The sequence below is a fragment of the Arachis stenosperma genome, chromosome 10, assembly GCF_014773155.1.
Source record: "Arachis stenosperma cultivar V10309 chromosome 10, arast.V10309.gnm1.PFL2, whole genome shotgun sequence".
Taxonomy (NCBI): Eukaryota; Viridiplantae; Streptophyta; class Magnoliopsida; order Fabales; family Fabaceae; genus Arachis; species Arachis stenosperma.
The window spans coordinates 111,800,931-111,872,538 of NC_080386.1; the positions used below are offsets into that span (position 1 = coordinate 111,800,931).

At 33.9% G+C, this 71,608-nt stretch overlaps 6 protein-coding genes and 1 long non-coding RNA gene across 9 annotated transcripts in view; 6 read left to right on the forward strand and 1 right to left on the reverse strand.

Moving 5' to 3' along the window:
- Positions 1-6,632: 6,632 nt before the first annotated feature.
- On the forward strand, positions 6,633-12,595 carry LOC130954704 (sucrose-phosphatase 1-like). 3 transcript variants are annotated; one of them, XM_057881463.1, is made up of 10 exons: positions 6,633-6,803; positions 8,166-8,296; positions 8,382-8,681; positions 8,874-8,975; positions 9,170-9,364; positions 9,462-9,544; positions 9,635-9,749; positions 10,831-11,017; positions 11,968-12,014; positions 12,110-12,595. In XM_057881463.1, exons 2-10 carry the CDS (start codon positions 8,237-8,239, stop codon positions 12,200-12,202), a joined length of 1,182 nt encoding a protein of 393 aa, XP_057737446.1. In that variant the 5' UTR covers positions 6,633-6,803; positions 8,166-8,236; the 3' UTR covers positions 12,203-12,595. The 3 variants fall into 3 exon arrangements, with proteins under 3 accessions (XP_057737446.1, XP_057737444.1, XP_057737445.1); XM_057881461.1 differs by having other exon boundaries at positions 9,462-9,749; positions 12,110-12,594; XM_057881462.1 differs by having other exon boundaries at positions 6,672-6,803; positions 8,147-8,296; positions 9,462-9,749.
- Positions 12,596-21,796: 9,201 nt separating this feature from the next.
- Positions 21,797-24,672, forward strand: LOC130955857 (lariat debranching enzyme). The gene is made up of 9 exons (XM_057882841.1): positions 21,797-22,052; positions 22,135-22,292; positions 22,386-22,507; positions 22,683-22,876; positions 23,194-23,376; positions 23,476-23,594; positions 23,730-23,869; positions 23,968-24,087; positions 24,283-24,672. Exons 1-9 carry the CDS (start codon positions 21,930-21,932, stop codon positions 24,372-24,374), a joined length of 1,251 nt encoding a protein of 416 aa, XP_057738824.1. The 5' UTR covers positions 21,797-21,929; the 3' UTR covers positions 24,375-24,672.
- An 826-nt stretch (positions 24,673-25,498) lies between these two features.
- LOC130957478 (peroxidase 46-like) lies at positions 25,499-27,295 on the forward strand. Its single transcript, XM_057884334.1, has 5 exons — positions 25,499-25,508; positions 25,733-25,875; positions 26,198-26,377; positions 26,631-26,796; positions 26,880-27,295. Exons 1-5 carry the CDS (start codon positions 25,499-25,501, stop codon positions 27,293-27,295), a joined length of 915 nt encoding a protein of 304 aa, XP_057740317.1.
- A 2,367-nt stretch (positions 27,296-29,662) lies between these two features.
- Positions 29,663-34,397, forward strand: LOC130955402 (eukaryotic translation initiation factor 3 subunit B-like). The gene is made up of 11 exons (XM_057882249.1): positions 29,663-29,916; positions 30,109-30,346; positions 30,632-30,778; positions 31,304-31,432; positions 31,571-31,699; positions 31,781-31,864; positions 31,946-32,070; positions 32,168-32,366; positions 32,470-33,002; positions 33,089-33,197; positions 33,811-34,397. Exons 1-11 carry the CDS (start codon positions 29,795-29,797, stop codon positions 34,147-34,149), a joined length of 2,154 nt encoding a protein of 717 aa, XP_057738232.1. The 5' UTR covers positions 29,663-29,794; the 3' UTR covers positions 34,150-34,397.
- Positions 34,398-38,046: 3,649 nt separating this feature from the next.
- LOC130955403 (uncharacterized) lies at positions 38,047-40,721 on the forward strand. The gene is made up of 3 exons (XR_009076742.1): positions 38,047-38,103; positions 38,190-38,348; positions 40,586-40,721. It is a non-coding gene; the product is annotated as an uncharacterized LOC130955403 (long non-coding RNA).
- Positions 40,722-56,478: 15,757 nt separating this feature from the next.
- On the reverse strand, positions 56,479-57,633 carry LOC130954169 (protein ENHANCED DISEASE RESISTANCE 2-like). Its single transcript, XM_057880906.1, has one exon. It carries the CDS (start codon positions 57,489-57,491, stop codon positions 56,619-56,621), a length of 873 nt encoding a protein of 290 aa, XP_057736889.1. The 5' UTR covers positions 57,492-57,633; the 3' UTR covers positions 56,479-56,618.
- Positions 57,634-64,998: 7,365 nt separating this feature from the next.
- The window catches only part of LOC130954441 (uncharacterized), a 7,187-nt gene continuing 577 nt past the window's right edge, over positions 64,999-71,608 (forward strand). Inside the window, exons 1-14 of the mRNA XM_057881177.1 lie at positions 64,999-65,476; positions 65,655-65,781; positions 65,901-66,147; positions 67,003-67,044; positions 67,588-67,659; positions 67,800-67,935; positions 68,048-68,205; positions 68,821-68,905; positions 69,005-69,174; positions 69,405-69,566; positions 69,818-69,976; positions 70,162-70,422; positions 70,603-70,872; positions 71,212-71,608. The exon at positions 71,212-71,608 is cut by the window's right edge and continues 577 nt beyond it. Coding sequence (XP_057737160.1) covers positions 65,404-65,476; positions 65,655-65,781; positions 65,901-66,147; positions 67,003-67,044; positions 67,588-67,659; positions 67,800-67,935; positions 68,048-68,205; positions 68,821-68,905; positions 69,005-69,174; positions 69,405-69,566; positions 69,818-69,976; positions 70,162-70,422; positions 70,603-70,872; positions 71,212-71,463 — 2,214 coding nt within the window. The 5' untranslated portion in view covers positions 64,999-65,403 and the 3' untranslated portion in view covers positions 71,464-71,608. The remainder of the gene's footprint in view (positions 65,477-65,654; positions 65,782-65,900; positions 66,148-67,002; positions 67,045-67,587; positions 67,660-67,799; positions 67,936-68,047; positions 68,206-68,820; positions 68,906-69,004; positions 69,175-69,404; positions 69,567-69,817; positions 69,977-70,161; positions 70,423-70,602; positions 70,873-71,211) is intronic.

A 71,608-nucleotide genomic window follows, 5' to 3' on the forward strand; every position in this document is an offset into this window, starting at 1 on the left:
AAAAATGGTACGTAATTATATTGCGTCCGAAGAATATATTATTAACTATTTGGATTATCCTATTTATGTAAGTTGACAAATTTTAATTTTTTGTATTTAAAGTTTATTTTTTATGTATTTATATTTTTTTATATATATATATATATATTTTGTAATGAAAATATTATTTTGTGTATTTTATAAATATTTTAACAATATAATAATAATTTTTATAAAATAAACGTTAATAATAATAAGAATATGTGTAATTTTTTAATAATTTTTTTTAATTTTTGTTATTATGAATATATTCAAGAATAAAAAAAATATTTTGACTTTTTAAACATAAATATGTTGCGTATATTAATAAATAAATATTATAATAAATTAAATATGTAAAATGTATAAAATATATATTGTTATTAAAAAATTTAAAAAATAAATAATTTGATAAATAAAAATTATTAAATAATACGTGATAAATGTTATTAAATATTGTTATCGCAAAAAATTTTTTTGTAAGGATTAAATATTTTATTCGATAAATAAATAAAGAAATTAAATTTTTAATAAATAAATAAATAAATAGATAAACTATGGTAAATATTTTAATAAATAAGATATTAAAATAAATATGTGAATGTTTATTAAAATATTTATAAAGATTATTATTTAATTAATATAACATATATCTTTGTTGATGTAGCCTAATAGGAATTTGTTGGTGCGTAAACTGGATTCGCCACAAACGTGGAATCCGATGGTGGAGAACTACTTATGTGCCACGGGATTCTATCACGTCTCTAGAATTGGAGTCATAAGAGGATTTCACCCCATGTTAGCTGCTCTGGTTGAAAGGTGGAGGCCAGAAACCCACACCTTTGTATTGCCAGTCAGTGAGGTTACAGTGACATTAGAGGATGTCGCTCATATATTCGACTTACCCATTGATGGAGAGCCTGTCAGTGGATGGACATATAATAGTGGCGACTTTCTTCAAAGTCAGAGCATAGCGATATTCGGTCGTGAGCCATCAGTCAGTCATTCTTCGAAGTCCTATATAAAGCTGGGTTGGGTTCGACGTATCAGAGATGCATAGCCGGTGGACACTGAGGAGTCTATCAGAAGATACGTCAGAAAGCCGAAATCATCATTTATTGATCAATCCAAAGTATAAACTAACAAAAACTTATTATTTAGTCAACACGTACCTATGTTTGCATATTCCATAAACTCGGGGCATGCATGGCGTCGAGATCCAACTCACGCATAAAAGTTGGTACGTACATTGGTTGACTGCTCGAGGGATGAACCACTACATTCTCTGCTGCTGCCTCAACTCCCACATCACCATCCTCATCTTCGTCGCCAGCTTCATAGGTGGCTTCGAAGTCCTTTTCGCTGTCACTATTCATTCTTTCGTATACTGCAGCTCTATCATCATCTATATCTATATCATTTTGGACCGCTACTGCCTCTACAGCTTCAAACTCAACGTATAACTCAATCTGTGGGTGTTGCATCTGAGTCTTCTGGTGAATTTGAAACATATTCTGCATACTCGCTTCATCAGTGATCGGCATGGTATCAAACTGTATTAGACCACCAAAAACTACAATCGGATTTTGGTACAAAATTCTGCTCACTCTCATTAACGTACTACCGTTCTCCATGCTTTGACAGAGGCCGTTCTGCAGCTCCATTAACGTCATCGTGCATGGAACCACAAACGAAAATAGATTCTGGGACACAAACCTCACTCCCTCATGAGTATTATGTATTATTTCACCGTTGCGATACACCACCAAATTTGCGGTGCCCTCCATTACACTAACAACAGCCTCAAAGAACACTCACAACACACTCAAATCTTACTCAGTATGCAAAACACTATCGAGCTTTGCCTTATATAGAGGGGTGCACTTAACACGCTCCCACGTGCTGCCTGCCTCAGCCAATTATGCTTTGACACGTGTCAGAACGCCCCCTGCGTGCTGACTTAGCACGCCTCCCACATGTTGCATACTTGGACCAATCATTCTTCGCCATGTCAGCACTCCCCCTGCGTGCTGACTCAGCACGCCCCCCACGTGCTTTCCCTCCAAGCCAACCCGCCTTTGCCACGTCAGCACGCCTCATGCGTGCTGACTAAGCACACCCCCTGCGTGTTGCCTAGTTGGTTCAACCACACCATGCCACCTAACTTTCACGCCCCCCACGTGATTCAGGCACTATGCCCCCTGCGTGTTGTGCCTTCATCTGATACGTCCACCTGTGTGTAATACACACAGTATCTCCATTTTCAGCCAATACACCACAATATTTTTCATATCTAAATTATTGAGCCTATTATCATCATATTATGTCACTTATTCATTAGAGTGTCTAGGGTGATAAGATTTTGTCACTTTAATATTCTATTTGCTAACTCATCATTAAAAACGTATTGAGAGACTAAATGTGTGTTTGGATTTTTCGTTTTCATAAAATTGATTTTGTAAAATTGATTTTGGTGAAAAGTAAGTTTGTGTTAATGCAATTTATGATTGGCAATTTTTATATTAAAATTGATTATAGTAAAATAAATGTTGTTTGGATTATACTACTTAAAATCATTTTAAATGAAAAATTATTAAAAGAGATATTAATTTAAATATTATTTTTTATACATATAAAATCAGAAGACTAACAAATATAATATAAAAAATATGTATCATATAAATAAAATGAATACAATAAAATATAAAAATATGAAAGAGAGTATTATAAATTTCATAATGTCAAATAAAAAAATATTCTATCATTTTTCTAGTACTCTCAATACTCTTTAATTTAGTATTATTTTGAACTATAAATTTTTATTATTTATGATTCTATTATTACTTATAATTAATTTTTTATTTATTTTGTCCTTTTTTTATAGGATCATAATTTATATTATACAAAATTTTTATAATAAAGATAATATATAATAATTACAATTACAAATTTTACAAAGTCAGAATAAAAAATAAAAAATAAATTAATATAAAACAAAATAATAAAAATAATAAAAATAAAGTACATCAAAGAATAGAAAAAAATTATACAGATAAAAAATAATAAAAATTCCATAAAACCAACAACATATATCATATGAACAAAAAAATACAATAAATAAAAAATCATATGAACAAAGCCAAACAAAAATAAAAAAAAAGATTTCATAAAAAATATACATATAAAAAATAGTATAGTAGATGATAAAAAAATTCATAAAAATATAACATGAGAAATCAGAACACTACACAAATAATATAAAAATATTTATCATATAAATAAAAAATATAAATAAAAAATACAATAAAAAACATAAAAATTAAAATATGAAAATGAGTACTAAAAATAATAAAAAATTAAAATATTCAATTTGCTAGTAATTGAAACAAATCTGAACGATTTTGATGAAAAAAAAAGTTGGAGCGAAGAACTACGAAGAAGTAGGAAGAACTACAAAGAACTACTATGAATGATAGTTACTGGTATCCTTTGTATAGAAGAAAATGAAGGGTAAGGTTGGTAAAAAAGAAATAAAATTTTCACCTAATTTTCCAAAGGTAATTAGCAACCATAAACGTGAAACGCAGAAGCTACAAATTTCAGTTTTTCCTGAACGTGCGTTTATAGGCAGAATCGTTTCTGCGTTCAGAAATATAAAAATTGCCAAACATAGAAGTAAAACTTTCAAAAAGTTCAAACGCGCTTCTCTACTCATTGGTGTCCTAACCTAAATGGGAGATTATTATAAAAAATCGGAGTAAAGACCCAATCTGATCGTTGTCCATTTTCACGAAAGACAACGCGATTCCTGCGATTCTTGTAAAAAAACGGACACTTTGGTCCTCAACCATTTCATTTTGGGATAATACAATCTCTCTGTTAACAAAATTATTAAATAATTACAAAAATTAATTTTGTAGGGGTTTTATTTGTATTTTATGGGAGTTTTAAACCTCCACAAAATTCTTTTCAACAATATAACCAATTACTACCACTACTACCATTACCTTCTTCATCCTTATTATTATCACTTCTACCTCTATTATTTTTATTGTTTTGTCATCATCATTATCTCCTCTATCGTCATCATCACCCATATCAATATGGGTTAATGTTCAAATTCGTCCCTGAAAGATCACGCGATCTTCATTTTCGTCCCCGAATGATTTTTTTAATCAAATTAGTCCTTGAAAGATAAACTGTTAGTCAAATTAGTCATTCCGTTAATTGGATGATGACGTGTCACGTTAAGTGCCACGTGGCATGATGACGTGACACGCCACGTGGCAGGTCAGTAACACGTGGCACGCCACGTGACACGTCAGTGACACGTGGCATCACTTGACATATAAAAAAGTTTTCTATTAGTCAAAATAGTCATTGAAAGTCCAGACGTAAGTCATTTTCATCCCTCAAATTTTAAAAATTAGTCAAACTAGTCCTTATATAATTTTTTTTATTTTTCTTCATAAAATTATCTCTCTCCTTTAATTCTTCTCAAAATCTCTCTTATTCTTTTCTATTCTAAAACCTTTTTTGTTACATTACTACATTTTGCTGGAATATATATATATATATATATATATATATATATATATATATATATATATATATATACTCAAAATTGAAATGTATGTATTTATTAACCTAAACAAAGTTATATACTCAAAATCAAAATTTATGTATGTTAACCTAAACAAAGTTATACCACTTATTTTTTTCTAATACATCTTTTTTTTTATTACGGTATTACTTATATGTAGGAGGTAATGGTAGTGATACTTAGAGTCAAAATTCAAGAAGATTCACAAATTTTGCTTCAATTCCAAACTTTACAAAATATTAAAAATTTGTTGGTTAATTATTATTATTATAAATGAATTGCTTCTTAAGCGTAATACGTGCAAACATCATAATAAATTTTTGTCTATTTCATATGTTTGAGATAGATTATATAATTTTTCTTTTAATTTCATAAATCAATGAGATAAAATGAAATAGGAAACATTATACTTATGCATAACACAGGCTACTCCGCACTAGTACATTATATAAATAGATATGCTTCGTATTAAAATAAAATTCCTTTTATTTTAAATAAAATATTTAAAAAATTATATTAAAATATTAAGATTCAAAAAGTGATTCCATAAACCAGTTTTTTAATTATTGAGTTTTACTATATAAAGTAAATAATAATAAAAATTATAATTTTAAAAATTTAAAAGATTTAAAATTTAAAATAATTACTATATTATTTAGTAAAATTTAAAATATTAAATTTTTAAATATATAATCAACAATAATTTGATAAACTCATTTAAATAAAAAAATTCACATAAAAAATTACAATTTGAAAATGTAAAATTTTAAAATACAAATGACAAAATAACTTTATAAAAATTTAATTATTTTTATTATTTTATGTAAAAAGAATTTTGTTTATTAAGGTTTAAAAAATAATATTAAAATTAGTAGTATAAAAAAATATTATAAATTTAATATTATAAAAAAATTATATAAGGACTAATTTGACTAATTTTTAAAATTTGAGGGATAAAAATGACTTACATCTGGACTTTCAATTACTATTTTGACTAATAAAAAACTTTTTTATATGTCAAGTGACACGTGCCACATGTCACTGATCTGCCACGTGTTACTGACCTGCCACGTGGCGTGTCACATCATCATGCCACGTGGCACTTAACGTGACACGTCATCATCCAATTGACGGAAGGACTAATTTGATTAACAGCTTATCTTTAAGGGACTAATTTGATTAAAAAAAATCATTCGGGGACGAAAATGAAGATCGCGTGATCTTTTAGGGACGAATTTGAACATTAACCCATATCAATATTATCAACATTAAAGTTCTCTTCTTTCATTTCATATTTGATGTTATTTTTTTCTTTAAAAGATATTTATACTACAATTACTTTTTTTTTGTAGCATCATTTTTATCAATGATTTTTCTTCACTTAAACCATTATTGGTGGAGAAATTTTTCAAAAACAAACTTATTAATAGTTTGTGGAGATTTAAAACTCCCACAAAATACAAATAAAATTTCCACAAAACTAATTTTTATTATTATTTAATAAATTTTTTAACAGATGGATCATATTGTCTCAAAATAAAAAGGTTGAGGGTTAAAGTGTGTCTTTTTTTTAGACAGGATTCACTTTGTCTTTCGTAAAAATAGACAAAGATTGGATTGGGTGTTTATTCTAAAAAATTGAAAAAAAAACAAATTAATTCTTTGATTTTTTAGTCTGCACACATTTAAATTTCTAAAAATTTAAAAATATATTTAAATTTCTGATCTTTTCAAAATTTGAATATATCGATTTCTGAGTCTAATTTATTAAATTTTTAAAATTTTTTCACATATATATCCATATATATATATATATATATATATATATTCATATCAGCCAAATAAATACAATAAAAATCACATTTATCTAAATTTTAAAAAAATAAATAATTTAATTATATTTTTAAATTTTTAAAAACTTAAATATCCCCGTCAAAATATCAAAAACCTATTTATTGTTTTCTCTCTTATAAATTTTAAATTTTGAGGATCGAAATAAATAATCTCACGAATCTTAATGACCAATACGAAAATTTACCCCATCATTTACTGATAGTGAGGAATCTTTGGTTTACACTTAGATTCATTGATAACCAGCTTGGACGGCACCAACGGAAAATGCCCCCTCTCAACTGCACTACCTTCTTGAGTGATAACCAGCTTTTCCTCTCAGCAGAAAACGGTGAGCTATGCTTTCTAATTTATTATATCGAAATCATTTTATTTTTATTTTTTTTAAGTTCCCGTTTCTTTCTTTCTTTATTTACTCACACTGTTTGTGAGTTTCTCGTTCAATATCTCCTTGCTTTTTCTTTTCTTTTCCTTTTTTTTTTATTTTTTCATCACCTCCGTAATCATTTGGAACATGAAATGCAATTCTGGCTTACGTCGTTTCTCAATCCATAGGTTTTTATAATTTGGAAACCATGTAGTTTAGATGTGAATATGCTATCTTATTTATTTATTATTTATTCCTGAATGCAATCACACGTGAGTCAAATATGTTGCTGAATTTCGATTGAATCAAATTTGTCTACGGGTAATTCCTTGAAGCTTCAATAGACGTTAATGTGCTTCCAGTATGGCCAAAAAATTCTCTCATTTTTTTTTTACTGTTGCAAGTTCTAGGTGTAAATAATTCTGTTTGTGTTGAAATCTGTTCTGAGCTGTAGATTTATTGAGTGAAATGGAGGTTCTGCTGTAATGGAGGTTCTACTTATATATACAAATATCTAGCTTAACTTAGTGAACCTAGCTAATTCTGCAACTTGCTATAAGTTAACCAACTAGATTTCGATATCTGCCACTAAAGATAACAACCTCTAACTGATCCTCTAGCTTTCTAACTGTTTTAACCATCATGTTGAATCAGCACAACTCACACTTCAGGGTCCTTATTCAATATGCACTTCTCACACCATCAACTTATATATCAACAGTTTGTCCGGAATCTGAATGTCTTGGATTAATTAAAGCCTATAGCCTCTAGCTTTAACTGTCAAGTAATGCCTGATATCATCTTTAGTGTGGCAGAGTTTAGTGTCTGTATTTGCTAAATTGTCAATTTAACAGCACGCTTGAAAAATGAGTTTTTGGGATATCCAATTCCAGGGATGAACTAATAATTATTTCAAGATTCATGTTTTAATTGATGAGCAGATACAATTTTTATTTAGCTTTATTAAACTAATCATAGCTAATACTGGGTTCGCTAGTAATGCATTATAGGACTATGCTTCTGCTACTTGCAGTACTGTGTACCTATTATACTTGACCTAGATTGTTAGCATAAGTAGGCGTGTAGGGATTGTTCCATTTAACAACCCTTGTTGTGCTTGGATTTACTTATTATGAGCTCTTTTTTGTGAGATTATGGTCTTGAACTTGCACCAGAGATCTTTTATTTTCTGGGTTATAATGTTATTTTTCTGTTTTTTTATTTGGAAGCATTGTATGATAGAGCTTTGTCTGTTTCGGATTTTGGAAGAGGGATTAGGACCCTGAATTGAATAATTTTGAAACTAGCATGGTGGAAATTGTGCAGGTGCATACTGTTGAAGATTCTTACAAGGTAAACTTTGGGGAAATTCCGTCAGTGAAGAAGAATAAAAACTAATGGATCAGCTCAATGGTTCTGCCAATCTTATGATAGTTTCAGATCTTGATTTCACAATGGTAGCTATCATATTTTTTTATGGTGATCTTAGAGATGATGCTCGGTGAAATGTGATGAAGCTTGTTTCTGTTGTTGCACTTGCAGGTAGACCATGATGATCCCGAGAACCTAGCTCTTCTAAGGTTTAATGCACTATGGGAAGCTTATTATCGTCATAATTCTCTTCTAGTCTTCTCCACTGGGAGATCGCCTACTATATATTGCGAGCTAAGAAAGCAGAAACCTTTATTGACCCCTGACATAACAATAATGTCCGTGGGAACTGAGATTACATATGGTGAATCCATGGTACCAGATGACAGATGGGAACATTATCTGAATCATAAGTGGAACCGAGATATAGTGTTGGAGGAAACAGCTAGGTTACCTGAGCTTGTTCTTCAAGTATGTATCTATTATATAAATCTATTGATAGAAATTAAGATGCTTAACATGCATATCAGTTCTTATCTATTGAATCATGCTAAGGAGAATGACCTTAAATGAATGATTTTTGTTTTAAAGGGAGGAAAAAAGAGCAGAATATTATATTCACTTAACAACTTGCTGAATTTGACATTTTTGGAGTAATTGCAGTCTGAAACTGAGCAAAGGCCTCACAAGGTTAGCTTTTATTTGGATAAAACGAAGGCCTCAAAAGTCATGCAAACTCTCTCGAGATGTCTTGAAAAACGTGGGGTAAGATTATAGTTCATAAACAACCATAATGGCAAGACTTTGTCAACTTCATTCAAAAGCCTTGCCTTTTGCCTGTGTGTGTACAGACAAAGAGGTATACATAAACAGACACATAAGTAGTTTTCATCTGATGTTTTATTACAATGTTAAAGATGTGCTGTTGTTACTTTTGATGTAATTCCTTTCTTTCCCAGTTAGATGTGAAAATTATATATAGCAATGGTATTGCTTTGGATATATTACCCCAAGCTGCTGGCAAAGGACAGGCTCTTGAATTTTTACTGGGAAAGTTAAAAGCTGATGGATCAGGACCGCTCAACACTCTTGTTTGTGGTGATTCTGGAAATGATGCTGAACTCTTCACTGTGCCTGGAGTATATGGTGTCATGGTTTGCTGAAATTATAATTACTAAACTCACCATATTTATGTCTACTTTGTTTCCTTATTGTGATGTTACTGTTAAAACCAATACCCTTAATTTTCAGGTAAGTAATGCACAGGAAGAGTTGCTTCAGTGGTATGCTGAAAATGCAGCAGGCAGTCCTAAAATCATTCATGCAACTGAGAGGTGTGCAGATGGTATTATCCAAGCAATTAGTAAATTCTCTTTAGGTCCAAATGTGTCTCCAAGAGATATTAGAGACTCTATGTACAACAGGAAATCTCTTAGGCCTTGCCATGAGGTAGTGATGTTCTACTTGTTTTATGAGAGATGGAGGCGTGCAGAGGTTGAAAATTCTGAGGAGTATGTGCAATATTTAAAATCAATCATTGTAAGTTCTCCAGTAAAACTCTGAATTAGTTTTAAATTCATTCTGAAACCAGTCAGAGCTAGTCCCTTGAATGGATGAATGTGAAATGATAGAACTGTTTGTCACAAGCACTGTAAGGCTTGGATGAATCTTCATTACATGGATCAGTGATATTGAGTAATTAAAACTGCTAGGGTATTAAAACCACTAGGAAAGGCTTAGTGTACACGAGGTCATATGAGTCTTTGGTGGTTGGCTATTCCATTTGGTTTCATCTCCTGTAATATGAAGACCCATTGCATGAGAAAAACAAGTACTATCCGTACTATCCCACGAACAATAGTTGTGGTTTCTTGTATGTTGGAGGTGATGACAAGCTTGAGTAGCTCTCCTCGCAATGCCACCATTCAAACATGTCCACCCCTTCAGGTGCTTGTCGCGCTGGTGACTAAGTGTGCGCGAGCAGTTCCTTCCCCTGTCAACAAGTGAGAATAGAAAACTGACTTGTTATTGATATTGGTAGGTGGAAGATATATACGGAGGAGATATAGTCAATAGTTATAATTAAATCAGAGTGACCTTTCCTATTAGTGCTAATATTCTATACAACTAATTACAATGATCATATTCTCTGGGTAGCCAACTCTATTTCCAACATCATCCATCTGCTTCTCCATGTTGTCCATTCCTACTTCCAAAGCAGCTTCAGTATAGTAGGTTCCCACAGAGCCAAGAAAAGTGATGTGATACTAGTTGATAATAATTGGTAGTTAGATAATAGTAAGGGAAAGAAATTGTTTTAACTTTTAAGATAAATACAGCGGAGGTGATCACACTGTCTTGCTTAGTTTCTCGTTGGTTAGTTGATTCCCTATTTGGTTGCTCCTTTGCTTCAGTTTATGTTTGCCTTTTTACACTATTTCCTATTACAAACCCGGGTGCAGCCAGGTTGCTTACTACCCCTATTAAAACTCTCCTGATTTTTTATTTTTATAAAAATTTGAATGAGAGGTGTTTACAATTTGAAGCTAGAGGAGTTTTCAGTTTTGATAACTGAAGGGTTGCCAATATTTTTCTCTCCCTTAAATTTGGGTTTTTGCAGCATTCCACTGGAAATTTTGTCCATCCCTCTGGAGTTGACCAACCTATACACGAGCTAACAGATACTATAGTAAATTTGTTTGGTGACAAGCAGGGAGTACAATTCCGGGTTTGGGTTGATCGTATATCTACTTCAATGGTTAGTTCAGGCTCATGGCTAGTCAAATTTGACAAGTGGGAGTTATCAGGTGATATTTATATCATATATTAGTTTATTAGTCTTAAATTCTGTTACCGATGATCTTTATATTTTTCTAGCTTGCATCTTCTTCGGTATTCTTAAGTTAGATATAATAGGATACACAGAAAGACTATTTGACAGTTAAAAGATAAATGGCACCTGTTTCCCAACTAAAACAAATCAGAATCAATGAGAGTCAAAGCATGATGTATTCTTCCGTAATTCATAAAAACTGTAGAAGTAATTGTGTTTCTTTCGATTGTATCTTAAGTTTCTGGAAAGTTCTTATTCCTATACTGCTGGTTAATATAACTATATTACCTATATATCATTAGATACTAATTATCAATCAATCAGCATTTGAAGGTGGCACAACAAAATTCTATCAGTATTTATGACCATAACTAAGTGATACATGAGTGATATCCTTATTTTTTGGGTGAAACCATAAGTATCTTCATATTAGAGGCAATCCTATTTGAGCATTTGAGATTCCATAGCTGGCATGGCTCACCCAGAACCGATTTTCCACGCCATCAAATCAAACCCGAAATCACTAGTTAAGTGAAAGGAGTGTATGCCACTCCACTCCAACCAACCATGTGTTGGTAAAGACATCCTTATTTAGCCACAAGGTTATGACCAACTTATAGGAGAGTATGCACAGCTTATTGCCTTATTCTACAGAAACTTGTGACATTTTCTGATATTAAATATTTATGATTGGCATGAATTCCTCATTTTCGTTGCAAGGCGATTTTCAATTCTTTTTGTTTGTCATTATATTTTCTTTTTTAAACTTTTCATTAATCATATTCATATTGTACTTTAGGGAACTTGCGCTGCTTGATTAGTACAAAAATGATTCTCATTTGTTCATTTTCTCTTTGTTGCATACATAATCATCATTGTTTGAACTGTTGAGAGTTTATTTTGTCCTCTGTTGTCCAAAAGCAGGGAACGAGTTGAGGTGTTGTTCAACAAAGGTTTTGGTGAATTCGAAGGTATCAATGTCAACATGTTTGTTCTTAATTTCCTTTTTTGGAATTACCTCATTAGTATTCTACAATTTCATTTTTACCTACCTATATTTTGGCAGATTGATGCAGAGGATCAGTTTACCTGGATGCACATACATCAGACTTGGGTGGATGGCTTTGGAGAAAAGGATGATATGTCTTGGGTTATCTAGATTACTAAAGATTTACTAATTAACTCTGCTAATCATAAATACAAATATAGCAGAGAGAGAAACTTTGGTTAGGAAGATAGAAGCAGAAATAATTACTTATGCTGAAAACAGAAAATTCTTGTAGTAGTTTTTTATACTTCACAAATCCGTCTTTATAACTCCGCCTATGTTACACTTGCGGTACATAGCCGGTCCCAAGTCCGGATAAAGGAGGAGGGTTGTGTTAGGTCTTCAGCAACCAACATAAAAATATAGTCGAATCCCCCATGACATGAATCAAAGACATTATTGCGCTAAAGTTAGGTCGTTGTCCGGAAGCAACGCGCCGTATGGCTCGAGTACGGTGTCAAAGCAAGAGCTGTTGCATCGGTGCCCGGATGTAGTGTTAAATGAGTAAGGGTTTTCGCGTTTTCGTGAACAGACGAGGCTAAATAAGCTAGTTCATAAAGTAAAAGGTAAATGTTGAAGCGACAGAAGGTTGAGATTTGGGACATGGAACATAGGCACTCTAACAGGAAAGTCCATGGAGGTGGTGGACACCATGACAAGGAGGAAGATTAACATTATGTGCTTACAAGAAACGAAATGGGTTAGTGCAAAGGCTAGGGAGTTGGATACTTCTGGTTTCAAACTTTGGTATACAAGAAATGTGAAGAATAGGAATTGGGTTGGAATAATTGTGGATAAGCAGTGGAAGAAAGACATAGTGGATGTCAAGAGGGTGGGAGATCGGATCATCTCTATCAAACTTGTGGTGGAGGGAGGTGCTTTCCATGTGATTAGCGCCTATACACCGCAAGCGGGTTCGGACGAACAACACAAGATAAGGTTTTGTGAGGATCTAAAGAGTTTGGTTCAAGGCATATCTTTGGGAGATAAGATTTTTTTAGGAGGAGATTTAAATGGCCATGTTGGGAGAGAAATGACTGGATATGGGAGTATTTACGGAGGTCATGGCTTCGGGGTGATCAATGCCGATGGTAAAACTATTTTGGACTTTTCCTCAACCTTTGATCTCCTCATCGCAAATACATGTTTTAAAAAGAGAGACGAACATCTTATAATCTATAAGAGTGGCATGACAAGCTCTCAAATCGACTTCTTCTTGTTGAGGAGAGTGGAAATTTTGCATTAACTGTAAAATTATCCCAGGAGAAAGTTTGACAACACAACATAGGGTGCTCGTCATGAATTTTCGCGTTGAGCAAAAGTTGAGGAAAAGATATTATACGAAGAACCCAAGGACGAGGTGGTGGCGAATGAAAGGTGAGGAACAAAGAAGCTTCCTAAGACGGGTAGGAGAAGAGACAAAGTGGGATGGGAATGGAAGCGTGGAAGAGATGTGGAGGGAGATGGCAGAAGTTATTAGAAGAACAGCAAAAGAAAGTTTTGGTGAATTTAAAGGAATAGGACCAAGAGACAAGGAGTCCTGGTGGTGGAATGCGAGTATACAAGAAAAGATAAAGATAAAAAGGGAATGCTTTAAAGAGTGGTCTTTATGCCGCAATGCAGATAACTGAGAAAAATATAAGGCGGCTAAGAAAAAGAGACAAAAGTGGCTGTAAGTGAAGCAAAAACAAGAGCATATGAGGGTCTCTACCAGTCTTTGGGCACGAAAGAAGGAGAAAAAGGTATATATAGAATCGCAAAGAGCCGGGAAAGAAGAACGAGAGATTTGGATCAGGTTAAGTGCATAAAGGATAAGGATGGAGAGGTGTTGGCTAAAGAGGAAAAGATTAATGAAAGGTGGAAGAGCTACTTCTACGAGTTGTTTAATGAGGGACAGAAGACTCTTCCGAGCCTTGGTCGATTATGCACAAGGGAAGAAGATCAAAACTTTGACTACTATCGAAGGATTCGAGACTTCGAGGTAAAAGAGGCTCTAAAGCAGATGAAAAATGGCAGGGCAGTAGGACCTGATAATATCCCGATTAAGGTTTGGAAGGGACTTGGAGAAAAAGGCATCAACTGGTTAACCAAGCTTTTTAATGAGATTTTAAGGTCAAAGAAGATGCCTGATGAGTGGAGAAAGAGCACCTTGGTACCTATCTACAAGAATAAGGGAAATATATAAAGTTGCGAAAATTATAGAGGGATTAAACTTATGAGTCATATTATGAAGTTATGGGAAATGGTGATAGAACGGAGGTTGAGAAAAGAGACACAAGTAACAGAGAACCAATTTGGATTTATGCCAGGAAGATCTACCAGTGAAGCGATATACCTATTAAGAAGGATGATGGAGAGGTATCGTAGTAACAAAAGGGATCTACATATGGTATTTATTGATTTGGAAAAAGCGTATGATAGGATACCAAGGGAGGTCTTATGGAAGGTTTTAGAAAATAGGAGAGTAAGGATCGCATATATTCGGGCAATTAAAGACATGTATGATGGGGCCACAACTAGTGTGAAGACTCAATGTGGTGTGACAGCGGAATTCCCTATTGGTATAGGATTACACTAGGGATCATCCTTAAGTCCATACCTTTTCACATTAGTCTTGGAAGTACTCACAGAGCACATCCAAGAGCTTGTGCCATGGTGCATGCTTTTTGCTGATGATATCGTCCTTATGGGAGAGTCAAGGGAAGACCTAAATAAGAAGTTGGAGTTATGGAGAGAAGCTTTAGAAGTGTATGGTCTGCGCATAAGCTGTAGCAAGACGGAATATATGGAATGTAAGTTCAGTTTGAGAAGGAAAAACCCCAATATAGAGGTGAAGATTGGAGAAAACATCTTAGGAAAAGTTAAAAGTTTTAAGTATCTTGGGTGCATCATACAGGATAATAGAGAGATTGAACATGATGTAAATCATAGGATCCAAGCAGGTTGGTCAAAATGGCGGAGTGCATCTGGTTTTATATGCGACAAAAAAGTGCTTTAAAACTTAAAGGTAAATTCTATCACACCGCTATAAGACTGGTTATGCTGTATGGTACGGAGTGTTGGGCAGCTAAAGGGGAGCACGAACATAAGTTGAGTGTGGCAGAGATGAAGATGTTGAGATGGATGAGTGGTCATACACGATTGGATAAAATAAGGAATGAAGATATAAGGGAGATAGTTGGAGTAGCACCCATTGTGGAAAAGATGGTTGAATCGCGTCTCAGGTGGTTTGGACATGTGAGAAGAATACCGATAGAACATCCAGTCAGGAGGGTGAATGAGATTGAAGATGGATAAAAGGCGAAAGACAGAGGAAGACCTAAGAAGACCATCCATGAGGTGGTCAAACAAGATCTACATGTAAATGGTCTCTCTATAGACATGATACATAACAGAGCACAATGACGTCGTTTGATTCATGTAGCCGACCCCACTTAGTGGGACAAGGCTTTGTTGTTTTTTTTTTTTTGTTTTACAAATCCGTCTTTATCCATCTGTCTTGATATCTTTGACTTTATATTTCCTTTTTAATAACATAATCCAAACACAACCTTTACATATGCTGTTCCCTACCTGAGTTGGATAGATTTTTCCTTTCATTTTGGTTCTGTTTAAGCATGTTTTGCTACAAATGCCCATAACCTTCTTCACAAATAGCAGCAAGATGAATAGATGATGCAGCCTAGAGGACATTCATGCTCAATTTGGCCTACAAAAATTCACCTTTCTTTTTTATAGTATTCGGGATCTAAGACCCAGTCTAGAACATTTATTCTCAAATAATTCTTATTTAACATTACTACTTTTATTTAAATAAGGACTAAGGAGATAGTATACATTAAATAAAATAATTAATAGCTTTGTCATTTTTTTAAAATGATTTTTTTTACTCAATTAAAATTATAAAATATTAATTAATTTATTACTTATTGAATTTCGATATATTTAAATTATTGAACAATACCAAACAATTAGATAGTTTCTTATTTTACTTTTAACATTAAGATTACAACAATTTTGGTCAATTTTCTTATTTAAATTAATTGCTTTTTACTTTTTAATGTTTTTAATATTGAAAATAGATAAATTTTAGATTAAATTGTGACTTTATAAAATATTTATACTGATAATTGCTATATGTATCTTTGTTTAATTTTTTCTAAAAAATTCATATATTTTCATGTATTCTTTTTGTGTAGGGCATGCATACATATAATAGCATATAATTCATAAAAAAATATTTTTTTAATCTATTTTCAATACTTTGGAGACATCTTAGTTAAGTTATAAATAAATTATCATCTCAATTAATTTTCCTTTTAGTACTTTTACATATATTTAATAAATAAAAAATAAATAAATAAATAAATAGACATGTTCGTGTCTATTGATTTATTAGTATATATAATAAAAATAAAAAAAATGTTATATGTCCCACCAAAAATTAGCTACCAAATTAAACATAATATATTTATGTATAAATATATATATTATTTAACTTATTTTTAGTGTGCATTTTATATCTCAATGCATATTCAATATGGATAATTGATTTGGTGGTTATTTTTTTTATATACATAATGTAGTTGAATAAAAATATGGAAATGGATATTGCCACTTCTATTTAGTAATATCGCTCTTTTTTTACTAATTCGTAGAAATATACAATACAAAAGATCATGTATGGAATGACATTATAAAAAATGAGTGGCGTTATCATTTTTTTAGAAATATAAAAAGAATTGGTGCATGACGTTCTTTTCTAAAGTATTTTTCATTATATATAATCTAGAAAATCTCTTAAGTTATAAATCACTTATCATTTTATTTAATTTTAATTTTTATTACTTTAACATATATTTAATAAATAAAGAGTGAATTAACTAGGTTATCTTAACTCAAGGAGAGGGAACAAAGAATGTGGTGTCTTCTCTTAATATTCGTTCACTTTTTAATTTTTTTTTTTATGAAAATGCAATTGTATATATCAATAGAATTTAATTTTGATTAATATTTGTAAAATAATTTTATCTGTACATCTAATTATGTAATATAATATCAACAAAAATAATCATTTTTTTTATATTATTTGTATAAATAATTATTTTGTGATATAGAAAATATTTATATTGTAATACATCAAAATTAAACTTATCAATAATCAATAGTAAAGAAATTAAAAGATAAAAAAATACAAAGAGTGAATAATTGTGTTTTCTTTTCTTCAATAATTATATGAACCTTTTGCTTGTTTTAAAAAATTTCCAGATGTATACGTTTTCTCCCATTCTTTAACCTCGGGTCAAATATACTATAGTAATATAAAAGGGTGTTTAAAATTTGTTTTTTTAAGCAGATTTAATCTAATCCGAGCACAATAAGATGATTTATAAGGCCATGGTTTCGTTACTCCCATTTTTATGTGGGAGTAACATTAATCATAGTAAAAATATTTATGAATTAAACCTCACTTTTTAGTTTTTAAAAGAATTGATAATTATATATTGTTTCTTTATATTTTTAGTTTTTAATTTTTTTTTAATTTATGATACACGGACATTAATATAGACACAGAACACGATATGACATAAGATACATAGATATACAAATTTAAAATTTTTATAAGACATGAGATATGGCATATATATAAAATATAATATTTTTTTAGATAAATTATAATAATATTTTGATATTTTATTGATATTAAAATATAAATTAATTTTTTGATTATTTTTCATATATAAAGTATTTAAAATATTTTTTGTTTTAATAATTAATAATATATACTATTACTGAACTCATTTTAAGAATACATGTTAAGAATAAGGCTAGACACATTGACACGTGATGGTATTTAGGTGTAAGCATGTTCGGAGAAATTTTTTTTTATTAAGACACGGTTGGACATAAAAGACACGCGTGTCGGACGAGTGTCGATGAATGTCGTGTCCAAAATGTCTCTGACACATGGACACGACAAATTAGAGAAGTGTCTGTGCTTCATAGCTTTTAACCATTCTTTAGAAGAGAAGAGAAACATTTGTCTCTGATGCTATGGTTCTTGCCTTCTTCTACTGCTATCGCACTACACTTTCAGATCTCTCAGCACTGTCGTTGGTTCTATGATCCTCGTTCTGCGTTGTTGCTTGTTTTCTGCACTTCACCTTACGTCGTCACTCATTATCTGTTCTTCACCATGAGCCGTTGCTGGTATTCTACTCTTCCCGTGTCTTGCCATATCTCGCCATCACTGTTGGGTGGTCTTGTTGCCGTTTCTGCTCAAAGATGAAGTTCCATTTCTTTTCCTATCTGAAGCAAGTCCTGATGCTATTAGGAGAGCGTATGTTATTCATAGTCCTACTATAGCCGTACAATTGAAGTGGTCGTTCTGGACTGACAAAATTGAACAAGATATTGTTCCACTTTACAGGTAAATAATCTAAGAATTTTGCATTTTAAAAGTTATGTGCTTTAAAGGAGAATATTTAATTCTGATTCCTAGGAGAGTAGCTAATTCTAATGTTTTATTCTTGATTCTTGTATTTGACACAAATGAGATTATGAAAAATTTCAAATGTGGCTTATACCTCACTCTAGCATGATTTGCATCAAGGTAACAATTAGCAAGGTTTTTAATTTTTTTTAATTTTATTTAATTCATTTGTTAAGTTGAATTGAAATTTATTCTTGATATTCTTATATCTAATAATATCTTGCCACTTGGGTAGATCATTATGTTCAAAACATAATTTTTAGCCTTTTTACGTATTTATGCATATCAATTATTAACATTGTGATTGAGTATTTATTTTCTTTTACAGAAGTTGTTGTTGAAACTGTCCCTATTCTCATTGGCCCAGTTTCATACTTGTTACTCTCTAAGCCTGTCAAGGGTGTTAAGAAGACATTGTTTCTCTTCTTACTTCTTTCCAAGGTCATCATTATCTACAAGTAAAAACTTTAACTTTTTTATTGTGACTATTGCTTGTTTTTATGTAATTATATGTGTCATATCCAAGGTTCTGAGAACCGGACCGGTCATCAAACCGCTTTAGTCATTGGTTCACTGGTTTATTGGTTCAACCGGTCCAACCGGTGGTTCAACTAGAAAAACCGTTTTAGAATAGAATAATAAATAAATTATAAACATCCTAAAATATAATTATAGTCTAACATAAATCTTAAAATAAGATTAGTAACAATGGAATGTAAAGGGATCTGATGCTGTAGAACACTAGCAGCCACTGTTGCTACATTACCAGCTGAATTCCTGAATTGAATCGGAAAAATAAGTGAACTTTCAAACAGGTCAACACTCTACAACACAAACTTACCAATATAGAATAGTAATCACTAATTGGCCCAAGCGAGAAATATTGTAATTTGATTTTGGCATAATTCCCATTTTTGAAACCAAGCTGCATAAAGAATTTCTTTCCTCCAAGCTGCAAAGCTTGATCTCTTTGAAACCAAGCTCTGATACTAATTGATGGTAATCAGTGGCTAAGTGAAGGGTGGTTGAATCTTAGCCCCTTTTTGCTGAATATTAATTTCTGAGTTTTCAAAAGAACTTCAGGAGATTTTTCTGCTTTTGTCTCGTGCTGAGTTGAGAGACACTTTTGTTTTGTCTCGTACCGAGTTGAGAGACACTTTTGTTTTTGTCTCCTGATAAACAGAAACAGAGAAATGAGTAGAGAAGATGAAGTAACACCAGATATATCTTGGTTCAGCTACTAGGTACAATGTAGCATACATCCAGTCTCCATCACAACAATGATGGAATTTTACTATGTTTTCACAACATTACAAACACCAATTTCTCCCTAGGAACTACCCATTCCTATATGGGACGAATCCAGATTCCAACTCCAATCTGAACTTGACTTGGACTCAAACCAAGTTTTCAATAGCCAAGTGCTAGCCCAACTTACAAGAGAATACCCACAGGATCATGACACACAATAGATAAATGTACAAAGAAACTCTGAGACATCTATGGCTTTTTCTCTAATATTACTCACTGCCTTTTACCTCTCACTGGTTTTTTCTTACAAACCTCACCATATTTGACTTTTACCATGAGACTCAGACAGACAATACTAAGAAAAAGAAAACAAAATGAACACCATTAAAGGAGAAGAACTCAAGAAGCTATGGCAGCTATGAGAACTCTGTGCTTTCACTTACTCTTCTTGCCTCAACCTTTGGCCATTCACCCTTAATATAGAAGGGGAAGTTTCCAAGGTTGAAACCAGTTCAACCAACCCAGCAACTTCTTCTCCAACCTTAGAGCAGCAGCGGTTCGAACAAAGAGGAGAGAGAGGGAACCCGAACCTACTTGCATGTACCTTTCTCATCCTTTTTCATGCATCTTCTTCAATCTTGGCCATTGATCTTGGCTTTGGTCCTAAGAATTGATTCTGAGCGTTGATAAGCATCTGTCCCATGACAGCTTCAAGTTTTCCATTTTTGCTTCTTCCTTCTTGAGACTCAGAGGCTATCCTCTTCACAAAAATGGAAATGAATCTTTGTTGTGCTTTCAAGATAGATTTGCTTCATGAACCAAGGCCTTTTTTTTCCTTACATGGCAAAGAAATCTTGAAACCTTTCTTCAAATCTTTCCTTTTGTAGAAAATATCTTTCTAAAGCTTTTTTCATAGTCTTTTCTCTGAGACTTCATTTTTCTTCTATCTTCTTCCTTGAAAGATTGATGTGACCGAAACAAAGGAGAGAGAAAAGAGAAGAAGGAAAACTTTCAGTGGAAGCATTAAATAGAATTAAATCAAATTAAATTCCCACTTTCATTACCCAAGACATAAAGTAACGTGTAAGACTTTTGGTTACCAAGAAATGAAGTTAATTGAATTGAGATTTGGGTTCCAGTAACCAAGGCATGGAACAACCGAAACATGCTTTGAAGTCTTTTGGCCATTTCCTTCTTTTCTTTTGATTTGTCAAAATTAGTTCATGGGCTATTGATTTGTCTTGTCTCAATCTCACTATTCAGCCACTTGACTGATTTAATTTTGCACAAAACTAAATTAATTCATTGATCAAAGTAGATTTATTTAACCTTTTTTGGCCCATTATGGAAATTGATTTTCCTGCACACTAACAAAAGCATCACACAAACCATTAAAAGCATTTTAAACAAATATTTTAATAATTTTTTAATTTATATTTTAATAATGTTTGATTATCATTTTAATTAAACATAGGTTTTCTAAACTTAACAACTATTTTTCGTACGACAATTGAAATATACACTTACAATCAAGTAACCACTACTAATGAACATTTTCGCTTATTTTCGAAAGGAATAGATATCAAAAAAGTAGGAAAATGTTTATGGAGGATACAAAAAGTGACACATTCTTATATAGTTGCCGGAAATTTATTTTAACGTATCTCGTTTATATTGTATATGTTATAATTATCCACTTATCTAGTTTACACTGTATGTATTTATTCTTAGTCTTATCTTATTTGCAGTGTAAACAAGTGATGTGATATTTTTCGGTAAAAACGCTCATAAATGCATATTTTGATAATTAATATATTTATTTAAAAAAAAATCCCAGTTTACATACATACGTATAGCTGTAAGGAGCAATTCTTTCATGCCTCTACATTTTTTTACTGCAATTAGTTATAGATATTTTAATGCGTTTTTTTAAATATATTTAATTCATGGAAAATTATAGTATTTGATTGGTAGGGTAATAAACTAATAATCATATAAGCGAGCGCATTTCAGGGATTAGAGTTTTGTTTTGATTTCAATAAAACCCAAAGTGCTGCTACTGTTTGAAGAAGAAGAAGAAGAAGAAGAAGGAGGATGAAGATAGCAGTGGAAGGGTGCATGCATGGCGAACTCGACAATGTCTACAAAACCCTCAAGCATCTCGAGGAAACCCAAAACATCAAAATCGATCTCCTCCTCTGCTGCGGAGATTTCCAGGTACTTACTACTTCACATTTCACAATCACTTCACAAATTCTCAATCTTTTCATTAATTAACTGTGCACTTCGTGAAGATTAGGCTGTTAGGAATGAGCAAGATTTGAAAAGCATGAACGTTCCCCCGAAATTCCGATCCATGAATTCGTTCTGGAAGTACTATTCTGGCTTGGAGGTTGCTCCTTATCCCACCATCTTCATCGGTGGCAACCATGAAGCCTCCAATTACTTGTGGGAAATGTGAGTTATTTTTCTTCTCTTGTAGTTTAGGGTTTAGGGTTTAGGAATTTAGGGCACTGCTAACTTTTGAAGTTGTGCGTGTATTGTAACTAGGTATTATGGAGGATGGGCTGCACCTAATATATATTTCTTGGGAGTTGCTGGGGTAATCAAGTTTGGGAATGTCCGAATTGGTGGGCTTTCCGGCATTTATAATGCTCGCCACTATAAATCAGGTTGTTAATCTGCTTTTGTATCTTTGCTATGAATGAGTTATAGGCTTGTATTGGTACTACCATTTAACAAACTATTTGTTGAATGGCTCTTGCATTAAGGGTTAGTGTGTAGGGAGTGTAGTATTTTCTGTTGTAATTACTATATGATGATACAGGGTGTTTGTTCTTTGTGCAGGACACTTTGAGAGACCTCCCTATGATCAGAGCACCATCAGGTCCGTGTATCATGTTCGAGAATACGATGTTCACAAACTCATGCAAATTGAGGAACCGATTGATATCTTTCTTTCTCATGATTGGCCCGTGAGGATCACTGATTGTGGGGATTGGAGGGAGCTTGTACGGCGAAAGCCCTTTTTTAAGCAGGAGGTGTTATTTTTCAGTTGATTGTTCTTTTAATCGAGGAGCTTATTTAGCAATGTATTTAATTTATAACTAATTCTTGCTGGGTGTCGATGACTTCGGGTTTTTTTTTTTCATTCTTTTGGCTAAAACCTCATTGTCTTGCTACTCAAAAGCCCTAAAATTCAGGACACTATCCTCACTTCTTTTTATACAAGGCAAAAATGAAGCTGTCATATACATAATCTTTTTTGAGCAGTCATATAATCTTTGATGGCATGCATTATCTTTTTTTTTTTTTAATTACATTGTTTATGACAGCATGATATTCTCATTTTTGCCAGATTGAGGAAGGAAGACTTGGGAGTAAAGCTGCTTCTCAACTTCTAGGTAAACTGAAACCACAATATTGGTTTTCTGCTCATTTACATTGCAAGTTTGCTGCTCTTGTTCAGCACGGGGAAGGAGGTCCGCTGACAAAATTCCTTGCACTTGATAAATGTCTTCCTCGGCGCGACTTCTTGCAGGTATAGACTATAGAGGCTTAAGTATTAAGTGCAGGCTAATCCTCTGTAATGGCTGTTTTATGTTAGTAACCAAACTCATGGTATGTCCTGCATGTTTAGATAGTGGAAATCGAATCAGAGGCAGGCCCTTATGAGATTCAGTATGATGAAGAATGGTTAGCCATAACAAGGAGGTTCAACTCTATATTCCCGCTGACACCCAAGGGTGCAGATTTCAGGTGTGTGCATTATAGTGACCTTAAATAACGCATATAATTTGAGTACTCATTTAAAATCATATTTGTCCTGCTGTTCTCGCCTCCCTTCCTACCAAAGTTTAAAAAACTAATAATTTCTATTTGCATTGGTGACAGAGGTGTGAATCTTGAGATGGATGATTGTCGCCAATGGGTTAGAAGCAGGTTACAACAGAGAGGGTGCAAACCTTTTGAATTTGTTAAAACTGCTCCGTGTTATGATCCTTCTCAATCCAATTTTCATGGTTCTTTTGCTGGTATTTCTTTGTTTTCCATTGCAAACTCCAAATTAACTATAGTTCACCTTGATCTATGGTTAAAGATGATATCCTAATATCGTTTATTCTTTCTGCAGGTTGTCCTCGGAATCCTCAAACAGAATCTCTTTTACAGTTTCTTGACCTTCCATACCTCCTTGATAAGAATCCTGAATCAACTGACTTGTCACCTTATCCTTCTCGCTCCATTGGAAGAGGTAAACTTTAGCCTTTCTTAATTGTCATCGTCTCATATGGGAAGCCATTCTTTTAGTAGTTATCTCTTCTAATTGGTATTGCTGATGTCATTGCCAAAGTTGCTTCAATAGCATTACAACGGTATTATATTTTTGTCTCTTAAAAACTTTTTCTGAGTTAATCACTTATATAAAATTATTTTTATTCATATCTAGGCCCTGTCGATTATGACAGTGAAGACATTCCTATTGATGATTTGGAAGATGATGATCTCTCAAATGTTCAAGACGTGGAAACTGAACTTTGAACTGCTGAATCAATTTTGCAATTGACTAGCATTTTAGACCAATTGACTGGAGACTTATTTTTGAGTTTCTATGTACATAAATAATTAACAAACCAAAACAAAGCCTTTAGGCCTTTTCAATAGTTACAGTTGTGGACTTGTGGTTGCCAAGCCACACCAACAAACAATTAAAAAATGGTGACCCACCCATGATTTTGCCCCTTGTACTGCAAAGTCTAGCTGGATCTGACAAATAGTGTTGTATACTTGTACTTAACAACTCAATGAGAAAATTTGTTCCATTTCAAGGGATTTATTAATGCTGTTCTTCTCAACGGTATCTAGACATCACCATTCATTCGCTATTTAGGAAGATTTATGTGTATGCCATGATTTCTTTTATGTGATTTAACTTTTAACTTTTCAAAAAAGTAAATTGATATTTACTGCTGGTCCAAGATAAAAAAACATAAATGTTTTATGTTCCTTGGGACTAATATTTTCAACTTTCAAATTTGCAAGTTGAAATATCATTTAGGTTATACTTTATGCGATAATTTGAAGAAAATAGTAAACATTTTCCACTTTAAGTTTACAAAAGGGATGTATTAGAATATTTTCACTTATTTCTGTCTGCGGTGGCCTTTTTTATTTTTAACTTATTATAAACCAAAATGTTATCCAAGCAACATATTAATAATTTAACACATCACAGAAACTACACATGTATATTATCAAATTAAAGTGCAAAACAAATACATTGCGACAAACGCTGCATAAAACCTAAGAACGAACTTGAACAGTGGTAACATTCTTGACATACTAGAACATCAGTAAAGGCTATGATCAGAGATATCACATGCTTCTTTAACTATATAGGTTGCTGTATTAATTTTAACCTTACAACATCTCCTAATTTGAAAGTGTGCATAACTAAATAGAAAGACCTTTATAGAAGCAGTTTCCCCATGAAATGTAGCAGTAATTGTTTCCTATTATAAAAGTGTGCAATTTAAGAATTTACCTCGATCATCTTTAGGACCTTGACCTTGATGACATGAAATAAGTTCAGTAATTGACATACATAAATAACCCTCACATCTACTTTTCTACTGACTCACCAAACTGCATTAATGCAGTTTTAAATGGGGGCTTGTATGGGGACAAATACCTGGCTGGCCACCTCTTTTTTGATATATGTATATGAATGAATAAATGTGCATCAATAAATTATCAAGTATCTGTATTCAAAGTGAAAGGGTCTTCCTAACACTGCACTTAGAATCCCCCAAAAAAGACTAAATACTTTGTTTTCATGGAAACTAGAAGGGTGATTCTTTCCATTGCAGTCTCTTCTCTTTTTGTCTTTTCTTTTGCAGATAGCCTCTCTTTCAACTTCTATGCAGCTTCATGCCCTTCAGCTGAGTTCATCATAAGGGACATAGTTACCTCTTCCTCTTCCAATGATCCTTCCATTCCAGGAAAGCTCCTCCGCTTGGTTTTCCATGATTGCTTTGTGGAGGTTAGTCATTGTCCATGCAAGCCAAACATACTATGCTAAACCATAAGTTTGCCTCTCTTTTTTAGTTCAGTTTGTTTCATAGTTTTAAGAACCTTCTCATTGAAAAACTTAAACTGTTAGAAACAAATGAACGAACGGCTTTATATCTTAACAGTATCCTTATTAAACATTAAATGGATACAAGCATGCATGGTTGTGTGATGCAAAATTTGATTAGCTGAGATGGTTATACAGGATGCATGCAACTTTGAGGGAAATAACATAAAGTCACTCTTGTTTTTTTTGTATTCAATTATGACTCAAAAGTAATTAATACATGCAGGGATGCGATGCATCTTTGATGCTAATTGGGAACAATACTGAGCAAACTGATCCAGGAAATAGGTCTGTTGGTGGATATTCAGTTATAGAATCAGCAAAAAGACTCCTTGAGATGCTTTGCCCTGAAACTGTTTCTTGTGCGGATATCATTGCTCTTGCAGCCAGAGATGCAGTTGGAATTGTAAGTTTCTCCCTCACACTGCATGCTCATATTCTTCGACAATGCATGCATCATATTAGGTGGAAACTCATATGCAGTTGTTTTCATGTGAAGTTGATGGTTGAAAATCATTAAATTGTAATTTAGTCAAACATATCAAATCATCTAACAGTTCTCAGCATTAACTTCATATAAAAACAACTGCATGTGAGTCTTCACTATCATATCAATATAAGGTGGTTAATTAATTCAATTGAAGTGCTTTCGAGAATAGGCTGGCGGACCAATGGTTCAAATTCCCACAGGAAGAAGAGATGGAATGGTTTCGCTTGCTTCGAATGTCAGGCCTAACATCGTGGACACAAGTTTTACAATGGATGAGATGGTTAAGCTTTTCACATCTAAAGGATTGTCTGTTCTTGATCTTGTCATCCTTTCAGGTGCATGTTCTTGCTCTTGATCTTTCTCAGTGTTCTTTTAACATCATATTAGATACTTAATTAGTGATGGCTAGTCTTTGCAGGAGCTCACACCATCGGAGTGGCTCATTGCAATGCATTCAGAGGCCGATTCCAAGAAGACACGAAGGGACGGCTCACACTCATCGACAAGACTCTGGACAGTAACTATGCTGTTGAGCTAATGAAACAGTGTCCAGCAAGTGCAATGGCATCTGCTACAGTGAACAATGATCCTGAAACACCTATGGTCTTTGACAACCAGTACTATCGGAATCTCTTGGTGCACAAAGGGCTTTTCCAGTCAGATTCTGCTTTGCTGAATGAAAACAGCACAAGAACAATGGTGAAGGATTTTGCAAACAATCAACAACTTTTCTTTGTAAATTGGAGCCAAGCTTTCTTGAAGCTCACAAGTGTTGGAGTGAAAACAGGGAATGATGGTGAAATTAGACGTACTTGTGCATCAACTAATGCATAAGGAATGAAAAGTGGTTGTACAGACAAACATGGTTCTCTATGCATAAAGACAAACAGCTTTTCTACAAGATTGTATTTGTGTCTTTACTATGACTTTGTTTGGGTGAGCTTATAAAAAAGATATTTTTTTAAATTATCTTTTTTGAAAAGATGTTGTAAAAAAAGCAAAAATAAATTTATGTTTTGATATTTTACGCAAAAAAATCTTTTTATTTATCAATTATATTTGGATATAATAATATAAAAGTATTTTTGTTTATTTATTATGTGAAATTTTTTTTTGAGAAAAAATATTTTAAAAAATATGTAAACGGTAGCTTCTCAAAAAAAGAGGCTAATTTTATTTTATATGGCAAAAATATTGGTGTTTTTGTTGAAAAATGAAATTATTTAGTGTAATTACCCTTGCGTATTGGAGACGTGTTATCATTCTGGCAACATGCAAGATGTGTGGACATGTGTCAACATTTTGGTCATTACCTAGGATGCGTGTTGAACACTTTTTTTATACATCCACAATACTGTAATACATTTCAAATATTAATTTTTAACTAAAATATTATCTTCATTTTTATATTAAAAATAATTTCTGCAAAAAAAATATTTTTTATTTTTCTAATACTTTTATTTTTATTACTAAAAATTTACTAAATATACTAAAAAATAAAAAAATATTTTTTTATTAAAATATATTTTTTTTCTATCAACTTAATGACTCCAAGCAGCTACTATCTCAGTGTCAACTATTCTACCAATTTATCAAATCTTTAGTGTGTCAATCTTTTCAAACCTCGAACCATAGAACAAGGAAAATGTTTGAATATGTTGGAGTTATTTCTGAGAGGAAGAATGGTGCCTAAATTAAGAGGAGATCACAACATTTATCATGGCTGTCAATATTCATACGCACCTTCTCTGTGCTAAAGGATATCCCTTGTCCATGCTCCATAGTCTTCTTAGAAGAAAAGGATTAATCTCTCGTTGGGCATAGTTAAGTTTGTTTTTCAATTGATGCTCTCACTATAAAGAAAATTATTGTTTTTCTTTAAAGCCATAGTTTGGCTCTGAGTCTAATTGTAACAGAAAACCAACTTTAATCAGTTAATAGTAGTCAATTTTTTATTATAAAATTATTCTCTTAATTTTATCTTGGGTTAAATATGATTTTGGTCTCTAAGATATAGGTCGAAAATTTTTTTCGTCATCAATCTTGTTTTGCATACAAAATCGTCCGTAAGGTTTAAAACAAGTTTTAAAATTGTCATTTTTACTTAAATATTAAAATTTTAGACCAAATTACTTATAACAAAAAATTATAAAAAAAAAAGAGTGGTTCTACTCTTGCAAAAGGATAAGGAAAAAAGAAGTTATTCACAATCCACTTTTACTTCTGCTTCTGCTTCTACATCTGTACGATTTTGGTCCTTTTAAAGTAAGGACAATTTTAAAACTAAGTTAAATTTTAGAGACGATTTTATATGAAAAAAAAGGTTTAAGACACAAAAAAATTTCGATTTATACCTTAAAAACCAAAATTATACTTAACCCTTTTATATTATTTGGGAGAGGTTAAGGTTTAAAGTTATGATTTAGGATTTAAAATTTAAAATAAAAAAGATAATTTTAAAAAATAGGTTGATATTAGCGGAAAAAATTAACTCTCTAGTTAAATTCTAACTATTTAACACAAACATAAAGTTGTCCATGGTGCCTCTGAAGTAAGAAATTAAAGAATTTCCTTTGCCATTAGTGTTTATTTTTAAGATTTAAAGCTTACCCATATTTTGGAGTTATTTATGAATTTTCGCTTACGAATATAAGCTTTAGTTTTGGAGTAGTCGTTCAAGTTTCAACTCCAAGTATATTTTGTCAGATTCGAACATATCATTTTTATTGGGTGTTATCTTTTTTAATCGGATTTGTGTTATCATTCGGATAACTTGGTTCAATTTAAAGTTGTATTTTATAAAAATATATATTTTAAAGTAAAAGTAATAACAGAATATTATATTTTATATTTCAGTTAATATGTTTTATATTATATGGTGTAGTATATTTATTTTAATATAAATATGATATAATATTTGTTAAATTTAATTTTTAAAAATAAAATTTTATTAATTTTTTATATAAAATTTATAAATTTATGTATATTAATTTTATATTAGATCGAATTAACCCGGTTTAATATAATTTATTTTAAATTAGTTTAAAGTTGAGTTAAAATAAATCCGGTATAATATTAGAGTCTAATTAAACTTAGTCCGGTGTAGTTTATTTTAATTATATTTAGCGAGTATTTGGGCCGGGCTGAACAAAATTTTAGAAGAAAAAACCCAGTAAAATGTTGGGTTCTGTACGAATCTTATTCATTTTTGCGTCCTTACATTTTATTGTTCCACCGCCCAGACCTAAACCTCTCTAGAGTCTCGGCTTTTCCCTCAGTCCCGCGGCTTACCCTATTTTCTGCTGTTACTGTTTCTTGGAGGAGCAACCAATTATGGCGGATGTCGCCGTGATGAGAGAGATTGAGGCCACCGCCTCACGTCTTGGTGTAGATCTCTCCGCCATTGATCTTGACTCTATTCGCCTCCCTCCTGATGACGACCTCGGCATCCAAAGGTACCAACTTTTTACCTTTTCATAACCCCACTGAAGAAATTTATCTTGGATAGTTGTCCATCTTTTAATTTTACTGCCCCCTTGTTCTTGGGTATCTATAATTAGGGTTTGAATGGTTTGTTTGATATTTACTGTTGGGTGAGAATATATTTGGGGCGGATTTCAATAAATGTTGATTTTTGATAATAACAGTGATGATGAAGATGTTTACCAAGAGGAAAATTTGGAGTTTGATACTGGGTTTGGGAACATTATAGTGGTGGACAATCTACCCGTTGTTCCAAGGGAGAAGTTTGAGAAGCTTGAAGGTGTAATCAGAAAAATCTATAGCCAGATTGGTCTCATCAAGGAGGATGGACTCTGGATGCCCGTTGATCCACAAACTGAAAAAACTCTGGGTTATTGCTTCATTGAGTATAACACACCTCAGGTTATTATCTGCTAAACCTATACTCTTGTTGAATAAGTAATCAGTAATAATATATTTTGCATGTTTAATACCTGTTAAGTTGTTATTCCCCCAATTAATGGAAAAGTTAAGAGATGGTTTGTAACAAAGTTACGTTCACTCTTGTTTGGAAAATTAATAACGGAAGAACAGGTTGGAGTTTTATTCATCTTTAAGGAAATTTTATTTTATATCTGTAATATGTTATTATTATTAACCAATATAATCTGTCTTCTCATGTTTTATTTGATTTGGTTGTAATGCTAGGAAGCTGAGCTTGCTAAAGAGAAGACTCATGGATATAAGTTGGATCGAGCACACATATTTTCTGTGAATATGTTTGATGACTTTGATAGATTCATGAAAGTTCCAGATGAGTGGGCTCCACCTGAAACTAGTCCATACACTCCTGGGGTAATAATTTGATCATTCTCTATGCCCTTTATGTGTGTGATATAGCAAGTAGAGTAATTGTGATCTGTCTTTTTTTCCCCCTTCAAGAAGTTTTGAAAAGTATGGAGGTTCTTGTGATATTCTGTACGATTAATTTTTTTTCCATTTAATCCCCATGATTTTATTTGATATTTGAAGCTAAAAATATATGCTAAACCTAACTACTAACTAGAAATTTTGTATTTTTTACTTTGCTATATGTTATTTATTGCTTGGTTGTTTAAGTGTTATATTAAGAATATTTTCCCTTGTAGGTGTAGATTGTGTACAAATAAGGATACTAGTGCCTTTATTCCTTTATCTTGCATTACATTTTTTCCATCATTGTCCTTACACTAAACTCTCATATCATATGCATAGCTATGTTATGCTCTGTGGTTTAGATTGTACCATGCATTACTAACAGTACTCTTCAATCTTCAATTATAAATCTCCGATAAATAAATTCCTCTCCTTTTACAAGCCTTGCTATCTAATCTGTTGCAGGAAAATCTTCAACATTGGTTGACTGACTCAAAAGCCCGAGACCAGTTTGTGATTCGTGCTGGTTCAGATACTGAGGTGTTGTGGAATGATGCAAGACATTTGAAACCTGATCCAGTTTATAAGCGTGCAGTGAGTAGTTTTCAGGACCTTTATTTCATTAATATGATAATATGATGTTGTAGTCAAAGTTTTTGCATGCTTCATCGCTTCTTTAAACTATCTTTGCTTTTAAGATTGTCTGTCGTTCAATGCATCTTTCATGTGCAGTTCTGGACTGAGAGTTTTGTGCAATGGTCCCCAATGGGTACATACCTAGCAACCATACATAGGCAAGGAGCAGCAGTTTGGGGAGGTGCCACAACATTCAATCGTCTCATGCGATATGCTCATCCCCAGGTCAATTTTGGCCCTTATCCATGCAATATTGTTATATGAGCTATTTTCTTGTTACTTAAGCAATGAAGGTACCAACTGCAGGTTAAACTTATTGATTTTTCACCCGGTGAGAAGTATTTGGTAACATATAGTAGCCATGAGCCAAGCAATCCTCGAGATGCAAATGTAAGAATTTCCTTGTTTAAGTATCTATTTTATTCTTACAGATTCTATGGCATTGTCTTACTAATCCAATTAACTTTCTAGAGGGTTGTGATAAATATATTTGATGTGAGAACTGGAAAAGTCATGAGAGATTTTAAGGGAAGTGCTGATGATTTTGCCATTGGAGGTGCTGGAGGTGTTGCAGGAGTGTCATGGCCCATTTTCAGGTAATTATTTGTTTTCCTGGCTTGGCTTGTGATGGTGATGGTAATAATAATTACTATTGTTAGCATTAACTTATTGGAATGATAATATTTCTTTTAGATGGGGTGGAGGAAAGGACGACAAGTACTTTGCAAGACTAGGGAAAAATATGATCTCTGTGTACGAGACAGATACATTCTCTCTTGTGGACAAGAAATCGTTAAAGGTTGAAAGTGTGATGGATTTCAGCTGGTCACCAACTGATCCCATCCTTGCACTTTTTGTTCCTGAATTGGGTGGTGGTAACCAGCCAGCTAGGGTAAGTTCATTTTGCTGATTTTCCTCTTTATGCATGCATGGAAAGCTTCTTTGGGTGTATGAAGCACTGTTATTTGATATCCTTTGTTGCATTCATTTTGTAGGTGAGTCTGGTTCAGATCCCCAGTAAAGAGGAACTCAGGCAGAAGAATCTTTTCAGTGTCAGTGATTGCAAGATGTATTGGCAAAGCAATGGAGAGTATCTAGCTGTTAAGGTTGATCGTTACACAAAAACCAAGAAAAGCACTTACACAGGCTTTGAGCTTTTCCGCATAAAAGAGCGAGATATACCCATTGAAGTGTTGGAGCTTGAAAATAAGAATGATAAGATTATTGCATTTGCCTGGGAGCCAAAGGGCCATAGGTTCGCTGTTATTCACGGTGATCACCCAAGGCCTGACATCAGTTTTTACTCAATGAGGACTGCTCAAAATACAGGTCGTGTTTCAAAGCTTACTACTCTCAAGGGAAAGCAAGCTAATGCCCTTTTCTGGTCACCTGCTGGTCGATTCATAATACTTGCTGGATTGAAAGGTCTGAATGGACAGCTTGAATTTTATAATGTGGATGAACTGGAAACCATGGCAACTGCTGAGCATTTTATGGCAACAGACATTGAATGGGATCCTACTGGGAGGTAATGGCATGAAGTGTAAAAATATATAGAGTTCAAACATCTGCAATGTATTGTCCTGTTTCATCTACTAACATGTACTTCTGCAGGTATGTTGCAACCTCTGTAACTTCAGTTCATGAAATGGAAAATGGGTTCAATATATGGTCTTTCCATGGGAAACTTCTTTATCGTATTCTGAAGGATCATTTCTTCCAGGTATTGATTCCTTGAGTTGTCTTTAAGGTTCTGAATTGTGTTTATAAAACGTCATGAATAAAATGCAAATCCAATGCAACCATGGTGCACAGCAATTTAAGTGCTTATATTAATTCACTCACAAAAATGAAGTACATTGATTTTTATTTAGGAGGTACATGAAACTTTTCCGTGGTCCACTGTATTTATATTTGTTTTTTTTTTCTTTTTAATATGTTGCTTCTTAAAATACATGAGGTGGAATGTCATCTTATGTGGTTTGGACATGGGAGAAGGCTGGTAGAACATAATGAGAAGGGTGGATTATATGTAAGATAGACCATCGGTTAGATGTTGAAGAAGACAAAAAAGACTATGTATGAGGTGATCAAGCAGGATCTGTGTGTGAACGATGTCATGGTAGACATGATACATAATAGGGTTTAATGACGTTATTTAATCCATGTAGTCAACCCATCTACTGAGATAATGCATTGTTCTTAAAATATATAAATACATAATTGTCAGGGCTAAAATATAAAAGACACTGTCATATTAGATTGTTGAATTAGTTCATTATGTCTACTGAGACTATTGTGCAATACCGAGCAATGATGTGCTCTCTTTATGGCAGTACTTGTGGAGGCCAAGGCCACCAACTCTGCTGAGCCCAGAGAAAGAGGAGGAGATTGCTAAGAACCTGAAGAAGTACAGCAAGAAGTACGAGGCGGAGGACCAAGATGTGTCCATGCTGTTGAGCGAACAAGAAAGAGAGAAGAGGAAGGCCTTGAAAGATGAATGGGAGAGATGGGTAAATGAGTGGAAGAAGCAGCACGAGCAAGAGAAGTTGGAGAGACAGAAGCTCCGGGACGGAGAAGCAAGTGACGAAGAGGAGGAGTATGAGGCAAAGGAAGTTGAAATCGAAGAAGTTATTGATGTCAAGGAGGAGGTTGTTCCTTTGGATCATGAGTGATTCATTCTTTGAAATATATGTATGTAACTCCCCGTCATAGTTGCTGCTTGGTTTCTTTCTTGAGAAAGGAAGGAGAGGAAAAATTTTCCCTGTTTTGATGGATCAAGAGTAGAATAATTTGATACTGTTTAGTGTATTTTCTTTTTTGGTCTGGATATTGTTTAGTGTATTAACTCATGGTGAGGAGCTTCACAGACTTTTTGATCATCAAAATTCAATAGGCGACGTAGGCCCTTGTTTTCATATCAGGTAGCGGTGGCAAACAGTCCGAAACTTGCCAGGCCAGTCTGCGTAACCTGCCCAAAAATGCGGGTAGGGTTAAGGCAGGTTGGGTTGAAAATTTGGGACTTAAAAAGTTCACTTAATCTGCATCGTCTAATCTGTAGGTTTTGCTGTGGTGAGGCGGATTTTTACGGCGGGTCAAATATTTTTTTGGTCAGGGTTGTTTTTGTAAAGTTCTTATGATATTGATCTATAAGAGGATAAAGATATAATTGAAGACAGATATTAGAACTAAACTGGTGATTGAATTGGTCTGATTACTGGTTTATTGGTATAATTGATAAATTATTGATTCAACTGATAAAATCGGTTATATATAAAATAAAAATATAAAATATTTAAAAATCAAAAACTAAAATTTAAAATAAATATTTGCTAATTAAAAATAATTAAGTGTTAAATTTTAAAAATAACTAATATAAAGATAAACATAAAATTAATTTGTATTCCTATGATAGTTTTTTAATTGGATGCTAAGAATGAAAATTTATAAAGTATATCCAAAGAATAATTTTAAAGTTTGAATATATTTATATAATTAAATAATCATGTATAAATTTATTTTTCTTTTTAGAATAAATAATTTTTATATTAATTTTTATTATTATTATCTTTATTTTTAAATTAATTAATTTGTACTTCAATTAAAAAACTAATTAATTTAAAAAATTGAGTTAAGTATTTCTCTGTCTATGTGTATGAACGCTAACTTGGATCGATACAAAGTTTGGTTCATCGGTTTTTCAGTTGAATTTGTCAGTCCGATTCGGTTTTAACAACTATAATTGAAGATGTTCTAAGTTATATTTTGGATTTATATTTGATTGATTATAAATTTGGAGATGTTTAATTATATGTTTTGGATAATATTTGTTTTATTTTGAAAAATGTTGGTTTTATTATTTTGTTTTAAAAAATTTGCTTTATGATTATGTTTATTATATATTTATAATTAAAAAAGCTTTAATGTTTGTGAATTTAAAAATTATATATTTATTAAAATGATTGTGGAATTATATATATTATTTAATATTTAATGGTTTATAAAAAAAATTAGTAGACTTGGCCCGTCAACCTGCCGTTAGGTAGGACGGAGCGAATCGGTCCATTAGATGATGGACTTTTGGTGGGGCGGAACGGAGCGGAATTTCTCGTTTTTCACTCCTAGTAGCAGGAGGTTCATTCTGTTATATATATCTTGTATTAGTATAGTATTGGGCCAAAAAGAAATTCACTAAATTAGAAAATGCGAAGGCTTAAATTGTAAATGTAATATTTGATAAGGAAATTCGAGAAATATGAATAAGTCGAGTTTCGTTGAGGAGAAATTCAGGTCCAGATTCGAAGCGCCCATTAGAATTGGGTCAACAGTCAGCACTCTCCGTTATACTTTTCCTTAACCATGTGTGCCCGTGAGCCGACGACCTTCATATATCTAGCCACTACAATTATCAGAAAATAATATCGACAATTTATTAAGGAATTTAGTTAAAATGAAATATTCTAAATATTCCGATTGTTCTGTTCGGATAAAATATGATAATAAATGTTGTTTGAATATTTAATTTATTTAATATATTAAAAATAAAAAAATTTGTATTTTTCAATATTTTTAATAAAATTTCTTTTATGTAGTCAAAAAGTGTTTTTTAAAATTTAGAATGTATTATAAAAATATTATGTATATGTGTTATACTGAACTTTTAGCAAATCGTAGTTGGTTCGATATATACTCTCTAAGAGAGAAACCTACTTCTCTTTATGAGTATCAGTTTTCAATTGTGAAAAAAAAAATTCTTCTTTTGGATAAAGAGAAAAAGAAAGAACTTGAAATGAAAAAATAAAATTTAAAAAGATTTTAGAATGGAAAGAATAAAGAAAGTAAAGTAAATGTCTTTAAATTCAAAACAAGTAATAAAACGCCTTGGATATGATAAAAGGACTTTGAATTCAAATATACTGTAGAAACATTAAAAGAGAAAAAGAAAAGAGACTTTGCGAAAAGAAAGTAAATTTGCAAGAAAAGGAAATTATAAGGAATTTTAAAAGAAATGTAAGGACATGAAAGAAATCTTACAGAAAAGAAAGCTCTTGGCAGACTCAAAAAGTCAATGGGAATGTGAGAATGCGAAAGTATTTTCTGAAAATGAATTACAACCCTTGTTCCTTCCAAGTCTTGTTTATTTATAGGTTACTTTGACCAATCCTACGCTGCCAAATGTCACTTCTAAATAATTACGAAGTAACTGTTCCCACCAAATATAGACCCAAGTAACTGCCACTTTCACATAACTTATCCTCGATTTCGATCTTTCAATCTATTGTCTTTGTCCTTCGACAGCTTCGACTAAATCAAAGCCCTTATTATCTATGCACCTCTCCTCAAATCTATCCTTTAATCAGTTCAGTCGGTTGAAAAAATATTCGACCAACAATTTGTTCGCTAGTATTATTAATTTTATTGATATTTCCACGAAAAAATGAAAATAATTGATCCTAAAAAATTTTAACTAATAATAATAACAATAAAAGAAAAGGAAAGTTCGTTCCTATACTTCACAACCGTCTTAATGAGCACGATGCATGCATTACGCATGCCACTAATTAATTGCATTTTAGTTCTCAAGGACTATAAATTTACCAAAGAGACTCCCTTTTTCAAAAATCTATAATTTTCTTTAAGTTTGTTCATCTTCCAAAACTACTCTCTCCATCTCTTGACTCCATTGTTACTATTGCCGAACTTCTCAGACTACCATCTTCATGTTTCCCCTTCATGTACTAGTATATCCCTCTTCTTTTCTAATTACAACAACTCTTTTTTTACATTAACACATGATTTCTGCTACTATTAAATTTAACGTTTAATTTTCTTTTTTTTTTCAGACTTGTGTAAGAGCATGGAAGCTACTCCTTCAACAATTCCATCCATAGCAAAAGCAAAAGGTAAATAAATTGAAAATCGCGATGGACCAAAAGAAACCACAAAATCTTTCCAACATGCAAGCCTGAAAATCCTCTCCACTAATGGAGATACCATCATTGACGACCCAGAAGACACCTCAAATGGCAAAAAAAACTGTATTTTTTTTCAGTCGAGAATGTAAAACCCGGTTAATTAACGGCTAATTAACTCATAAATGAGAATTTATTCTAGAAAGCCTAAAATGTGATTTTTATGGCTAAATGTGATAGAGGAGACTGAGACGAGAATTTTGGTACCAATTTTATGGAATTCGGACCAAGATTGGACCGAACGGGCCGAACCGGGCCAACCGGACCCAAAGTGGGCCCTTGGCCCAACATAACTAGACCAAAACCCTAGTTTTCAGCATTCTCTCTCCTCACAACACTCAATTCACGCTGAAAAAGAGAGGCCATGGAGGAAAGAACACTCTCTCAAGTTCTCTCCCTTGGTTGATCTTCAAACCACCATAACTTTTGATCTAGAGCTCCGATTGCCGCTCCGTTTGCGGCCACGCGTTCACCGCGGAGAGCTCTACAAAACCCATATAATTAATCTTGAGGTAAGTCACGTGTTTCTGTTCGAAATTCCAGCCCTTATTTTCGAGTTTCATGGGTAAAATGTTGAGATTTTGGGTTCTTTGATGTTATAGGACCCAATTCTCTTGAAAGAGAAGGTTAATCTTGTCTCCTTGGACCTTGGGTGTGGTAAGACTCTCAATCCTAGTGTAATTTGTGATTTTATGATGTTGGGTTTTGAGATGTTGTGTATGGGTATGATGGTTGTGGCTTAGGTTGTGTATGTGTGGATATTGGAGCTTGATTGGTGACTTTGAAAAGCTTGAAAAAGGGTTTGGTGGTGAAAAATCTGTTCTTGGAGGTGTTGAGGCCTTGAGAGCTTGTGGATAAGTGGTTTGGAAGTGCTCCGGTGGAGCTTGGGAAATTCGGCTAAGGTATGGTTTCGGTTTCCCGTATCTAATATGTAATGTGGTAGGAAATACTTAGGCTAGAGGCCCTAAGATAGGCATTAAATTGTGGATGTTGTTGAATAATTGAGATATATGATGTGGTCATATATGTGATGATGATTATTGATGCCTTGGTGGTATGATGTATGAGAAATATGCATGTTGTGATATATGCTTGATGATTGGTTATGGTTGAATTGTGGGTTGAACCATGTTGATGGTGAGTATGATATTGATTATGTACAATGATGGTTTATTGGAATTGATGTTGTTGAGAATTGGCATGAGGAATAGTATATGATATGTCAATATGTTTGGGTTTGAGCCACTTGGGTGAAGTGGGCTAAAATGATGAGATAGTGATTTTGTATATTGTGGTAATGTGTCAATGTGTGAGTTGAGGAGGCTTGATGTTGAATTTGATATATTTTGATTGATTTCAAAGAAAAGGGATGAAATTGGCATGTTTTGATTGATTTTGAAAAGAATTGGAAATGGCTTGTTTTGAAAATGGCACTTTGTGGTTTTTATGAAAAATATGGTTTTGGGCATACTTTGGTGGGACATAACTTAGACTACGGATCTCTGTTTTGTACCAAATCTGTTTAGAAATGAAATTTGATCCGGGATGTCCATGCCGTTCAAAGAACGGGTGAAAAACGATTTAAAATGAGGAAGTTATGTCCGTTGGAAGATTGGGGTTTAAATTTGTGAGTTCTGCAGCTTTTAACTTAGAAAATTTTTAGCAGAATGACCCCTTGCGCGTGGGCGCACCTGGCGCGTACGCGCCGATCTTCCAGAAAGCGCCATCCACGCGTGCGCGTGATGTGCGCGGGCGCGCCGATTGTGCTGCACCCAATGCCCAGCCATTTTCCAAGAGTTATGCCAAAACTGTGCCAGTGTTGTGCCTGGGGCTCGAGAACACCTGCGCGTACGCGTGGTTGACGCGTGCGCGTCGATTGGCAAATTTGTAATCCACGCGTTAGCGTGCATGACGCTTGCGCGTCGATGAGTTTTTGAGGCCATCCACGCGTGCGCGTGGAGTGCGCGTACGCGTGGCCCTGTTTTCATCCCAAAGTTGATTTTTGAGTTTTAAAAGCCAAATCTCATACTTCTAAGCCTCCGACCTCACCATTTATGTCTTAAATCATTATGACATGCCTAGCTATTAGAAAGGGGCTAGTGAATGAGGTAACTTGCGAGTGAAGCAAGGGAAAAATGAATAATCAATGAGGATCAAGATGATTATGTGAGATGCGGAGGATGGTGGTGGAAGTGCTTGTTATGCCATGGGCCGAAAGGCTGTAATTGTTAATGAAATGGCTGGTTATGGATTTAACCGTGAGCCAGAATAGCTGTGTATGCTATGAATATTGGCTGGTTATGGATTTAACCGTGAGCCGGAATAGCTGTGTATGCTATGAATATTGGCTGGTTCTGGACTGAACCGTGAGCCGGATGGCTGATATGGATGTTGATCCATGGATGAGGATTCATGCATGTTTATGCTGAATTATTGATAATTGTGATTTGCACTTCCACTATCTGAGATACGAGTTCCCTGGGTAGTAGCAGTGGCTAGCCACCACGTGCTCCAGGTTGAGACTTGATACTCTGGTGACCCTATGTCGTAAGTGTGGCCGGGCACTGTGAAAGACCCGGATGAGCTCGCCCCCGAAATATTCACCAGTGAGGGTGATGGATATGGATCATGTTTATGATCAAGTTTATAACGAGTATAACTCGAGTTGGGGATGCGCGACAGAGGGACAGTCCAATGGTTAGCGACCAGGACTTGTCGGGTTGGCTCTATAACCGACAAGATGATATCATCGGCCACTAGGGACAGGCATTCATCATATGCATACTATGTGAATTGTTTGAGATTGCCTATTTGACTGCATATTACTTGCTAATTGTCTAAATGTCTTAACTGCTCCTATTTGTATATTCTTTGTCTGATATAACTGTGTTTGCTATAATATACTCCTGCTGGTGGTTGGGAGGTTTGAAGGAATTGGAAAGGGAAGTATTAGTTAGACTGAAGAATCTTTAGTCAGATGCCCTTATATGGTTTAGCTTGTTTATAAGCTTTGATATTATCTGGAGGAAGTTCTAGGATTGCCTTTGGCTTTCCTCTATTATTATGTATTATATATGTGGAAGCTGTTACCATGCTGGGGACCTCTGGTTCTCACCCATGCGGATTTTGTGGTTTTCAGATGCAGGACGTGAGGTTTCCCGCTGAGGCATGCTGGAGACTTCTAGATTTGCGAAGATTCCTTGCTCTTGGGGACTCTGTTTAGTTTATATGTTTTGCTTAGATACTTTTATCTCCATTAAATAATACAAACTGTGCTGACTCCTCTTATGGGAGATTTTGGAGAATAGGTTTATGTATTTGTGTCCCTTTGGGTTTCCTTTGGGGTTTTCCTTATTTTATCATATGTATATATTGCTATGCTCGGGCCGGTTATCTTCGCATCCGGATCTTGAGTCTTGATATTCCTGTTTTTGACACTCCTTTATATATATATAATCTCGCGTTGGTTATCCTTGTTCGTTACGTTATCGATCGGAGTGTTGCGCTTTCGAGTTGCGATTTTTGTTTACCCCTTTTTCTACAAAGGCTCCTAGTTATAATCAATCATTCATACTACTATACGTACTAAATTTTTATTTTAGAGGTCGTAATACCTTGCCATCTCTGAATTATGACTTAAGCATAAGATTCTGTATGGTAGGGTGTTACAGAGAACGAACTCCATTGTTTCCTTTCCCCCTTGAATTCTCCTGAACAAGCTAAGAAAGTTTTCCAATACTTTCCTAGCAGTGAAAACCAAGACTTGTTAATCAAACAAGATCTCTTTATTTCCCCATTTGTCGATCACACCCATCTTTTTCGAAACAACCTGAAAATCTCCTTTAAAAATGCAAATTTTTTGGCTTGGCTCAAAAGATTAGAGCCTGATAAGAAAAAAGATTGGCAACTTCGAGGAATCTATGATCTTCTAAAGCTGTCTGAATTCCAACCATCAACACACCAATGGATGATTGGGGCTATTTTGTTTTTTTTTTTTTGGAGCAAAACTGCGAACAACTTCTACTTACCATATCGGATGGTTGGGCCAACAATATTCGAAGTGTCAGCAATCACTGGCTTATCAGCAATCGGGCCTTCAACAACTTTCGACATGAAGCCAGGCCACAAGTACAATACTATCGAAAAAAACTCTTACGGTGTATTTACTCGACAAAAGATGGGGGATTCTGGAACACCAGTCACAGATGATGAACATATGGCTTTCTTATACTATTGGTTAAACACCATAGTCTTTTGCTCGAAAAATGTTTTGATGCGAAAACTATATATTCCCCTTGCTTCTCTGATTCATGAGAAGAAAAAAATTCAACTTAGCCATGCTCCTCTTAGAAAACTTGTATGATGAACAAGGCCAAATGGTCGACAACCTTTGCACTAAAACTTCTGTTAGTGCTGGTCGACCACTTTGACTCAATGTTGCCTTCAAAAAGCATATGAAGCACAAAGGTGGAATCTCTCCTTGTGACAAACGAGGTATTGAAGGCTTTCAATTGGTCCATTGCAGCCAAATTTCATTCATTCTCACTCTACTACTGAACTCTTTTGGGAACTCTTTTCGAAATTTTACTTGAGTAAACATTTCCAGAATAGAAATTTGAACTTTGTTCCATTTGTTAATCGAAAATATATCAATGATGAAATGTGGTCCCATTTCTGTACGATTCAAGTATTTTCGACGGGCGTTCCTCAATACAAGAAAGACCAATTTTGAGTAACACTCCATGCTCCTTATTATGTGGCCAGACAAATGGATTTCTCCCAAGCCATTCCTGCACTGTTTCCGAACAAGACTCCTCTTTTATGTCAAATAAATTTCAAAAATAAAAAAGAAAATGTTAAATAGCTCAATTACAATGAAAAATGTCGAAAGCACTATTTTTCTCTCTCCTTCGTTCGCAGTAGTTATGTGACAAATTCGTTTGTCGACTAGTGGGGAGACTACTACTCTCGCTACAATCGAATGTTGGAAAATATTTTCAAAGGAACTATCAAGTCATCGATGGATCCTCTCAGTGTCTCAACTACCAAGGTTCACAAAAGAAAAAAATGAAAACCCACAACATCAGAAAAAAAGAGGGTACGTAAGTCTTCACCATCGATCAAACAAGCTAACCAGGTATCACTTATGATTAACATACTTTCTATTTTTCCTTGTACATTTTTTTTATTTGATACATACATATTTCAAACACTTCCTTATACAAGGAACTTCTTCAAACAAATCTGATAACTCGATAACTTCTTCAAGTACTTCGAGCTTAAGCAGCACTGTTACAGATTCGATATATTCTTCAAGTTCACCAACTCGAGAATTTGAGGTATATTGACAACTTTATTTTATTCTATTGAAATTATACCATTATAAATTTATTTTCAACATTTATCACTAACTAATGCAGGACAAAAAATCTGCCAAAGAAACAACCTCAAATCCGAAGGTACCATCGACCAAGAATAAATTCCCAATCAAAGAGAAATCACCTTTCTCATCGTCTAATGGACATGTCTTATCAAACTACTTTCAAGGTGAAAATGAAGTTGATCAACCTAACAAGGATGAAGATTCCAAAGCTCAAGAAATATCTCCAAAAGTTCAAATCGTCAATGATAAAGCTTCTCTTGACTCTTTCTACTCCTTCTAGCAAAGCAAATCCATTAGAAGGAACCAATGAAAATATTGAACCTATTTCTCAACCTAATCCACACGCTGCTCATACTCCACCTCATGTCGATGAAGCCATTCTTACTGACGAGGCTAGGGCTACCCTCGATCTTGACACACATCAAGAAGGCAATCCACCTATATCAAACTATGCTCCTAGTCCTCAAGAAATTGATCTACAAGAACTTCTTTCAGCTTTTTTCAATTTGTCTCACAAGATTGATGTAACATCCCAAACACTAACAGTACAAAAATCACCAGATTCTTGACTACCAAAAGAGCTATCTCCTCATACTCTTGAAGGTCTGAAAAGGCTCATTGAGTTCTTTAAACACATTGTCAATGAGATGCTTAATCAAGATGATCTAAACAATCAACTCTCTGACATTTTGAGTTCAACTCTCGAGTATCTCGTACCTATCGACTTCTCCAAGCAGGTACAAAGATTTGAAAAAATCATCAATAACATGCTCATCTCTCATAGCAAACTTGCAAACTTTAAAAAGGGAATGTCAGAGATCAAAACAAAGTCTGTACAACTTAATGTTTCATATGAATCTTCACAAAAAATTTATCAAAAATATGAAACTAACGTTGCCCATGCAGCTCAAGCTCTCGACCAGCTAGTCATTCGGGAGAAATAACTCGAAAAAGAGCTTGCCCAAGTCCATGCAGACATAGCTTCACTATGAGATCCTTTTCTCAAAGCTGATAAGAGAAAAAAAAGACCATGGTCAAGAAATGTGTGAAATGGAAAGTTTTCAAGCTGAACTTAAAAGAAAATACGAGAAGTTACAACTCGATGAATATGAATAAATTCAAGTTTTCATCTCGATTGACGAAGAAAGAGTACGTTTTAAGTTTGATTGGAAGAACTTCTGGCACCTTATCTTTGAAGGCTTGGTATGCCAAGTTTTCTTGTAATAATTTTACTTCATATAACATCAACGTTCTAAAACCTTGGTTTCATTATTATCTTTTTTGTTAGATGTTATTATCCAAACATCAATATCATTTCAAATACTTTTCATTAATCGATTTAATCTTGATACCAATATCTATATGTTTAATTCGATATGCATTTTTTGAATATAAATTAATCACTTAAAAGGGTCCCTCCTAATTAGGGGACCATTTTCCATAAACTCTACTTCTTATCTAATGGTAAAATAACTTTTAACACAAGCTCGTCAATGCCAAAAATTTTTCTTTCACTCATCGATTGTAAATGCGAGTATATTCTCTTTCTGACAAATTACATTATCTAGTGCTAAGATACGCTCATTATCTAAATCATTTAATTCATCAAACATTGAATTCTAATAATCCTCGAAGAACATGATATTTTACTTTAATGATGAGACCTATTACCATTTTCGCATGTACTCGAAAGTTTGGCAATTCACCTTGTCTCATCACTCTCGTGGTATTAAGATTGATTTCTAAAGGTAACATCACATCATAACTATAAACCAATTTATAAGGAGATGTATTTATCGAACCTCTTGGTGAATTTTGATAAGCTCATAAAATTTGGCTTAATATTTCATGCTAAGCATGAGGTTTTTGACCAATCTATTTCTTAATTAAATTAATTAAAATTTTATTTATAGCTTCAACTAACCATTTTCTTGTGCATAATATGGGTTGAAGTCACCATAATTATATTTTTAGATGCTGCAAAATTTTTAATACGTTGGCTAGTAAACATGGTACTTTGATTAATACTTAAAGTTTGAGAAATTCCAAAATGATGGATTATTTGTTCCTCGATGAAATCAATAATTTTATTTTGACTAGCTTCTATTAAAGAAACAACTTTGACCCATTTTAAAAAAAAATCAATTGCTACCAAAATGAACTTATGATTTTTTTATGATGGAGGATAAATAATGTAAACCCCGAGTAATAAATAAATAATTACTTAATAAATTAATTATTATTAAAAAAATTAAGAAATTAAATTTTTATAATTTAGAGAAGTAAAAATATTCAAAAACTGAATTTCAACACTAATTTTAAAAATTTTGACCCAAAATTAAGCCAACGAATTGACCTGGTTGAACCGGGCCACCCCTTCCTTTCATAATTGGAGAATCACGCTGAACTTGGGTGAGGGGGAGCAAATAAGAACCCTAATTTCATTCAATTTCAATTCAACATATCTTTTAATCAGGAGCTCTGATCGCTGCACCATTTGCGGCCATGCAACCACCGCATTGAGCTCTTTAAAACCATATGAACAAAGTGTTAAGAAGGTTTCATTTTCTCATCCAGCCTTTCTCTCTTTAATTTTGAAATTTTGGATTCATGGGTATTAAGATTTTGTGTTTTGGTGATACTAGATATGCTCTAGTGGTGAGAAATTATTGGGTTTTGCCCCAATCATCCTTGAAAATGGTAAGCAACCTTTAAACCTTTGTAAATTATTGAAATTTGTGAATCTTACGTTGATTATAGTAACATTGTATGGATTAGATTGAGTTTCATGTTGAATTGGCAAATTGGAGTGCTTGGGTTTAGGTTTTGGTGGCTGGAACTTGTTAGAATTGATTTGGAGTCTTGAAAGCTTGAATGTGCTTTGATTTTGGAAAAAACTAGCTTAGGTATGGTTTTGGTTTCTTGTAGTTAATGTATAATATTACGTGAAAACTTAGGTTAGATGCCCGTAAGATAGGTTGAACTGTGTGGACTTGTGGATTGTTGTTGTAAATTTAAATTGTATGTTGATTGAGTGTGAAATGAGTTGGTATGATGGAACTATGATATTATGCTATGGAATGATGGTAATTTTTTATTTTTAATGATGATTGATGAGAGGTGTTGTTTGATTTTGAATGGTGGATTTTGGAGTGAAGACTATTGAGTAAATTGAATGCTTTAGGCGTTGGATGATGGAAGTTTGGTTGAGGAGTGTTTAATAGTATAGAGGAATATTTTTGGTATTGTTGAGGATATGGTTTGATTGGTTTTAAAATGAGAATTTTGAAAAACTAGAGGTTCTGTAAACTTTGGTAAAAATTTATTTTTGACCGAATTTCGTGGGCCACAATTTGGCTTCTGGAACCCCAAATTTTGTAAAATTTTCTTGAATACAAATTAAGTCCGTGAAGTTTATAACGTTCAAAGAATGAAATGAAAATTATTTTTAACGAAAAAGTTATGCGCGTCAGAAGTTTGGTGTGAAAAACGGTTTTTTTGCAAGTTAACAGCTTTTTGAAGAAAATGATATTCATGCATACGCAGGGATTGCTATGCGTACGGGAGACCTTGGCTCTGTCCATATTCTTGCGTACGCGAGAATGGCAAATTTGAAATTCATGCATACATGGCGATGTTTATGTGTATGCGAGCCAACACTTCTGCTCCAAATACTTGCGTATGCGAGGATGGTTCGCATATTCGACTTTGCAAATTTTCACACTCATATGTACACATGAGACATACGTATGCATGGCCACCCTGTTTTGCCAAAGTTGTATTTTTTTAGTTTTCAACCTTTTCTTTAGCTTTCCAAACCTATGTAAACCCTGTTTAGGGTCCGATAGCAAGTTTTTAAGCTTTGGAACAAGGGTGAACATGTTGAGTAAGTTAAGTAGATATTGATAAGGATTTGGGAAGTGGATAATTAAGTTAATGAGGTGTTGATAACGCTGAATGAGAAATGATTAATAGGGATGATGATAATAATGATGAATGACAATTGAATCAGATGCAAATTGATAGTGATGATGCCATTGATAAATGATGAATTAAAATTTATTTGGCATGAGCATTTGAAATTATCTGAGACACGAGTTTCCTTGGGTGGATGCAGTGGCTTGCCACCACTTGCTCAGGTTGAGACTCGATACTCTATTGACACTCTATCACCAGATGTGACTGGGCACTTTAACTCTCTGGATTTCCCCATGGGCATGCATATGTGTGTGTGTGTGTGTGTGTGTGTGAATTTGAGCTTCGAGTTTTTCCCATGGATATATTTGAGCTTGGGGTTCTCCCCATGGATATTTTTGAGCTTGGGAAAGCTCGCACAGAGGGACTGTCCAAGGTTAACTACCAAACATGTCGAGTTGGGCTATATAACCGACAGATGAGGCTCATAAGCCATAGGACATGCATATACCATATACATTTGTATGTTTTGCTTGAGTGTGCATCGTTTTGGTTTGCCTAACTATTAACTATACTTATCTGCTACCTGCTCTACTTGCTGTATTTGTACCTCTATCTTTGTTTTCTTTGTTTGAATTGTGTGTATGCATCTGAGAGATCTCTCATATGGTGGAGGCGTGATGAGGGTTGTTATACCCGGTGATTAGGAGATTTGAAGGAAACAGAAGGTGAAGAGTTAGGTTAGCCGATAATTTTGGTTTAAAAATAAATTTTAAGCTTGATTTGGGTGTCGGAGTTATAGGAATACCTCTGGCTTTCCCAAGACCTTATAAATTATCTGTGGGCACCTTAACCATACTAAGAAGTCCCGGTTCTCATTCCATACAAAATTTTGTTGTTTTTCAGATGCAAGACGTGAGATACATCGCTGAGCATACTAGAGACCTTTAGGAAGCGAAGAACTATACTTTGGGGCTTAGTATTTTGTTTCTAGTTGTATATATGTATATATATTCTCCTCCCTGTGTATATTATATTTTTTGTCCGTCTTAGAAGTTGACTTGGAGAAACAGGTGTATTATCTTGTCTTTTTGGTTGTTGCTTTTGAGTTGTATATATCTATATGTATACTCTGGTTAGCCTTAGCTTCGCAGGTCAAGTCTGGAGCTTGATATTTGTATCTTTTGGAACTCTGATCTTTATATATCCTTTCCGTTCGATCTTTCTTTTCTTTATACATTTATCTGGACGAGCGTGATGCGATTTTTTTTTCTGTTACGCTTTTGCTTAACTTCTTCTTCAAGGCTCCTAGTTATAATTTCTTTAAACTATATTTATATATGTATACGTCTTTTTCTTTTAGTGATCGTAATACCTCGCCACCTCTGCTTTACGACTTAAGCATAAGGCTCTGTGTGGTAGAGTGTTATAAATCATTCCAGTCAAATCTAACGCCCAACCTTTAAACGGCCAAGACTTTGTAATCGAATCTAACTCAGAAGCAGGGATTTGTTGTATTACACCATGATTTTAACATTCTTGGCATGCTTTGGCATACTCAATACAATCTTTACTCATTGTTGGCCAAAACACCTTATCACGTTGAAATACCCATTTCATTCTTTCACCTGCTTGATAAGTACCATAAAGGCCTTCATGAACAATTACCTGTTCATATTTACTTAAACATCTCATGAGACTCCCTTCGACACCTTTTTTATACAACTCATCACCTATTACAATAAAATTAATTGATTTTTAAATACTCTATAATTAGTTTTCTCCAATCATCATCCAATTCATCAATTACACAACTTTCTCTTTCTTTAATGGGCACGAGAATTTGTTGAACCTCTACCAATTTATTTGAAGTCTCAGGAAGAACCTTATATTTCGAAGTAACTTGAGCTAATTCATTAGCAACCTAATTCTGAATTCTTGGAATATGAACCAACAACACATTTCGAAATTATACTAATAGCTTATATGCTATCGACAATTATTTTTGCAATCTTTTGTTTGTACACTTGAACTTTCTCGACAATTGTTTTGAAACCAGTAGAGAATCTCCTGATATTTGGCCCCCTTATTAATTAAGATTTCCAATCCCAATATTACAGCCTCATACTTTGCTACATTATTTGAATATGGATATTTTTATTCAAACAAAAATTTTGATGGAACCCCTTTTGGGAATATGATCAAAATGCCAACACCAGCATCATCTTTATGTTTTGACCCATCAAAATATAATTTCCAGGGTTCAATATCGATGTCAACAATATTCGCCCCCAAGTCGTTAAGATTATTTGGTCAATCAACCAAAAAATCTGCAATGACCTGACCTTTCACGGTCTTAGCTGGGACATACTGTTAATTAAATTCTGTCAAAGCGAGCATCTATTTTCTTAATCGACCTCTTAATATCGGATAAGACAACATATATTTTACTAAGTCAATTTTTACAATTACTTTTATAGTTTTTGCAATCATATATAATTTTAACTTTGTACAAGCATAATAAAGGGAAAAGCACAATTTCTTGATCGGAGAATATCTTGATTCGATATCAGACAATACCTGACTAAGATAATAAAATGCTTTTTCATGTCCTTCTTTATCATCTTGAACCAGCATACACCCAATTGTGTTTATCTAAGCTGCAACATATAACTTCAAAGGTTCGAAAGGACAAACCACAGCCATTATAGGCACCTTTGACAAATGTTCTTTGATAAAATCGAATGCTACTTGATGTTCACTTGTCCACGCATATTACGTCTCATCTTTGAGTTTGACCAAAGGAGAAAAGACGCGAGTTTAACCGGAGAAATTCGGAATAAAACATCGTAAGAAATTAACTTTTCTTAAAAAAGATTGAACTTCTTTCTTCGACGTTGGAGGTGGTAATTCCAGAATTGCTTTAGGTTTATTTTGATCGATAGCAATTCCTTTCTTTTGAACAACAAATCTCAAAAAAATTTTTGCAGAAACTTCGAATGTACATTTTAAAGGATTCATCTTTAAACCCTTTTGGCGCGTTGTCTTAAAAGCCTGGCATAAATAATCGAGATGTTGGCCCATCAAACTAAATTTTACCATCACATCATCGATATATACTTCCTTAAATTTCCTAATATACTCATGAAAAATAGAATTCATAGCACATTGATATGTCACCCCAGCATTATTTAAACCAAAAGGCATCATTACCCACTCATAAGTTCTAAAGCTCCTAGACATCAAAAACTATCTTCGCTACATCATCTTTAGCTATAAAGATATGATTGTAGCCAGAATAACCGTCCATGAAACTTAGAAACTCATTGTCAGCTGCGGAATCAATCAACATGTCTGCCACAGGCATGAAATATTCATCTTTAGGAGTAGCATTATTCAAATCTCGAAAGTCAATGCAAACACGTAATTTTCTATTCTTTTTCATCACTGGCATGATGTTTGACACCCATTTTATATAACGGGATGTTCGAATAAACTTTGCTTTGATCAAACATTCAATCTCTTTCTTAATTTTGAGATTGATTTCAAGAGCAAAACGTCGAGGTGCTTGTTTTACTGGTTGAGAAAATGGTTTTAAAGACAATCGATGTTATACTAGAGAACGATCGAGACCAGACATTTCATCATAACCCCAGTCAAAACAATCTTTGAACTCAGTCAAAATAGTACTCAGACTCGTTCAAAATTGCTCATCGATATTTTTGCAAATATAAGTGGGTCTAAAATCACCATTGAGTCCTAAATTAATTTCTTCAAGTGGATCTTAAGATTCGAATCCCTTTTCAATATGATCATCATTAACTAAAGTCTTTTCTGAACCCAACGGTTTGAGATCATAAACACAATCGAAAGAAAGATCAACTGATTGTGATGAAAAATAAACTTTATTGATATCATAAGCCAAATTGGTTGTCGAGTCATTTAGGAAGCAAGAATCTTGGGATACATTGACACAAGGCTGACTAATAATACTAGTCTTAGAAATGGGAATACATGCTGCAGAACCTAAATTACTACCAGGTTCGATTTTAGGAATCGAAACTGTGCTAGGAATTGAAATCGTTGAATTAAAATCCCTAGTTGACTCCAGTTTATCAGAAGAATCATCACTAAAAAAGGAAAAACATGTTGTAGAATCAAAACTACTTAGATAATTCTTTAAAGAAACTAAATAATTCGACATATCCTGATCATTAACTATATCAAAACATGATCGAACTACCTAGCATAGTTAAAAAACAATTACTCCCACCCTGTAGGAGTATAATTGAGCTTTGGGTGTCGAAACTTCACATTAAGTCCTTTTGAAATTAAAAACAGCCTTCACCATTGTAGTAATCAAGCATCTTGTCGACATTAAGAGGTTTCAATTTATCATTATAAACTTTGAAATCGACATGCATCAGCTCAACATAAAGACTTGCATTTGTCTTATCACTTCAGATTTTTCTTCATTGGTCAAAAGAATAATACTTTGGTGCACAATCGAAGATATTGCCCCAACACCATGGATTCAATCATGGCCAAATACGGCATTATAACTAGCCTTTGAAGAAACCACCACGAAAATAGTAGTTCAAGATGAAGAACCAACTTGAACTTGGAGAGTCACCAAACCTTTCGCAGGTACACCACTATAGTTCGTTACCAAAATATTAGTAGGAAGCAAATCATCATAATACTTTCCCACCTTGGTTAGCATCCTTTTTGGAAACAAACTAATTGTTGCCCCCCATCGACTAACACTTTACCGACACATATGCCACTCATGAGGGCACTAATATGTAGTGATCAAATGTGTGACCTTTGCTTTTCTATGGGTCTTTTAAAGCAACCAAACTCTTCGTCTTCACAAATTAAAGCAAAAGCTTCCTCATCTTCAACATCATAATCCTCACTTGGATTTCCTTCATATTTTTTCAAATATTCTGTAGGAATAATGGAGATTGTGCTTACCATTTCTTCATTATCCTCATCGAAATACTATTCATCGAGATCAGCCTCTTTTCAGTAGATTTGTCGGGAGCGATTTCAACAGCTTTTCCTTTACCGACTTTCACAGGAAAAGGTATTTCCTTGGGATAAGTCTCTCCGTCAAATGAAAAAATCACTCTGCTGTGACCAAAGGGTGTTTCCCCCTTACTTAGGGAAGTTAATGGCAAGTTGATGGCTTCTTAGATACAACTAGGTGGAAATACCGTGCACCTTGATTTCCTCTTGTTCTTCCTTGAGGATATGGATAACGACCCCAATTGAATCCTCGGTAACTCCTTTGAGATTGACGTTGTCGATACTGCTGCACTTCTCGATCACAAAACTCATGGCGATTCTTAATTCATTTAGCTCTCAATGTTTGTGAGCGACTCAGTGTAGGTGAAAAATCTACTTGGGAATTTCAAGAACTTTGCCCTTATTGACGTCGAGAAGGATGTTTTTGACGAACTTGCTCTTCCTTATGAGCCAGCTCTTTTGTCATCCTTTCTTTCTCAAAGATAGCTACAACTTCAACATCGAATACAACATTACATCGAGGACATAAGAAAACATCTCGATCCTTCAACCTCTAATGCATCAAAAATTCTAACAATCCCTGATCCACATTGAGGTAATCTGATCGAACATTAGCTTCGAAAGCAGATAAAATCTCATAGGAGGTAAATCCAGCCATATTGACCCCCCCATAAAATGAGGTTCAGCAAAATTTTCTCCAGCATCAAAGGGATCAGTGTCGACCTTCATCTCTTTCTTGCCATCATCAAATTTCAGCCTCCCCTCTATAATTGCCTCTTGAATCAAATCTCTGAAACGGACACAATTATTAGTCGAATGGCTAGTTGCTTGATAAAATTTACAATAAGGTTTTCCTTTCAAATCTTTAACTTAAAGTAATGTTTTGTCCTATGGTAAAACCAATTGTTTATCTTTAAACAACACATCAAATATTTGTTCCGATTTTGAGATATCAAAACTATACTTTTTTTTACTCTTATATTTCAGATCATTTGATTTATCAACGTTTGCAATTTTCTTAAGTAAAGAACAAAACATAAGGTGGAAATTTCTTTAATTTAGCCAAGTCGACTTCAAGGAACTCGAAGTCGGATTCTTCACTTGAAGACCCCTTTTCGATATATAAAACCTTTTCTTTTCGAGCAAAAAGTTTATTTTTATACTTTTTCTCACTCTTAAACACTTCTTTTTCTCTCTGAAAGTTCTACTTGTCGAACTCTCTCCGCTAGATGAGCCATATCAAGTATGTGCACATTTAGCAACTTTCAGCCATGTAATATCCTAAACCTATAGTTACTATATTTACTACCTTATTTTCAGGAAGAGAAACATAACATCGACTATAAGCATTCTTAAATCGGATCATGAAGTCATCAATTGACTCACCATCATCATGCTTTAAAGCCATAAGATCAGTAATAGTTACATTCAATTCACCCCTATAAAATCGAGTAAGAAAAATACTTTTCAACTGTGCCCAAGTAACAATTGAATTAGGCCTTAAGTTTGAAAATTAAGTAAAAGCATTCTTCGTTAGAGAAGAAGAAAAAATTTTATTTTTAAATTTTCATCAATTGCTAAGTTGCCTAACTCGATCATATATTGGGCAAGCTCAGTAGTGGATTATCCAACTTCTCCTACAAATTTTGTTATTATTTTGGGATTTTTCACATCCCTTGACCCCTCTGCCATCTGCACTACAGCAAGAAATGCAGAAACAAAATATGGCTGATTCATAAAATCCACATTGGTACAACCCTATTAAGAACATCTTCAACGATCCTAGTTACTTGATAACGTTCACCTCGTTGATTAACACGCATCCTAGCCAACACATCGTCAGCGTTCTGATCGCGTCGAACTATGTGAGGGATATTCCCATTGAGATTCACATTATCGTTTATTGCTCTAGGATTATCCCCTAAATCTTCAGGGTTTACCTATGCATTTTGGCGATCACTTTCATCATAATCAACGATCCAAGCAATTCGTTGAACATGCCTAGCCAAACGCTCGAATTTTGTTTCATGATCAGCTATTATGGGATTTAAAATAGTGTTCATCTGCTGAGTTAATAAATTGACCAGATCATGATGACTCTCATCGATATGCTGTTGAAATGTAGCCATCAAATCAAGATTATTCAATGTCGATCCTACCTAATATTCTCGAGAAAATTCAGAATGGTATATAGGTGGTTGATTATTAACTGCTCCTGGTGCACTACCAAACCTATTTGGAGGCGCATAACCACTCATAGGTGGGATATAACTAGGAGTAATGCCAAAAGGAGGCTGACCTGCAGTTACAGGCGGTTGCAATTGCATTGGAGAAATTCGTGGGCATGGGTTACGCCCATTATTCCCAACAGGAGAATTATTAAATGTCACATTATCCCGAGACTCATTACCTGGATTATGAATATTGCTCTCTGTATGCAACGTCAATTCTGTAGAAGTTTGTGCAACTATTATAAGAATACTATCATTTATAGAAGACCCAACATTGGTATTCGAAATCTCGTCAACCATATTTATAACCCTTCCACTTCGAAATTGCATAAATTAAATCATTACAAAAAATCTTTTGACACACTTTATTTAAAACCATCCCACCAAACATGCCAATTTATTATACCGATTTTTTAGCAAATTATGGTTGGTTTGATATCTACTATTTGGGAGCAAAATCTACTCTTTATAAATACCAGTTTTCAATTGTGCACCAAAGATTTTGTCTTTTGGATAAACAGGACAAAATAAAATTTAAAAAGATTTTAGAATAAAAAAAATAAATAAAGCAAAGTAAATGGCTTTAAATTTAAAAACAAGCAATAAAACGTCTTTGACATGATCAAAGGGCTTTAAATTCAAATACAAAATAGAAACATTAAAAGAGGAAAAGAAAAGAGACTTTACAAAAAGAAAGTAAATTTGAAAAAAAAAAGAAAATTACAAGAAATTTAAAAGAAATATAAAAACATAGAAGGAATCTTATAGAAAAAAATTTTTTTGACAGATTTACTGGGATGCTTGAATACCAAAATATTTTCTAAAATTGAATTCTAATCCTTAGGTTGTTTTCGAAAACAGGATAGGACAAGACACTGAGGACAGTACAGGACAAGACACTGATGGACAGAGACACAAAATTTTGTGTTCTTGTATTCTGTTTGGCAATAAACTAGAATAAATTATGAAAATCCAATTTATTCTATTTTTTTCATTCAAAAAATTTGAGATGAAAAATATAATAATAAAAAATATAATTATGAAAAATTAACAAGAATAATGAGAGAAAAAATGAAAAATAAGTTGTGTCCCTTGTTAGTGTTTCTGTGTCCTTCCTGTCATGATGGACACAAAATACACTAATTCAGTGTCTCTGAACACATTATCTCTATCCATATCTTCTCTGCCAAACAAACACGATTTTATGTCTCTGTGTTCTGTCTCTGTAAACAAACGCAACCTTAATTTCTTCCAAGCCTTGTTTATTTATAGGATTGTTAAATGTCACTTCTAAACAATCACGAAGTAACTTTTCTCACTAAATACAGACTCAAATAACAGCCACTTTTACATAATTTGTCCTGGATTTCCATCTTTCAATCTATTATCTTTCTCCTTTGACAACTTCGACTTAAATCAAAGCCCTTATTATCAATGCACCTCTCCTCCGATCTATCCTTTAATCGATTTAGTCGTTTTGAAAAAATATTCGACCAACAAATATGCTAAAATTAGTTATTATACAAATATATATTATTTAATTTATTATGAATATAAATTTGTTAATAAAGACTTTATTTTGTTTACATATAGGAACACGTTTTTTTACTTCGTTTTTTCCTGTCGGCGGGCGGTATCATCAACATATAATGACTAATGAGGTAGACCCTCCTCCGTACATTATGATTTTATAACTAAAATATCAGGATCATGCCATCATAGCTCTCCGTTCTTCACAGATTATTACAAAATTAATAACATTCTGAACAAGAACGATAACGGAGCAGGAATAAAATATTACTAACTATTGTATCCAATAATGGTAGTATAATCTCAAATTATCAATATGATCGCTCCATGGCTAAAATAGAAGATTCTACACGCAACGTAGAGTGGCATGTTTCTTTCCTAATATAAATGCTTATCTTATCCCACTCTGGAAGAACCGAACCTATGCATAATATTTGTCCCGATTCAAATTCGCAATTGTATGCTTGAGATTTATTTCTCTCTTTTTATGGCATAGTCATCATAAAGATTTAGGGAACAAAGAATCCTAAAGTCCAGTCAATTATCTAATGCTAACACATCACTTTATGGTTCATATGCTACCTACTCTTTCCACAGTGCGATTCCATTCACCTTACAATAGTCCACTGCGCCGCCCACTCTAATAACTATTTCATAAGTCATAACATAATGCAGATGCTGTAAAGTGATGATGCATTGATGCCTACAAATAATGCGATTCTCTTGCACTTAAATCTAATATACTCTATGAGAAATTAAAACCCAGAAATTATTGCATGTTCACTAAATAATTAAGTAGATTAATTCCCATATAATAATTTCTGACTGCCTACCATCTTTTTCACGCTTTTCCTTGCCCGTTAATTAAATTTAAAGTTTAAACTAACTCCGGATATTAAGCATAATTGAGAGCGGCAAAGAAAAATATAAACAGGGCCCAAATTCGTGAGAATAATATTATTACTCAATATTCAGCAAATTCCTAAAAAAACCCCCTAAAAATAGGGCAAATGAATCTACAACTGTTTTTTTTTTTTTTTTTGATAAACAAAAGAAAATTGTGGTTAGTTAGCTTTTTACCACTAAGATTTATTGCTATGGTGATTGACCTTGGCTAATCCCAGTCCTCGAGACGGAAGCGGCGCGTGTGGCGCGTCGACAAAAGTGGCGGACGACATTTCCATCTGACAGACCCTAACGGCTCCAATAAGTCTCTCCGGCAACTCCTCCTCCGCCTGCGCCTCCACAACGAATCCCATATCGATTGTCACGCTCGTCACGTATCCCAAGGCAAGGTGCAGAATCGCGTTCGCGATGGCGCTGCTCCCAATGTCAACGTCAATCTCGAAGTAGTTAGGTCCTCTGTGGTAGTTACACGTCAGTGCCTTCCCCAACAAGCACGCGCTGTGGCTCCCCACCGCCTTCTTCACAATCCACGGCCCCTTCACGATCCGGTTCACCAGCTTGAACCGCTGGTTCCTGAATCCGTCGTCTCCGTCTATGAACCGGTTCAGAAGAGAACCGGATTGGACCGGATCCTCCGTCGCGAAGTAGAAAACCGCGCTGTGGTACTCCTTTCCTGGAATTTGTAGGTTCACCGCGAAGATGAAGCTCTTTAGGGATTTGCCTTGCGACTGAGCCCTTCGGAGCGCGTTGGATACGCGATTGTCGGCGCGTGAGAGGACGTCGTCTAGTTTGGTTGGGGATCTGAGCCAGTCCATGCCCGCCGGCGAGAGGAGGTAGTCACCGGCGGGGGATTTCTGGCGCCTCGTGAAATAGCTTTCGGAGCGGAGGTGGAAGAGGTCGCCGGGAGGAGAGGACCAGCCGTTAGTGCCGGTGTCGAGGTCCACGTGGCGGAGTGATCCACCGTTTATGGAGTCGGAGATCCAGTGGGAGGAATCGGAGGCGCTGTCGTCGGAGGTGGAGCTCCGGCGAGTGGGGTTGGTAGGGCACATGAAATCGAGAAAAAGTGAGGAACTATTAAGATTGAAACGCAGCGTTTGGTGTAATGTCTGTCTGGGCTGCGCACAACACAACGCAGCAGAAAAGAGAAGAACTCTCTCTTTATTGTCGCAGTGTTGGTTTTTAGGATTATGGAAGTGGGAGACTATAACTCTATAAGTACTGAAACGGGCTTGATTGTTGTGAAAACTACGAGAGTGCCACTATTGCTGTAGTATAGATTATGACGCTAATGAGCATTTTAAAGAGGGTAACACGGTTGAGACGCGATGTCATCTACTCATCTTTTATCTTTTAGATTGATTCGATTCCATAAATAAATTCTAGCACGCACACCACTGTCACTAAGGTCTAAGATTAATTAATTTTTTTGGTAACCTTTTAATTACATAATACACGTGGGTGAAAATTCTGACTTGTTAATTTTTTTTAAATTGTTCATCGATTATTTTATTAATTGATTGATGTTCGAAAAATTTTTTTAAGAAAATTATAGATTTTTTAAATATTATATGCATACTAAAAATTATTTTTAAAATTAATTACTATATATTTATATAAATAATTAAATGTATTTATAATAATATAATAATTTTTTATATTATACCTATATCAAATACTTATTTTTATATACAGACTAATTTTTTATTAATCTCATTACATATTCAAGTCTTTTTGATAATTAAATTCAATTAAGTTAGTTAAAATCTAACGAAAATCAATTTCATTAGTGAGAATGTGTCCAACTCTCTAATAACGCAAACATCTCGCACTCTTTAATATGAATATGTTCTTATTCTTTGTGTGTTTCTTCTTTATTGTCGTTTTTTTATTATTGTTGTTATTGCATTTTTTCCTCTTCTTTTTTCTGGTAGTTTTGCATCATTATATTTTTTTTCTTCTTTGTTTATTTTTTTCTTTTTTTTTCTTGTTTTTATTCTTATTAAAATGATAAAACAAGAAGAATTATGAAAAAATGAAATAAGAAGAAGAGATGAACAAGAAAAAAAAAGAAGATGATAATGATGAAGAAGAAAAAGTAGGGGAGAAATTTTGAGATATGTAAAATTTATCAGAAAATAGCATCGAAACTTTTAACCATGACACAAAAATTTTTCAATTTTAACACTGAAATTTCTTAATCTAACGCAAGTTCTAGTTAAGAGAGTGAAACAAGAATTATGAGAATGTGAAACAACAACAACAACAACAACAATAATAAATTGGAGGAGGAATGAGAGTTTTAAATTGTGCAAATTTTATTAGAAAAATAGCACCAAAATTTTTTAACTGGGACAAAAAAATTTCTTAATTTTAGCACCTGAAATTTTTTAACCGTGTCATTTTCGACTAAATAATATACTTTCCTTATCATTGAACTAGTTGGGTAGTATTGAATTTATATATAAGATGTTTAGCCATTTCTGTATCATTAATAATAAATTGATGTATCTTTTGGTTCTAAAACATATTTGAATGTAATTTGTTGGTTAAGGTTTTGAACTTGTGATTCTTTAAAGATTTCTCGTGTTATTACAAAAAATTTCTATGTCATTTCTGTAGGATTATTATGTGTTCATAACACGCAGCAGAAGAAAAGAAAATAATCTTAAAGATCTATTTTGTACTTAAATTTTATTCTAGTAATATAGATCAGATTCAAATACCTAAGTATGCTAATAAATTGTGACTAATTAGTAGCACTATATAAGGCATGTATCAATGTAATAACAAAGAGTGTATTCATAATGTACTCCTTATTTTCTCAATAATACATCACGACAGTTCTTTAGATTCTTCTTTTTTCTCTGTTTTCTCTTAACTCACCTTCCTGTTCTCTTTTCTGAAGGACCTCTGGTACCTTCACATGGTATTAGAACTCTCAGGTTCTAATCCATGGCAATTCCAAGCAAATCCCAAGCTTCCGCAAACTCTATTGCGTGAGCAACAATAAAAACCGTGTCCTTTAAGCTTCATGACGATAACTTCGTGTTTTGGAAGCATTAAGCACTGGCATTCATCAAATCAAATAGACTATAAAAGCATCTCAACCTGAAGAAGATTCTGAAGCAATACAAGACCGATGAAGATCGCGAAAAAAAATTGAGACTCAGGAGTTCATCGACTGAGAGCAGGATGATTAAAGAAAAACAAAAAAAAAAGGATGAAGAAGAGAAAAACAAGCGTAAAGAAAAAGAACATATAAAAGCAAAGAAATTTTATTAAGAAAAACTAAAAAAGTATATTACAAGTGTTTAAGTTAAAAAGAATTACTTAAAATTCTCAATTTTTACTCTGTGATATCAAAGGATTGAGAATGTTTTGGGTTTCTAAATATTTTTCAAAAGAACTGAACTCCTTATAATGTTTGCCTAAGATCTTATTTATATACCATCTTACGCCGACAATTACTTCTTGATACTCCGTTTTTGGTAACTGTTACGGTGCTATATGTTTATTGTCAATTGAAAATTTCAACAACAATTAGACGGTTAAATTACTTAAACTAAACTTAATTAAAATAAATAATATAGCATAAATTAACTTATAATAATTTTTTAAATATTTTTTTTAAATAATAATATTTTTTACTTAGCTACAAGTGGTAGTGATAATGGATGATGGTGAAAAGAGTGACAACTGTAATGGATGGTGTTTGGACTTTGGAAGTGGTGGTGATGGTAATAATAGAGAAAAAAGTGAAAATAAAAAAGAAAATGATAAATATTAAAGATAGAATTAAAAAAAAAAGTGTATTGAACATTGACTGTCAAAAAAGTTAACGATAAAATTAAAATTAAAATTATTGAAACATTAGAAACAAAATTCAAACAAATTAAATATAAATAAAGACAAATATACCCAAATTCAACCTACTTCTCTTCCCATAAAAATCTACTCCACACCATCTCTATTTAGATAGGGATAAAATGGGTATCCATAAATACAGGTTATATTCCTATCTCTAACAATAACTAGCCGAAGTCACAGTTCAATATGAGGTAAGGCACAAAGGCCATAGTATCCTTGGTTTGAACCTCACCAGTTTCCTTTTAAAACTTTTTCCGAAATGATCCATTTGAATAACTCACCAGATTCGATGGTCTCAGAACGTTTGGACCATTAAATGGTCCCACAGCAAAATATATTTTTAAGTATTTTAATAATTGACAAATAGTCTTTATTTAATTTTAATTATAAATTAATCTTTTATATATTATGTAATTATAAAATCTATTTTTATTTTATAAATTATTATTTTATCATTCATCTATCATGTTTATTAATAATAAAAAACAAAAACAAAAACAAAAACGAATTAGATTTTTTATTAATCGTAATAAATAATTTATTTTTGACGACGAGGTTCGCCTTGCCGGAGAAGGATAAAATATAATTTCACCAATGTTTACGGATGTAACGGATTAAGGATAAAATTTTAATTGATTAAGATTGCCAAAATATTTATTACGATTAATAAAAATTTTAATTCATTTTTGTTTTTATTTTTTATTATTAATAAACATGATAGATGAATGATAAAATAATAAGGGTTAAGTACGATTTTGATCCTTAAGATATAAGTCGAAAATATTTTTTGTCTCCAACCTTTTTTTCATACAAAATCGTTCCTAAGGTTTAAAGTAGTTTTAAAATCGTCATTCGAATCAAAATACCCTTCTTTTCTTCTTTTTCTTCTTCTCCATCACATCATCTCTTCTTCTTCTTCATTAGAAGCAAAAATAGAAGAAATAGAAGCAAGAATAGAAGAAGAAACAAACAACTGTAGAACAGCGGCGAGCACGCGAGGAGCAACAATAATGGTGAAGAGCAGCGACGACAACGACTCTGTCTTCTCCAACATCATCTCCACCACGCCTGCTCATGGACGTGCTTCTCCACAAATGATTTCAAATCTCCTCCTCTTCTTCCCTTCTATGTTGTTGTTGAATTTAAAATATTAGATTGCAATGAATGATGTTGTTGCTCTTGAATTTGAATATTGTGTTGTTGTTGAATATTGTGTATTGTTATTGTTGATGTTCCACCTCCACGTCCTCGATAACAACATCCTTTCAACCCCGACAATGTCCACCACATTCTCAAGACCAAGTTCTACAACTACCCTAAGGACACGCTTTTCTCTACTCTCTAGCAAAAATATAGATTGTTGGATATTAGGACATCATGAGAATATTCTCCTTCTACATCATATGCAAATTCTCATTTGAAGTGGACTCCGAGGGCGTCATTCCTTCTTTTCCGGAGTCCAAATTGGTAGATAATTTCGATCTCACATCCAGACTATCAGTACAACGAGCAATATCGTCATTGCCGCTCATATAGAAACTGAAGCGATTACTAAACATTAGTTCGGAGAAGAAGGTGAAGGAAGCGATCAAAGCGGTGGACAATGTGGTGATGGAGATGATAGGACAGAGGAGGAGGGAGATGGCGACAATGACGGCGGATCTTAACAATCGGACTTATTGTCTAGATTCATAGGACCCATCTAAGATGATAAGTACTTGAGAGACATAGTCATTAGTTTCCTGAGTATGAATTGGTTGAGAATGAGTTGAGAATTTTTCTTCTTATGAACATTGAAGTTGTAGAGTATGCATTGTGTAGCTTGAAGTTATAGTGTTAGACTATTAGTGTTATGCGAGATACGATGAAAATTAGAAAAGAACAATGTCGTTTTCGAACAGAGAAGGTCATGGATCATTTTGTCCCCTGTTAGAGTTGTCAGGGACTATTTTGTCTTCCATTAGAGTTGACAGTGCAAAGAACCTAAGTGACTGACGGAGTTAATTGCTAGGAACCAATCGAATAATTAATTTTAGTTAAGAACTAAAGTGTCTGGTTCGAAATTCTTTGAGAATCAAAATGGGTAAATATTCGATTATATATTTTGTATTTTAATATATTTTTATACAAATAATTTATTATTTTTAATGTAAATATATATAATTATATCTCAATATATTTTGCTAAATTGTAAATAATTTACTAAATATAAAATACTATATATATACTAAAAATAATTACCACATATTTATATATAAATACATATATTATTTAATTAATATTTTAATATATATTTTATATAAATAATTAATTTGATGATTACCTTTTATATATATTTAATATAATTATTGTTTTCCTAGTAAAATTTAAAATAAATCTATTTCATTTCTGTCTTTTCGTTATTTTTTTAATACTTTTTATTATTTAAAGATTGACAGGCAATTTTCGCTACTTCCACCAGTTTTCGATTGCGAGTTTCACGAGAAAGCCATGGATGGCAACGTAAATTCAAGTATAGAAGCGATGGGTAGGAAAACGCCAGCGTTGACACAAAATTGGACGGTACGATATGGATATTGATGATTCAAAGAATCATGATTAGAATTTAGAGAGCAACACGTACATACAAGCCACGGACGGCAAGCTCATATTATGAAAGAAAGACTACAAAAACCCAAGAGCACCGTAATGAGCTCATCTCCTCCGTCATTTTTGTCCCCCCTTGCTCCATTACACCAACTGGCCCCACACAAGTCATTACCTAATGTTACCTTGTTAAGTCTCCTCATTTCATTTCGTTTGATTCTTTCCCAATTCCCATAAAGCACAGTATCTTGAGACTTCGATTGTCATAACGATAAAGCTTTGGGCACTAATTAAGAAAATGTGTTCGTTACGGTGCTTAAAAAATATTGTCTAATTACTAAAATAGGTAAAATAATTTATTTTAAATTTAAAAGTATAAAAATTAAAAAAATTTAAATATTTTAAAGTTACTATAAAAAATAATTTAGACAAAAGTTAGATCCCAAATAAAAAGCACCATAGAATTACCCTTAAGAAAATACTAATTTTATGACTGCCCCAGAGATACAAACACAAGAAACAAATCCATGGAGCAATGGATATTTATACAATAGACAGGGATCACCTTGTGCCTCAAACTAAAACAGACAAACTACATGTACTGTGCTGCTTGGTTTTCATTAACTAACATATGTCAACTGCTATTATTACATCTTCTCTGGAATCTTTATAATTCTAGAAAATCTTTGGAATCGTTTCTCTCTCACACATCCAAATTTGATATCAAGATGCTGCTTTAAAAATCACGGTGATGGTAACAAAAGTCAGAAAATACTATTCCTACTAACACTGAAACTTCAATGCTTAAAGCATAACTGAACTATTACCTTTCGGCACAACCGAATCCACCACCTTTGGAATTGCGTGGAAGCAAACAATCTCTATTCTCTAGTGTTACTCAATGTCAAAGAAATAAAAATTCAATGTGCACGCAAAACATTCTTCGGGTTAGTATACCATGTCAACATCTCCAACACAAACTTAGAAATAGAATACGCTTCCAAAATTCCAAACGCAGCAGGAAAAAAAATATAATTAACTTAAACTGAGCTATTGCTGCTGCCATGTTAATACTATTATTACAGGCAAAACAAACAGAAACTTATTTCATACTCATAAAATGATATAGCAAATTAGTGACAGAAGTATGCATCATATAAGAGACCAATACTAAATTTTCTTAATTTCGAACTTGGCGTCCAATACATGGCATCAGCATAAATTCCTAAGCAACATTAAATTTCTGTGTAATCTACAGTGTCTATGGAGCAAGGCAACAATACTAATCTAGCTATCTAAATAATTAGGGTTCAGGGACCTTGTCGTTCAGTGAGTCTTTCTCCTCTGCTGAGGCTGCTTCTGAGTGGCTAATCTATAAATCCAATACACCTATTGACATTAAGAGCATAAATGCATGACAGATTCAGAGATTTGTAGTGTGAAATCAATGAAAGAATGAATCAAGAAGGAGAAGAAGAAAATGAAACTACCAGGGCGACGACGTGAGCTCCGATTAGAATAACCACTATTAAAGGAACCGTATCGAGGATCCATGGTTGCGTCGATGTGTGTAGATCCTTCGCCATTCTACGCAGAAATTACCCAAAACACTTATCAGAGCTGAAATTAGGGCTTCCTTTTCAGCTTTCACGGCCAACAACAAATAAAACCCCAGCTGAACCCCCTAGGAAAAATCTAGAAAGGTGGGCCAAATTCAAATAATAAAGAATATAAAAATTTTATCAAATCAAACTTATATAAAAAAATAGCAATATCGAATTAGTGATAGGTACAATTGAGAATTTGGTTTAATTATAAAAAAGTTTACATAAAATAATGAGAGAAATAAATATTTTACGAAACAAATAACTGATAGATAAAGATGAACAAAGGGAATAATATTTTTTTTTACTTAAAATGTTAAATACAAATTATTTTCTTTGTGTCATGAGATAAAAATTATCAAAATTTGGTAAGACTCACTTCTTTTTTTTTTTTTGGACTGGAAGACTCACTTCTTTTTGTTTTTGTTATTCTTTTAACGCTAAAGAAGTGATTGGGCATTGCTGCACCTTTCGCAGTCCAGAGGCAGAGAGGGTCTCCATCAGGCCCTGAAAACAAAACTGTTCTTAAAAAAAATAACATAGAGAAAATAGAGAAGACCCCAATTCTCCAAACGCATTGAATCCAAATCGAGAAGCAGAGCTGAGGAGCGGTTCACGGCACGGTGGCCGAAACTGTTGACAAGAGCCAACTACCCAACTCAGTGTCTACGCTACCACGTAGCACCACACGTGTCGCTTTCCTCTTGCTCCCAATAAGAGAGCCACCGTACTCACTCCGAATTCTGAAATGGCTCATACTCACTCGGCTCCCCCTCCCTCATCACCTGTCATGGCTCACTGGGTTCTCGTACGCATTTTTTCAAACACTTGGTGTTCCCATGCTCTTGCTTTTCTTTCCTCAATTCTCTTTCACTGATACCACTCCTCAGCTCCCTCTATATCGATGAAGAGGAATGCCTTTGCCGCTGCCGCCTCCGCTCTCTACCGCCGCCGCCCTCCCCTGCCTATCTCTCCAAGTACACCTTCCATGCTTATGCGATTTCCATTCCATTTCGCTTTACTTCCTAAAATTTAGTGTTAGTATTAGAATTTGGATTTATGATTATATACCTGATTTACGGTGTTACTCTTCTTCTTGTTATGGTGTCTAGTGTCTTTGTTAGAGCGCGAATTATTTTCCTTTCTTTCTTTCAGATTTACGGCATGAGAGTGCCACTGGAAGTGTCTTACGCAAATGCATGCCGCTGGAATATCTAGAACTTGTTGAGGTTGGTGAGAGGCTGCATTGCTGGTCGCCGTCTTGCTTGTTGCACCGGAATTCGTGAGTTTCATTTGCCTCCCTTGAATTTGATTTCATGAATCAGGAGGCCATTTTTGTTTCATATTATATCTTTGCGTGTGCCTGGTTTCTTTTGGTTCATTGAGATGCTGTTGTTGCAGATATTCAACTGGCTTCACCAGTGTGCACGGTGAAACGCCATCTGCTGAATATGCGAGGAGGAGGAGGGAAACACTGGAAAATCAATTTGGGCGTGCCCTTGGAACTTACAGCTCCAAGAGCTTCAACGCTATCTACCGCTTTGGGCCCTTTTTGGCTCTGTACAGGGCAGCAATTATTTCATTTCATGTGTTAAGGCTAGCAATATGGCAGTTCTTCCTTCAAGACGTTGAAAAACGTGCAGTTAAGGTAAGGATTGTTTCTTGCCGATGCTTTTCATACACTTTCTAATGAAAAACATTATCCTTGGAGGATGGTTAGGATGGTGATTTAGGAGGACATATCATTATCGAGTTTGGTAACGCCTTTGCCTTAAAATACTGATGAATGAGGCTTTAGATTTTTATTTCCCAGCATGTATTTGATCAAGGATTATCACCGGACATAATTTGATGAAAATATTTAAGATTCTGGATATGAAAAAGGCCTTGAGGTAATAGAGCATTGAGACCAGTTAAACTATCAAACAAGTAATTGCAAGACAGCTTCTTGTAATAGAACCCTTGCAGGGGAAAGAGTACGAGTGAGATGGACTGGAGCCTTAAGAGTTTGTCACTCAACTAAATGTTGATGTGCACATTTTTACGATTTCATTTACTGTGTCCATCCTCCCTCAATTGCAGAAAAGAATGTGTGTGAACTTGTTTTGTACCATGTCCTTTATTTGGTCACTCAAGGTTGATACTTTCTGAGTTTGACATTGCTTGTATTTTTATGTACTGTTGGACCTTTTATTCCTTTGATATCTATCGGATGTTTTTTTATGCAAATTAGACCATTTTGCAATTTTTTCCCTTGAAAATTGCAGTCTTGTATCACATTTATCACTGATAAATTGGTTGGCTATGTAAAAGAACCCCTTGATTTTATGTCTAAATGTGCTTTCAAGTATGGCTGTATTTTTTGTTTCTTCTTTACAAGGATTAACTGACACTTTATATTTCTTCGAGACTAGAGTGTGGGTCCATACTATTTTATTATCATACTTACTAGGGTAAGAGAACTGACTGGAATGAGCAGTGATTTCAAAACTATTTTTTGCAGTTTCGTGAAACACTCATACGCTTGGGTCCTTTCTACATTAAGGCAAGTTTCTTTCACAGGTTACCTCCTAATATTTTCTGCTTTCATCTCCATCACTCACTCTTCTTCCTTTCTATTACTTGTTTTCTACTTTAACGTGTCAAGCATAGATTGCTATTAAATATACACTTTAAATGGCATAATTTGTTTTCTATCTTGTACAAAATTTTCCTGGTCTACGGTAACAGTGTTTGGTTTCTCATGTTAAATAAATCTGCAACTGTTTCAATGATATCTGATACAATTCTTAGCTGATAGTAGTTATTTTCTCCACATTATTTGTTTGCTTAGAGAATCATTCACCTCCAATCACTTTTACCATTACCATGGAATTGCAATATTCATGCTTGCAATTCTTTTTGCTTTTATAGGATCTTTTGAAGTTCCATATTTTGAAGCTCTGTACTTTATATACGAAGCTTTTATTTTTGTGCTCCATTTTCCCCTCATCATAATGACATTATACATAATAGAGAAAATGTAAACAAATAATTGTTTACGAAAGTTCTTCTGTTTGACTAATCTACTCATTATTCATTATTACAGCTTGGGCAGGCATTGAGCACTAGACCTGATGTATTACCAAAAGTATACTGCCAAGAACTAGCTAAGTTACAGGTACAGAGGTCTCTTCCGTAGTTCCAGTCACATTGTACTTTTCAGAGCATGTAATCAAATGTTGTAGATGCATGCATCAATTGATTATTACCTGTCCATATCTGCTATCAACTTGCGATATAATTTGTTATTCATGGCAGGATCAAATACCCCCATTTCCAACATATGTTGCAATCAGATCTATTGAAACCCAGTTTGGTCTTCCTATTTCTGATATTTTTAGTGACATTAGCCCTGCACCTATTGCAGCAGCATCCTTGGGGCAAGTTTACAAAGGTTAGTTGCCAGGGAAGATAACTAAAACTTTATCAATAAGATATTTCTTCTTGTTCATAAATTTGGGTTGAGGAGGATTGAAATGTTTACTTTGTTGCTTCAAGTGTTGCAGCTCACCTGCATTCTGGAGAGTTGGTAGCCGTTAAAGTTCAGAGGCCTGGTATGTCACTTTCATTGACCCTTGATGCCTTGTTATTCCATATGATTGGAGGGCAATTTAAACGATTTGCCAAGGCCCGCAAAGATCTTTTAGTGGCTGTAAATGAAGTGGTGAGTTTCTTTTTATAAAGATTGTGAATTTCTGTTGGTTACATTGTATCATATTTTCCATCCTGTGGGTGGGTATATTTAAGCATTTTTGTGAAGTGCAATATTTTCTTTAAAAATATTACATACATTGTTGTGGACTGTTTAGATAAAAATTTGTAACTGCTATAGTCAGAAAGTAAATGACCTCCCTCTCTAAATTAATATTTTTAGAAGCAGGCCGGAGTATAATATTGATTCTTAAGAGAAAATAGAAAATAAAAATCTCATTTCTGAATAGGAGATACTCTCATACAGCGTGAGAGAGTACAGAGATACAGAGAAGAGTGAGAATCGTAAGAATCACATGTGTTTGTAGGTCCCTCTTTCTTTTTTTTTTTCTTTTTTTTAATGGATCCTACAATAGGATCACTGTATCCTATGTATGGTATAAATATGTGAGTATAGCCCTACTGATTAAAGGACTTCTTTTTTGAAATTTTATCCAAGACATGCCTTCAGAGTGAATATTTTCCTTGTCATTATGTCTCAAAGATAATTGCCATTGAGACTGCCTGTGTCAAATTTCAGTTTGCTTTCAAATTGATTTATGTATTGGTTATTATTTTAATTTAACAGGTCAGGCACATGTTTGATGAAATTGATTATGTCCTAGAGGGGAAAAATGCTGAGCGCTTTGCTTCTCTATATTGTTGGTCTTCAAGTAAGTTCAATGCTTCTTTGATGAATGGTTCTTTCGTACACAATTTAGCTTGGTGACCGACTTACATAGGGAGGTAATAACATGGCTGCAAAATTACAGGTGGTACCAATGTCGAACACAAACGAAGGAAGTCCATCAAAGCTCCAAAAATATATTGGGACTATACATGTACCACTGTACTGACTATGGAGTGGATAGATGGAATTAAGCTTACAGATGAAAAGGGGTTGAAGGAAGCTTCTTTGAACAGAAGGGAACTCATTGACCAGGTATTAAAGCAAAAAGCATTATTTGCCACATGCTTTGACCGTTTCAGTTTGTTTTATGACTCTTATTCCACTGCTTGTGTGCGCTCATGTGCATATCTTTAAATTGATATGGTTACATGTATTTATGAATTGTTTTAAATAAACAGGTACATTAACTTTTGGCTCCATATTACTTAAGACGTTAGGCATTGCCAATTAATGTTCCTTGCCTCCTTCCTATGTCATTGTAGGGATTATACTGCTCTTTGAGGCAACTACTTGAGGTTGGTTATTTCCATGCTGATCCTCATCCAGGAAATCTTGTAGCAGTTGGTGATGGATCACTTGCATACTTTGACTTTGGAATGATGGGGGATATTCCTAGGCATTACCGGATAGGTCTTATTCAAATTGTGAGAATTATTTAAATATTTATTTGCTGACAGAAATATGTTTAATAGATGCAAGTATGCAATTGATTGAGTATTATTCTTATATAGTTTCTGCTACCTTTTATGGTAACTTCCTTTATGAGGTGAAATGTCTCCTGTGCATGCATTGTGCATAGATGATGTATTCCAATTTTTCTCTCTGATATAGCACCTTGCAGATTCATCATTTTTCTCAGTTTCCTGCACTAATGCCAAGTCTTAATTCCTTTCAGATTGTGCACTTTGTTAATCGTGATTCTCTGGGTTTGGCAAATGACTTTCTTTCTTTAGGATTTCTTCCTGAAGGGGTTGACATACATGGGGTTTCTGATGCACTGCAAGCATCATTTGCCCGTCGGACCAGTCGGACAGGTGAATCTCAAGATTTTCAGGTTTGTCATTTTCCTTAATCCTTTCTTGGATCAATTGTTTGCTGGATTATGGCTTTAGCTTTTTGCTGATATTATTGTGCGTTAATCATTGGCCTCAATATCTTTGGACATCTTCATGCATATCCATCAGTGTATCATTTCATAGCACTTACTATTTCTAAGTCCCATCTTGCTTTGGATTTCAGGGAATTATGAACCAACTATATGATGTAATGTATGAATTTAATTTCTCCCTCCCGCCAGACTATGCTCTTGTCATAAGAGCATTAGGATCACTAGAAGGCACGGCTAAAGTTCTAGATCCTGATTTTAAAGTCATTGAGAGTGCATATCCTTTTGTCATTGGGAGACTTATAGCTGACCCAAGTCCTGATATGAGAAAAATTTTGAGGCAGCTGCTTATTCGTAATAATGGATCCATAAGGTGGAGCCGGCTTGAGCGCCTGGTATATTCTCTCTTTACTCTTCCACTTTGCTTCTTAAAGTAATTGTTATTATCTTGATGGTCTCATTCAATAATTTTGTATCATGTAATTAATTTCTGGATAAGGCTTATTTCGGCACTGAAGTTTGAACACTGCTCGGTTTTAAATTGTGGACTATATTAATATGGATTATTGTTTCAGATAGCAGCAATATCTGAACAGGCTTCTGATTTAAATGGAGATCCAAGTTCTGAGAAGCATTTTAGTCCCGTTTGGAAATTATTTGATATGCATGCTGTGGTTGATTCCACTGAAGATCTTTTATTATTCATATTATCAGACAAGGGTCTGAGAGTGCGTCTTTTCCTTCTTCGGGATATAGTTGAAGCAGCTGATGCATTTCTGCAAGATGAAGTGATTGATTGTGTGTTAAATGAGAACCCTCAAGAACAGAATATCTTCTTATTCGAGGTATTCTCTAACGTTCATCAGCCCGTTTATTTGTGGCAAAATCATTCTTTTAATATCTTTGTCCTGGCCTTCTCGATTGAAACTTCCATTTCACCACTGGATCATGTTGGCTGTCCAACACTGGTACATGTTGAAGTTTTTCGTTCTTTTTGTTTTTATCATTTCAGAAAACTCTCAAACATCATGAGAGTCGGAGTTGAACTACAAGGTTCAGCATGATACAAACAAAACAAAACATAAATTTAAGCAAATTACAAACCAAACAAACATAAAATAAAGAAATACATCAAGATACGAAACAAGCCATCAACCCCTCCTTATTGTTGTGTATATTTGCAGGAGCGTGCTATGCTGGGAAGGATCGGAAAGGGATTTCAATACTTTCGTGAGGTGGTGAAGCTGGCACCTGAGGAGTGGACAGCGATGCTAATGAGGATGGCACTGAAACCTGAGGTCCATAAATTTGTTATAGACATTATTTCAGCGTTGGCTACACATTCCAGCCAGAAATTGCAAGTAGCTTCTTGGCTATATTTATCAAGGCTTGTTCACAGATGGTCAAATTCAGGTAGATATACTACACACCCTTGACTTTCCTGCGCTAGAAATTCCACGTGTCTTCTAGGCATTCTTTTTCTTTGGTATGAAGATGATTTCATTCTGACTATAGCACATACCTCCCAAATTTTACGGTTTTCTCTTCTACTTTTTGTCAGCCCATAAAAGAGGATAATTT

Excerpts from the sequence above, each read along its gene's own strand:
- LOC130954704 (XM_057881461.1), top strand. The coding sequence starts at position 8,237 with ATGGATCAGCTCAATGGTTCTGCCAATCTTATGATAGTTTCAGATCTT. Across the intron at positions 8,682-8,873 it reads TACCTGAGCTTGTTCTTCAA|TCTGAAACTGAGCAAAGGCC; the intron begins GTATGTATCTAT and ends GAGTAATTGCAG. Across the intron at positions 9,365-9,461 it reads CTGGAGTATATGGTGTCATG|GTAAGTAATGCACAGGAAGA; the intron begins GTTTGCTGAAAT and ends CTTAATTTTCAG.
- LOC130955857 (XM_057882841.1), top strand. The coding sequence starts at position 21,930 with ATGAAGATAGCAGTGGAAGGGTGCATGCATGGCGAACTCGACAATGTC. Across the intron at positions 22,053-22,134 it reads TCTGCTGCGGAGATTTCCAG|GCTGTTAGGAATGAGCAAGA; the intron begins GTACTTACTACT and ends CGTGAAGATTAG. Across the intron at positions 24,088-24,282 it reads TTCTCGCTCCATTGGAAGAG|GCCCTGTCGATTATGACAGT; the intron begins GTAAACTTTAGC and ends ATTCATATCTAG.
- LOC130957478 (XM_057884334.1), top strand. Across the intron at positions 25,876-26,197 it reads TCCATGATTGCTTTGTGGAG|GGATGCGATGCATCTTTGAT; the intron begins GTTAGTCATTGT and ends TAATACATGCAG. Across the intron at positions 26,378-26,630 it reads CCAGAGATGCAGTTGGAATT|GCTGGCGGACCAATGGTTCA; the intron begins GTAAGTTTCTCC and ends TTTCGAGAATAG.
- LOC130955402 (XM_057882249.1), top strand. The coding sequence starts at position 29,795 with ATGGCGGATGTCGCCGTGATGAGAGAGATTGAGGCCACCGCCTCACGT. Across the intron at positions 29,917-30,108 it reads GACGACCTCGGCATCCAAAG|TGATGATGAAGATGTTTACC; the intron begins GTACCAACTTTT and ends TGATAATAACAG. Across the intron at positions 32,071-32,167 it reads GTGTCATGGCCCATTTTCAG|ATGGGGTGGAGGAAAGGACG; the intron begins GTAATTATTTGT and ends TATTTCTTTTAG.
- LOC130954169 (XM_057880906.1), bottom strand. The coding sequence starts at position 57,491 with ATGTGCCCTACCAACCCCACTCGCCGGAGCTCCACCTCCGACGACAGC.